A 65201-nucleotide genomic window follows, 5' to 3' on the forward strand; every position below is an offset into this window, starting at 1 on the left:
AGTTAAAGCAGCCCCAAGCCTGGTCTCTAAAGATGTTCTGGAGTTGTTATCACTTTAGCTTTGGGACAGAGTTGGAACAAGTTGCCTGGCTGTTATGTCCTGAGTTTTTGGTTGCTTCCTTTAAGATGATAAGAAGATGTGCATGGACTGTTTAAGGGGAAATGTGCCTTTCACACAAGATACAATTGGTGAATCTTATCTTTCCTAGAGCCCAAGGTTGTTGTAAAGTGAGAATAGCTCAAGAATAGCTTTAAAGGCACAGATACAACATTGAGGGACTTTCAGTTAATTGACAGGGCATAGCACAAGCATCTCTTAGGTTACCCCTCATACTATGTCTTATTGGGCAGTATATCATATAGATCAAGAGTATGGAACATACTCTTAGAACCACCTTGGTTCTAATACTGGTTTTATCGTTGTTGTTTTGTTTTTGTGCTAGTCCTGGAGTTTTGAACTCAGGACCTGGGCACTGTTTCTAAGCTTTTGTTCTCAATGCTTTACTACTTAAGCCACAGTTCCACTTCTGGCTTTTTTTAGTAGTTAATTGGAGATAGGAGGCTCACAGACTTTCCTACATGGGTTGGCTTCGAACCATAATCCTTAGACATCAGCCTCCTGAGTAGCTAGGAGTAGCAAGCATGAGCCACCTTCCCCAGCCTCTAATACTGTTCTTAGTATCTAAATGTGGTATGCCCTGGAATTATTATCAAACCTCTCTGTGCCTCAGTTCCATCATCTGTAAATGGGGCATAATAGCCTTCCCCCTTCTAAAACTGTGACACAAAATTCTTTCCATATGCTTACTACCTGGACACATAGGCAACATCTAGATAAACTTTTGTCTTTATTGAGATGCCTCATCCTTAGGAGAGATTAAGGAAAACCTTAATACCAACAAGGTTCAATGGAGCCTGATCAACTAGAAATGACCCTTTGCCCCAGCTCAGCAGTAGTCCCCAGGAATCAGCAGCTTCTGCATTCCTATCAGTTGCATGCTAGGATGGAGTTTGTTTTGAGGTTGGCCAGAGGTTACGGGTGTAGATGACCAATGTCCTTAAGTACAATTCATTGAGACATTTGATTCACAAACGTTGTTCTGGAACTTTGCACTCTGATTCATGATTTTGCTGCTAGTCTAAGCAGCAAAGCTGCTTCAGTGTGACACACTCACTAATTCATAAACAAGAATAAGCTGAGCCTCTTAGCTCAGCTGTTCTGCAAATGCAACTTGAGGGAAAATAGTGGGCCTTTATTAAACCTTCTCTATAATCAAGTGCAAATTGTCCTTTAGAATAGTACTTTTCTTTATAAATCCCAGGTCTGATATGTGGTAATTTTTAAAAGCCCGATAAAGTGTGACTGTATTCTAAGCATCCTTTCTTTTCTCTTCTTTCTTTCCTTCCTCTCTCTTTTCTGCTTTGTTCTTTTTTTCTGTTGGTTGTGGAACTTGAACTTGGGGCCTGGAACCACAGCTCCACTTCCTGCTTTTTTTGGTGGTTAATTGGAGATAAAAGTCTCACAGGGGCTGGGAAGGTGGCTCAGTGGTAGAGCGCTTGCCTTGCATGCCTGAGGCCCTGGGTTCGATTCCTCAGCACCACATAAGCAAAAAGAAAAAAGCTGGAAGTGGTGCTGTGGCTCAAGTGGTAGAGCGCTAGCCTTGAGCTGAAGAGCTGAAGGACAGTGCCCAGGCCAAGTTCAAGACCCAGGACTGGACCAAAAAAAAAAAAAAAAATCTCACAGACTGTCCTGTCCAGGCTAGTTTTGAGCTGCAATCCTCAGATCTCAGCCTCCTGAGAAGCTAGGAACCACCAGTGAACCTTGTTCTGTCTCCCCTCCCCCACCCCCACCTTACCCAGAACTGGGGCTTGAACTCTTCTTATGCTTTCACTGGACTTTGGCTCCTCTCTCTAAAAGGAGATATCTAAATCTGCACAATGGAGCTGGACACAGTGGCTCATGTTTGTAATCCTAGCTACTCAGGAGAATGAGATCTGAGGATTGCAGTGTGAAGCCAGCATCTCAGTCTCCACCTTCCCCCTTCTCCTTCCATCCCAGCAGTGAGACTCCTATCTCCAGTTATCCAACAAAAAACCAGAAGTATAAATGTGCAGCTCAAGTGGTAGAGTGCTATAGCCTCGAACTCTAAGGCTCAAAGACAGTGCTTATGCCCTGAGTTCAAGCTCTGGCACAATAAACAAATAAATCTATCTTCTCCTTTGAAATGATTAAACTTTTAAATAGATAATCATATTTAGATGAGATGCTTAGCAGAAAAGAGAACAGCCTAAAGCTCAGAGCTTGTCCTTCTGTTTTGGGTAGGCCCAGAAACATGTCCATATTTTAGAATAATAAGTAACACCAATCTTGGCCACTTAGAGCCATTGTCTAAAGATGGCAATTGGCGTGATCTTGTATATTTCCCCAGCTCGGAAAGAATAAAGGCAGCAATTAATAGCCACTGTAGTAGGAAGACCCCCTACTCGGGCAGGCAAGCCCCCCTAGTCGACCAGAGTGACAGAGCCCACCGCAACAAAGTTGTTAACAAAGAAGCAACTGAGAAGGTTCCTACACTGACCAGCCAGGGTCACAGCCACAGGCTCGGGAGCTGATACTGCAGCCCCAAATGGCACACCTACTTTGGTTTTTAAAGGCAAAATTCACAAGGTCAAGCCTGGTCATGCAGGTGACCAATGAGATTGTCACACACAAAAGATTGCACAGTCATACCAGAGCACACACAGGTGGCCAATGAGGTTCCAATTTGTCACATAATGGCTGTTTAAACCAGCCTATCACTTTTGGTTTAAATGACTCACAAATTCAGCGTGGGTAAGGTGGAGCTTATGGTAAGCACTCACAAAAGGCAGAGTTATGGTAAGCTCAAGCTCGTGATGTTGCCAGTTTGAGCCAGATTATAACCTATCTGTTTTATCGTTCAGTGCTTACTGAACAATGAAGGTGGGTTCGGTTGTTAAGGGGAGAGAGACCTAGAGGCATTCTTTCCATTCCAGGAACTGGTCTGGTTGGAGCCAAGGTCTACTAGTTAACCTTGTTTAAAGTTTTGTTTTTTTTTTTAATCTAAAATCCCTAAAACAAAGGCAAAGCCTGGAAGTGAAAGAAGTAAGGATCTGAAACTAGCCTTCAGTGGAAGCAGGTGATTACCCCCAAGTGGTGTTGCCCCCCAGCGACCTAGAGCTAAGAGTTTCAGTTCCAATAATTTTCTGACCAACTGGGTCTTCAGAGCCCAGGGCGAGACATGCCATGCATTCTGTTGCTCCAGGTGTGACTCATAACTGTTTTTGGTCAAGCTATGGACCAAGGACATTTTTTTGTAAAGGTAAACCAATCGTATTTGCCCAGCTTAGCTTGCTTTAAATGTTAACCAATCATGTAATTTCTTATGTAAAAGTTCCTTAAAGTTGTTTGTTCAATAGTATAAAAACTGTGCTGATTTTATGCTTGGTGCCTCTTAGCGTCACCAGTTACCGAGTGCGTGGAGGACCAAGCTCAAGCCTGCACTAAACGACTCTCTGCTGTTTGCATTGGTTGTGGTCTCTGGTGGTCTATGAGGGGGCATCTGAAAATGGGGTACTTCATCTGGGGGCTCATCCGGGATACCCCCCCCCCAGAAGCCCTGTGCATCCACTATATTGGTCCTGAAAGGCCCACAGGCGCCTAGCCCATCAGTGCCCCCTCCTGTTCTAGCGGATGATGATCCAAATCTCCTCGATACTCTGCCCCCACCTTACCCTGTCCCACGACCCACGGCAGCACCCTTGGCAGGGGAAGCAGAAGCAATAGGGGGGGGGGGGGCGGTCAGAAGAGAAGAATTGGAGGGCCCTCGGGGCCGCACCCCTCGGGCCACCAGTCCTCACCCTCCGGATTCGACTGTGGCCTTGTTGCTCGGGCCACTCGATGACGTGGGAAACCCGATATTGGCCCTTCTCAACCAGTGATTTATACAATTGGAAGTCCCAAAATGGGAAGTATTCAGATAACCCTAAAGATCTGATTACTCTTTTAGACAGTGTAATGTTTACTCATCAGCCCACCTGGGATGACTGTCAGCAGCTGCTTCAGATCCTGTCCACCACTGAAGAAAGAGAGAGGATCTAGGAGAGACCCAGACACCTGATCAGTGAGTCGTCTAGCCAGCCGGTGAGTAGGGGTGCAGCTACTTCATGTTCAATGTTTCGTGTCTGACTTGCAAGTAGGGTTTTGTGACTGGCAAGAAATCTTGGCAGTTGCGCTATAAGGTAGCCAGCGGGCCGGTGAAAGATGTTTCCCAGACCCTTGGGGAAAGCCCTCCCAGTGGGGACCCTGGGCCTCCGCAGTCTTTGGCGGATTTCGCCTTTAGACAAGGAGTCCACCCTCCGCCACTGCGGGTTAAAGGTGGATTCAAGTGCAAATCTCGACGCGCATGCCGTCTCTGTCTCATCTGTGTTTGTCGTTCTAATTTGATGCCTCTTTTCCTTGTTCATTTTACTTTCATTTTCAGATCAGAGAGCATCCTGGAACCCCCCAAAATGGATGGCCAGTGGCTTATTTCACCCCACCTGCTCTCCCCTTTTAATCCTTTTGGAATTCCAGGACGACACCAGGAGCTGACTTATTCCCCGGAAGGCCTCTTTTTGTGCGCTGGAATCACCAACCTGCTCCGGCACCGAATTTATCAATTCCTTTTTGGGTGCCTCCTCCTTACAGTAATTTCCTTCTTAGATTGGGTTCTCGCCCACCCCACAATGGGACAGGGCCAGAGCAGTCAGAATACTCCTTTGACTCTCCTGACTAACCATTTCAAAGATGCTAAAGACAGGGCCCATAACTTAAGTCTTGAAATAAAAAAAAACAAGAGAGAGGATCTCCCGGAAACTAGTCCCAGGAGATGACAGGCAGCCCACCGTTAATCTCGATCTAATTAATGCCTCCTTTCCCTTGACTAGGCCCCCTCCTGATGATTGGGATTACAATAAGGCTTCAGGTAGGGAGAGGCTACGGGTCTACCGTCAGACTCTAATGGCGGGTCTCTGGGCAGCTGCTTGCAAGCCCACCAATTTGGCCAAAGTATATTCAATAATGCAGGAAAAGAATGAGGCCCCCTCTAGTTTTCTAGAAAGATTGATGGAAGCCTTTAGGCAGTACACCCCTATGGATCCAGGTGCCCCCAAAAATCAGGCCACAGTAGTTATGTCCTTTGTTAACCAGGTAGTCCTAGATATTAAAAGAAAATTACAAAAGTTTGAGGACTTGGAGGGCAAAAATATTCAGGACTTAGTGAGAATACCCCAAAAAGTATACAATAATAGAGACGCTCCAGAAGAAAAGCAAGTATGAGCTACCAGGGAAAATACTAGGATGTTAGTGGCAGCAGTTGAAAAGGGGTCAGGGGAACAAAGGGGGAAAAGGATGTACGGGGTGGGAGTGAAAAGACCCCAGAGACAGCCGGGTGGCCAGGGCCAAGGGCTAGGGCCAGACCAGTGCGCCTTTTGCCATGAGACAGGACATTGGGCTAAAGAATGTCCCAAAAGGGAAGAACAGAGATCTAGACGATGCCCCCCCTCCCCACCAGAGACCAATGTTAATGGCTGCTCCTCCAAAGGATGACTAGGGGCGGCGGGGTTTGGCTCCCCTCTCCGAACCCAGGGTAACTCTTAAGGTGGAGGGGACCCCGGTAGACTTTCTAGTTGACACAGGGGCTCAATATTCGGCCTTGATTGAGCCTAACGGAAAAGTTTCCAACAATGCTGCGTGGGTACAAGGAGTCACCAGAGTAAAGAAATACCCTTGGACCACTAAGAACTGTTGACCTTGGGACTGGGAGAGTGACTCATTCATTTTTAGTCATCCCCCGATAGCCCCTACCCACTTCTGGGTCGAGATTTGTTGACTAAGATGGGGCACAAATCCATTTTCACCCCGACGGCCCTCGGGTAACAGACTCATGAGGTCAGCCATTTCCTATGCTGACATTGGGATACAGACATCAATTACTGGCTGAGCAGGTACCCCGGGGCTTGGGCCGAAATTGGAGGGATGGGCCTGGCAAAACACCGACCAACCCTCTTTATTGAGTTAAAACCAGGGGCTGATCCTGTCAGGGTCCACCAATACCCCATGACCAAGAAAGCCCAACTGGGAATAACACCCCACATTCAGAGGCTATTAGAGCAGGGGTGCAACGCCCCTGCCGGTCTGCCTGGAACACCCCCCTGTTACCAGTCCAGAAACCCAACTCCAGCGAGTACCCGCCAGTACAAGACTTGAGGGAAGTAAAAAAGAGGGTCATGGACATTCACCCTACGGTACCTAACCCCTATACGCTCTTGAGTGCCTTAGCGCCATATAGGACCTGGTCCACTGTCTTGGATCTCAAGGACGCATTCTTCAGCCTGCCCTTGGCACCCAGGAGTCAAAATCTCTTCGCATTCGAATGGACTGACGCTGAAAAAGGCATTAATGGCCATCTGACTTGGACCCAGCTTCCCCAAGGATTCAAAAACTCACCAACCTTGTTCGATGAGGCTTTACATGAAGACTTGGGTGAGTTTCGGGAAAGCCACCCTAGCTTGACTTTACTACAATATGTGGATGCTGCAGAGACTCCGAAAGGCTGCACTCAGGGAACAGAGGACTTAGTCCAGACTTTGGGTAACCTGGGGTACTGGGCATCTGCAAAGAAAGCCCAAATTTGTAGACCAGAAGTGACATACCTGGGGTACCTTCTAAAAGAGGGGCAGTGTTGGCTGACTGAGGCAAGAAAAGAGACTGTCCTTAAAATACCGTGACCCGACTCCCCACGAGGGGTGAGGGAATTCCTGGGGTCCACCAGCTTCTGCTGCTTATGGATCCCGGGATTCGAGGAGTTGGCCAAACCCCTATACGAGCTGACCACAGAAAAACAACCTCTTCAATGGATAGAACAGGCAGAGCAGGCATTTCAAAGACTAAAAACGGCCCTGCTGTCTGCACCGGCCCTGGGGTTGCCGGACGTCTCGTCTCTAAGCCTTTCTACCTCTACGTGGACGAACATAAGTGGGTAGCAAAAGGGGTCCTGACACAGCAGCTGGGATCCTGGAAGCGACCAGTTGCATATATATATATATATATATATATATATATATATATATATATATATATCAAAAAAACTGGACCCAGTTGTGGCTGGATGGCCCCCATGTCTAAGGATAATAGCGGCCACTGCTCTCATGGTCAAAGATGCTGACAAACTGACCATGGGACAGGAGTTGCACGTGGCCGGCCCTCACGCGATAGTGTGCTGAAACAACCTCCTGACTGTTGGCTCAGCAATGTCCGCCTGACTCACTACCAAGGACTCTTACTCAACCCCCTCAGAATCATCTTTCAGGCACCCACCGCACTCAACCCTGCAACACTGTTGCCAGCCCCAGACCTGGAGGCTCCCCTCCATGACTGCGCACAGATCCTTGCGCAAGTTCATGGGACCAGAGATGATCTCAGCAACCAGCCACTGCTGAACACGGATGTCACCTGGTTCACTGATGGGAGCAGTTTCATCCGAGATGGCAAGAGGTACGCAGGTGCCGCGGTAGTCTCAGACCGAGGTGATCTGGGCCGAGCCCCTCCCCTCGGGAACTTTGGCTCAAAAGGCAGAACTCATAGCCCTCACTCAAGCTCTAACTTTGGGAAAAGACAAACGGCTGACAGTCTATACCGACAGCCGATACGCCTTCGCCACGGCCCATGTACATGGGGCCATTTATAAAGAGAGAGCACTATTAGCCACAGAGGGAAAAAACCATAAAAAATAAGGAAGAGATTCTTGCTCTCCTAGCATCACTGTGGCTACCCAAGAGACTGGCCATTGTCCACTGTCCTGGACATCAAAAGGCGAGAGACACAGTATCCAGGGGCAAAAACTACGCAGACAAAACAGCTCGGAAGGTGGCCTTTCAGGCGGTGCATGAATTGGCCCTTAACCTCCCAGATCCAGGGCCCCGAGAATTGCCCGAGGTACCCCAGTACACAGAGAGGATTTAAACTGGATAGAGGGATTGCGCCCATGGACACAGTGCATACAGGGATGGTGGTGGGACTATCAGGGAAAGATCATAGTTCCGGAGAAACTAGGCCACCAGATTTTACAAAAAATGCATCGAGCCACCCACCTGGGAGAAAGGAGAATGCAAGACCTGCTAAGTCACACGCAGCTTAAAATCAAGGGTGCCACTTCCATAATTCGGCGGATTGTAGCAGCTTGCAAGACATGCCAGCTCACTAATCCGGGACACAGCACAGTGGGCTCAGGTACTAGAGAAAGGGGGAACAGGCCAGGAGCGTACTGGGAGATAGATTGTACTGAAATAAAACCAGGAAAGTATGGGTACAAATACCTATTAGTGTTTGTAGATACCTTCTCAGGATGGGTGGAAGCTTTCCCCACAGAAAAGGAAACGGCTCAGATAGTAACCAAGAAGTTGGAGGGTATTCTGCCCGGGTATGGTTTCCCCATGATGATAGGATCAGACAATGGACCTGCCTTCATGTCCAAGGTAAGTTAGGGATTGGCTTCCATCTTCCGGGCGGATTGGAAATTACATTGTTCTTATCGCCCCCAAAGTTCAGGACAGGTAGAGAGGATGAATCGAACCTTAAAGGAGACTTTAACCAAATTGACCATGGAGACTGGCTTCACCACCTGGATTCATCATTGTCACGTCAAGTCGGCAGAGTCGGCCCACGTGAGAGACTACTTTGTAAAGGGACAGGAGCCTGAGTGGGAACTGATTCCAAGCCATAATTCTAACCCCCTAAAGTTAAAATTGCGTTTAAAGATGTGGCAGAGCCTAATGAGCTTAATAGGAATTTTTGCCGGCCCCTGGGTTTTGGCCACCCCCCAACCAATCGAAAGAATACATATGGTAACTCCGAAAAATTGATTCGGGGGAAATAATGCACAAAACCCAGGCCTTAGGTCATGACACCATTCAGTTTAATACAACTACCTGTGCCTTGGTCCCCGTAGACCCCCTGCTACACTTACAGCCCCCTTTACGTGTACCCTAGTGCGATTTCTTCTTGCAATCAACCCGGGCATCACTATTGTGCCCACTGGGGCTGTGAAACTATAGCGTCTGACTGGGGGGTCGATAATGATCCAGACATTACAGTGGGACGATTGCCCCAACAGGATGACGGACCGCCTACCACTACTGGAGGAGGAAAGAAAGCTGTTGGTACTTGGGGTGGTACAAAGACAGGGATGCCTCCCTGTCGGCTTACGTCTAGTGACATCTTCATGGGGAGCTATTTTATAGATAAGGGTCATAAACCCCGTACCCACATTTTTATTAGAATCAAGAAACCCTTAGACCCAAAGTGGGCCTATGGAAAGATTTGGGGCCTAAGATATTATGAACAGGGGACCGACCGAGGGGGTCAGATCACTATACAGAGGCTGGAAAGTACAGACTCCGCCCCAGCCCATTGGCCCCAACCCTGTACTAAACCCTGATCCCGGCCCACTCAACCCAGTAACCCAGCAATGGCATCCCCCTCTACCCATACATCCTTCCCTATTAGTCCCCCGCAAAAAAATGAAATTATTACACAGGATACAAAAAACTTTGTAGACCATTTCTTTCCCTTAATTAATGCCACTTTTGGCCTGCTAAACAAATCTAACCCTAATGCCACCTGCAGTTGCTGGTTTTGCTTAAGCCCACAGCCACCCTATTATATGGGAATAGCACAGACATTCTGATAGGAACAACAGGTCAGGACATAAAAAATAACAGCTCCCCTTCATCCTGTAAGTGGGGACAGACACCCAAAATAACTTTGGGAGACATACAAGGGCAAGCGCTATGTGTTACTACCCAAAAGGGAAAAACTGCTTCATGCTATTGTAGCCTTTGCAATAGAACCATTGTTCCAAAAACCTTTTCCACTTTCCTTGTTGCACCAAAGGGAGTATGGTTCACTTGTGCCTTAATCTAGCCTTGTTTAAAAATAGCTCCTGGGAAGAACTGTGTATACCAGCCTATATTATACCTAAGGTGGAATACCTTGAAGACACTGACGAGCCACTCAGCACGGTTCAGGGCCTCAGACAGAACTGGCGAGCAGTCCCCATGTTGATTTTGGTACTAGTAGCAGGGCGCATAGCAGCCTCCACGGCGGTTGGGATAACTGCTCTAGTACAGACCTCTGAATTTTCCTCTCTAGCAGGTCAAATAGATTCTGATCTTCAGGAAGTGCATAAAAACATTGAACAGCTGACGGAGTCTCTAAAGTCACTGGCTGAGGTGGCACTTCAAAATAGGCGAGGGCTGGATTTATTGTTCCTAGAGAAAGGGGGGCTATGCATAGTCCTAGGGGAAGAGTGTTGTTTCTGGGCTAACCAGAAAGGGCCAATTAAAAACAGCCTTGCGGGTAGCGCTCAAGATGGCGACGGGGCAGTAGGGAAACGCCACAGCTCTCTCCAACCAAAAAGAGAGTTCGAGTTCCAACCTTTAATCTCCCCAAGAGACCGACAACAACAAAAAGACGAACACTCAGAGAAAAACCAGAGGTGGAAAATAACAAAAAAAGAAAGAGAGGAAAAGAAGAATTTCAGAACAGAGAAGAGCGAAGACCCCTCCCCCAACCTTTACTGGCCGCGCGGCAGTGCGCCAAGCCGCCGCCAGCCGGCCCGGCGGGGGCTGCCGGAGCCACAGAGACACAGGGGGCTGCTTGCAGATCACCAGGTACCGGATTGCAGAACAGCGGATCGCCAGGAACAGAGAAACCTACCAGCCGGGAGTCTCCAGGAGGATCCCACCCCACCCATCACTCTCCACCGGAGCGGAGAGGCTCCATCCCGCCAAAGCCGCCCGGCACCAGCAGCGCCACAAAGGGACCTGTCGCAATCGCAACGACCCGGCGGGGGGCCGCCCAACCCAGCCCGCAACCACCCCAACTGAACTCGGACTGCAACAACAACTGACGGACTGCAACAACAACTGACGACCTACAGGGTGAGTACCCATCAGGGGACAGGGAATCCATCAAGGGAGACCAGAGCTGGAGGGAATCCCCAGACCCTGACCTAGACTCCCTACCCCAACACCCGGACCACAGGACCCACTAAAACTGGGAACTGTTCGAGAGCCCCACCAGCCGGTGGAGCACACTCTGCTGGCCAGGCCAGAGCAAGAGCGCCCCGGGAAGGGAGCTTAAATGCTCAAGCCAGGAACAGTGCCCCTGGGTCAAGACTACCAACAGTAGAAGAAATTTGAACTGTGTCCTCCAGGCTGCATAACCAAGGTGGTATACACATTAGCACAGGCCTAACGAGCGCGCTCCAGGCTGGGGCCGGAACCAGGCCAGGGGACCGGCGCCTGAACAAAGCAAAAAGGGTCAGAAGTGGGGCTGTGGCTCAAATGGTAGGGTGCCAGCCCTGAGCTGAAGAGCTGAGGGACAGCACCCAAACCTAGAGTTCAAGCCCACAACCAGCCCAAAACAAACAAAAACACATCAGGAGCCCATAGCAGACTCCAGTATTTGGGAGAGTGCATCCAGAGCATCTGATCTTCCCAAGAGCACCCGCAGGAGCAAACACAAGCAGTCTAGGCTGCTCAACCCTTCCAAAGGCGGGAATTGCTACAGCAGAGAGCTGAGAATCCTAAGTGAATAGCAGCTGGAAATAGGCTCCCAACAGAATCCAGATCAGACACAGACTCTCTCTACCAATAGAGAATCAGCAACCAAGCAAAGACAGACACACCAAAACAAGATTGAAGAGCAGTCTCCTGAACCCCCATGCGAAAATCACAGAGAAAAATCACAAGGTTTACCACTACCCAGGACAGCAAGCTCACCTCAAAAGCCAGCAGCCACGCAGGGGAGAGCCCCAGTGGGAGCAAAGCAGGAATGGAAGACAAAAACTACATCCAAGGGTTGCTGGAGGCAATGACTCAAGAAATAAAGCGAGAAATGGATCAGAAATTGAAAGAGCACAAGGATGAACTATCAAAAGATATACAGGATATCAAACAAAAATTGGATGCAAAAATAGAAGCTGCACAAACCTCAGTAAGAAGTGAGATAAACGCCAAATTAGAGGTAATGCATACTGATATCACCTCATTGAGAGGTGAGATCAGTACTCTGAGAACCAACATTGAATCCATAAAGGGATCCATTTCCATCATGCAAACCACAATAGAAGCCACGGTCAACAGAGTGAATGAAATGGAAGGTAGAGTGTCAGATACAGAAGACAGAATACACCAACTGGACCAAAAAGTGACAGATATGGAAAAATCACTCAAATTAAACCAAAGGGAAATTCAAGAGCAAGCAGATAATGCTAAAAAATTTAACCTTCGCATAATCGGAGTGGACGAAGGTGAGGAATTCCAGAGCAAGGGAATGCAACACCTATTTAACAAGATAGTCAATGAAAATTTTCCCCACCTCAAAAACGACCATCTTAACTACATCACAAAAGCTTATCGAACACCCAACAAGCAAGATCCCAGGAGAAACACTTCTAGGCACATAATAGTAACAATGATGGATCTGAATAATAAGGAAACAATCCTGCATGCAGCAAAAATGAAGAAGGAGCTATACTACAACGGGAAAAAAATTAGAATCACTGCAGATCTCTCCACACAAACAATGAATGCAAGAAAAGCCTGGGAAAGCACCATACGAGCCCTGAGAGCCAATAACTGCCAACCCAGACTGATATACCCGGCAAAGCTAGCATTCACATTCGATGGAGAACTGAAAACTTTTAATAGCAAAGAAAAACTAAATGAATACATAAACATTAAGCCAGCATTACAAAGAATTCTAAGAGGGGGGACACAACCTGAAGAAAGCAACCAGGAACTGGGACCTGCCCCAAACAGGCATTACTCAAAGTCTAACTGAGCAAGCACAGGAGGAAAGGAAAGAAGAAAAACTTAGGAAAACGGAATGGCAGGGACAACAATGCATCTCTCTATACTTTCTCTTAATATAAATGGGCTGAATTCGCCAATTAAAAGAAAACGAACTGAGGACTGGATCAGAAAACAAGACCCATCCATCTGTTGCCTTCAGGAGACCCACCTCTCAGCCAAACATACAAACAAACTCAGAGTGAAGGGGTGGAAAAGGATCTACCAATCAAATTCCCCCAATAAGAAAGCAGGTGTAGCTATCCTGATATCTGACAAAATAAACTTTTCATTAAAATCAGTACAGAAAGACAAGGACGGACATTACATATTAATAAAGGGAACAATCCAAGAGGAGGATATAACCATCATCAACTTATATGCCCCAAATATCGGTGCACCCAGATATGTTAAACAAATGCTCTCAAACTTACAGAATAAAATAGATCCCAATACGATAATACTAGGAGACTTTAACACGCCACTCTCACCAAAGGACAGGTCTACCAACCAGAGGATTGGCAAAGAAGCTACCGAATTAAGTGAGGCCATACTTCAAGCGGAATTAACTGACATCTACCGAGTATTTCACCCTAAAACAACACAGTACACATTCTTCTCAGCAGCTCATGGAACTTTCTCCAAAATAGACCATATCATAGTTCATTCAAGGAACTTAAGCAAGTACAAAGGGATCGACATAATCCCCTGTATCCTATCTGACCACAGTGGAATCAAGCTAGCTCTCAATAACAAAGCATACCGCAGAAATTTCTCTAATACATGGAAATTGAACAGCACACTCCTTAACAAGGCCTGGGTAACAGAAGAGATCAGAGAAGAAATAAAGCATTTCCTAGAACTCAATGAAAATGAAAACACCTCACAAAGAAACTTGTGGGACACAGCAAAAGCAGTCCTGAGGGGCAAATTTATTGCCCTCAGTGCCCACATCAAGAGAATGGAGACAGACCAAGTAAATAATCTCATGTTGCAACTAAAACAGCTAGAAAAACAAGAAAAAATGGGACCTAAAGCTACTAGACGAAGCCAGATAACCAAATTGAGAGCAGAGATTAACCAATTAGAAAATCAGAAAACCATAACCAAAATAAACCAAACAAAAAGCTGGTTCTTTGAAAAAATAAACAAAATTGATGGCCCGTTGGCAAGATTAATTAAAAAAAGAAGAGAGGAAACCCATATTAATAGGATTAGGGATGCCACGGGAAACATCACAACACGTACCCAAGATATCCAAACAATTCTAACAGACTACTTTCAAAAGCTATACTCTCTAAAGGAAGAAAATCTGGCGGAAATGGATGCATTTTTAGAGAAATACAAGTTACCCAAACTGAGCAAAGAAGAAGTTAACCAATTAAATAAGCCAATATCCTATAATGAGATACAGGAAGCTATCAAAAGTCTTCCAACAAAAAAAAGCCCAGGACCAGATGGATTCACAGCAGAATTCTATAAGACCTTTAAAGAAGAACTAATACCCATACTCCTCAAGCTCTTCAGAGAAACAGAGAAGGAGGGAGCTATCCCAAACTCATTCTACGAAGCCAATATCACACTCATCCCCAAACCAGGCAAAGACCCAACCAAAAAGGAGAATTACAGGCCAATCTCCTTGATGAACACAGATGCAAAGATCCTTAACAAGATTCTAGCTAACAGAATCCAGAAACACATAAAAAAAATAATACACTATGATCAGGTAGGCTTCATCCCAGAGACACAGGGATGGTTTAACATACGTAAGTCAATAAATGTAATCCAGCATATCAACAGAGCCAAGGTCAAGAATCACATGATTATCGCCACAGATGCAGAAAAGGCCTTTGATAAAATTCAACATTCATTCATGCTAAAAGCTCTGGAGAAAATAGGAATAGAAGGAACATTTCTAAAAACAATAAAAGCCATTTATGACAGACCAATAGCCAATATTATACTTAATGGGGAAAAGCTACAACCAATCCTCCTAAAAACAGGAACAAGGCAAGGATGTCCACTGTCTCCACTCCTCTTCAACATAGTCCTAGAACCCTTAGCCAGGGCAATAAGGCAAGAAAAAGACATTAAAGGGATCCGCATAGGGAAAGAAGAAGTGAAACTATCCCTTTTTGCAGACGACATGATACTATACCTCCACGATCCCAAAAACTCCATCCCCAAACTTTTAGAAATCATAAGTCACTTCGGCAAAATAGCAGGATACAAAATAAACCCACAAAAATCAGTTGCCTTCCTATACACTGATAACGCACAGGAAGAGAGGGAAATAAAGGGAGCAACCCCATTCACAATAACCTCCCAAAAAATAAAATATTTAGGAATTAACCTAACCAAAGATGTAAAAGAACTATTTAATGAGAACTATAAAAAGTTAAAGAAAGAAATTGCAGAAGACACTAGGAAATGGAAAGACCTCCCATGCTCCTGGATAGGCCGACTTAATATAGTAAAGATGGTGATACTTCCAAAATTAATATACAAATTCAATGCAATTCCTATTAAAATCCCAATGACGTACATCACTGAAATACAGAAAACAGTCCAAAAATTTATATGGAACAACAAAAGACCTAGAATAGCCAAAACAATTCTAGGGGATAAAGACAATATGGGAGGGCTATCCATGCCGAACTTCAAACTCTACTACAGAGCTATAATCACAAAGACAGCATGGTACTGGCACAAAAACAGACCCGAAGACCAATGGAACAGAATAGAAGATCCAGATATAAATCCACAGGCCTACAGCCAGCTGATATTCGACAAAGGAGCCAAAGACATACAATGGAAGAAACACAGCCTCTTCAACCGCTGGTGCTGGGAAAACTGGGCAGCCACATGCAGAAAACTAAAAGTGGACCCCAGCCTATCACCATGCACCAACATCAACTCAAAATGGATTAAAGACCTTAACATTAAACCTGAATCTCTGAAACTACTGCAGGACAGAGTAGGAGAGACACTTGAACTAATAGGCACAGGAAGGAACTTCCTGAACAGAGTCCCAGGGTCACAACAAGTTGGAGAGAGACTCGACAAATGGGACTACCTTAAAATAAAAAGCTTCTGCACAGCTAAATCTATCGCAACTAAGCTAGAAAGACAACCAACTAATTGGGAAAAAATATTTACCAGCAATATATCAGACAAGGGGTTAACATCCTGTATATACAGGGAACTCAAGAAACTAATCCCTCCCAAACCTAACAAACCAATTACTAAATGGGCAAGGGAACTAAAGAGGGACTTCTCAAATGAAGAAATAAAAATGGCAAAGAAACACATGAGGAAATGTTCATCATCCCTGGTGGTGAAGGAAATGCAAATAAAGACAACCCTGAGATACCACCTTACCCCAGTCAGAATGTCCCACATCCACAAATCAGCCAACGACAAATGCTGGAGGGGATGTGGAGAAAGAGGAACCCTATTACACTGCTGGTGGGAATGTACACTTATACAACCACTTTGGAAAGCAGTCTGGAGGGTCCTTAGAAAGCTAAAGATTGACCTCCCTTACGACCCAGTCATACCACTTCTAGGCATCTACCCTGAACAACAGGAACCAATATACAAGGACACGTGCACCTCCATGTTTATTGCAGCACTGTTCGCAATAGCTAGGATATGGAAACAACCTAGGTGCCCCACCACAGATGAATGGATCCAAAAATTGTGGTATCTATACACAATGGAATATTATGCAGCCATTAGAAATGACAAAATAATGGCATTTGCAGGGAAATGGATGGAGCTAGAAGGAATCATGTTGAGCGAGGTAAGCCAAGAACGAAGAGACAAACGGTACATGGTCTCCCTCATAAGTGGATGCTAAATCCAAAAGGTTAGTGATACGACAAAACTAACAGGACTTAAGAAACAAAGAACTCCCGCTCATCTGGTTGAACCACTACTAAATATCCTCATGCTGCTGATCACAAATATGGTATATAACATGTGAACACTGTTATATATTACAGACTGTGGTAGACAATTTGCTCCAGGGAAGTTAGAATGAACTTGTGACTTTGAAATTATGTAATCATTTAATCACAATCAAAAAAAAAAAAAAAAAAAAAAAAAAGAACCTCGGGGAAGGGAGGGAGGGAGGGGATGGTAGGGGGAAAACAATGGAGGGGGTAACAATGTTCAAGAGGAAGTGTACTCATAACCTCACTCATGTAACTGTGACCCTCTGTATAGTAGCTTTACAATAAAAAAAAAAAAAAAAAAAAAAAAAAAAAAAAAAAAAAAAAACAGCCTTGCGGCCCTAAATAAGAGACTAGATGAATGTGAAAAAAGGCAAAAAGAGTCTCAAGGGTGGTTTGAGTCTGGTTCAACATCTCACCGTGGTTGACTACTCTGCTTTCTGCCCTCCCGGGACCCCTAATACTCCTTTTACTTGCCCACACTATTGGACCCTGTGTAATTAACAAGGTTTTATCTTTTATTAAAGAAAGAATTAACATGGTACAGCTGGTGGTGCTGCGGACCCAATACCAGCCACTCACCAAAACTGGCCCTCACATGGAGTTGCAACCGAGGGATCCATGATTGGCTCCCTGGGCCTTTATAGAAAGTGGGAAATGAAAGAAGTAAGGATCCAAAACTAGCCTTCAGTGGAAGCAGGTGATTACCCCCAAGTGGTGTTGCCCCCCAGCAACCTAGGGCTAAGAGTTTCAGTTCGGATAATTTTCTGACCAACCGGGTCTTCAGAGCCCAGGGCGAGACATGCCATGCATTCTGTTGCTCCAGCTGTGACTCATAACTGTTTTTGGTCAAGCTATGGACCAAGGACATTTTTCTGTAAAGGTCAACCAATCATATTTGCCCAACTTAGCTTGCTTTAAATGTTAACCAATCATGTAATTTCTTATGTAAAAGTTCCTTAAAGTTGTTTGTTCAATAGTATAAAAACTGTGCTGATTTTATGCTTGGGGCCTCTTAGCGTCACCGGTTACCGAGTGCGTGGAGGACCAAGCTCAAGCCTGCACTAAACGACTCTCTGCTGTTTGCATTGATCGTGGTCTCTGGTGGTCTGTGAGGGGGCATCCGAAAATGGGGTACTTCAGAAAGAAGCTGTACCAGCTCGTGTCTCCTCTCAGGGCCTACTTCATTACCATTTTGAGACATTTCTTCATGGGGAGCAGAAAATGTTTTTCTTTCTTTTTTTTTTTTTGCCCTACTTTTAATCCCATTATATTAAAATGAATATTTTTTTGTTTTGTGTTGGTAATAGGGCTTGAACTCAGGGCATAGGCTGCTGCCCCTTAGCTTTTTTACTCAAAGTTAACACTCTACCACTTGAGCCACATCTCCACTTCTGGCTTTTTGGTGGTTAATTGGAGCTAAGAGTCACATAGACTTTCTTGCCCAGTCTGGCTTTATTGTCAGTTGTGGGGCTTGAGCCCAGGGTCTGGGCACTGTCCTTGAGCTTTTTCACTCAAGGATAATACTTTACCTCTTTGAACCACAGCTCCACTTCTGGCTTTCTGGTGGTTAATTGGAGATAAGAGACTAACAGACATTCCTGCCCAGGCTGGCTTCAAACCAAGAGTCTCAGTTCTCAGCCTCCTCAGTACTCAGCCTCCTTAGTAGTTAGGATTGAGCCGCTGGTGCCCAGCTTAGCTTTGAACTTTGAACCTCAGATCTCAACCTTCTAACTAGCTAGGTGTGAGCCACTACAACCTGGCACAAAATAACTCTTTGATAAATCTTTTACCTTGTGAGACTCTCCTTTTTTGTGAGACAACATAAAATTCTTTTTATGTGTGGATGTCAAGAATCTGTGGGTTTATGTGAAAGCTGGGAAGCTTAGGGAAGCCTTCAGCTATTTTCTAGTGACAATTTCAAACCCCAAATCTTGAATTCTCTGTATCTGTGTCCTAGCATGGCATCTTATTTCCCTCAATCTTCCTCCCCTCCCTTTCTTAGTAACACTCTCAGATCCTGGAAGCAAATGGTATTTGAAGCTGAGCTCATTTTTATTCTATATAGACATCGTTATTTAAAGCTTCTTGCTTGAAAGTAATTTATTTCACTCTTTTGTAAAGTCTGCACAGGGACACCTCCCTCCCTTTTGGCTAAGTTTTGCCCAGTATCTGTTACCTAGGTAACTGGCAGACCTGAAAGCAGTCACCTTCCCCTCCTGCTAGGTCATATCCTGGGCACCTCTGGTCACATGCCTCCCCTCTGACCCTAGGAGGTCACATCCAGATCCAGTGTGGCCACACCTCTTCCCCCACCTGGCCACACCTCTTCCTGTCCCAGGCCTAGATAAGTCCTGGCCCAGAGGTGGGTTGCCCTCTCCCCCCCCCCCCCCCTTTCTCTTTTCAGCCATGCTTCTCCATCATGCATGGTGGGGGGCAGCAGTTTGGTAAATAAGCTTCTTTTCCTGCCTGAATAGCGTATGGTGTTCTCTTCATTGGCTACCTAATGAAACCTACCTATTTAATATACCTTACACCTTTATTTCTTTTTCTTTCTTGGTTTTTTTTTCGGTCTTGGGGCTTGAACTCTGGGCTTGGGTACTGTCCCTGCACTTTTCAGCTCAAGCAAGCGCTCTACCGCTTGAGCCACAGTGCCACTTTCAGTTTTGTAGTGGTTTACTGGAGATAAGAGTCTCACGGACTTTCCAATGTGCTTTAGAAGACCTACTTATTGTCCTTCATCTTGCTGATACCTTTTTGTTGTTGTTTTGTTATGTATATGTGCATGGATCCTAGGGCTTGAACTCAGGGCCTATGCACTGTCCTATGCTTGTTTTGACAAGGTTAGTGCTCTATATCACTTGGGCCACAGCTCCACTTCTGGCTTACTGGTAGTTCATTGGAGAGGAGTCTCATAGGCTTTCCTGCCTGAGCTAACTTTGAACTTCAATCCTCAGATCTCAGCTTTCTGAGGAGCTAGGATTATAGGCATGAGCCACCAGCAGCTGGTATAATAATGCCTTCTTATTTTTCTTTTTTTTAATTTTATTTTATTGTAAAGATGCTGTACAGAGGGGTTACAGTTACATGAGTAAGGTAATGAGTACATTTCTTGTTGAGCATTTTTACCCCCTCTTTTAGTGTTCCCCCACTATCCCTTCCCTCCCCCACTTCCCTTACTCTGCCTTCTTTTATTTTTCTAAGGTTGGACCTGCATCCTGTCTCCGCTGAGAAACTTTCCTAGATCCCTTTAATTTAGCTATTCTACCCCCCTGTTCCCTAGATTTCACTATTGTTGGAGAAAGAGTTACAGTGCATTGTAATAGTTGATTTACATGTTAGTGTGCCTCATTGGGGTAGAAACTAGGAAGGAACAATGCCCAATTAGACTTACTGTCCTTGGAGTCTAATAGATAATTATCAAGTCATTGAATTAAATGTATTTATTGTGTCCCTACTAAGTGCTACTAACTTTACTAAGCTCTGAGGACACCAAGACCTTGATCCTTTGAAGATTATAATCTAGTGGAAAGTTACACACTAGGTTAATAATCACACATATCACTATGCAATCTTGAACTATGTAATCAGAGCTTTGAAGGAAAAGAACAGGATGTTAAGAGTATGTGATTGAAGGACCCAGATATTGAATAAACAGAACTTTTGTTTTATAGAGAAACAAAGCTGGAGGGCTGGAAGTACTTTTAGGCAAGAGAACTAGCTGTCTAGTTACCCTAGGCATTGGCTGATTTGGCTGGTCCTTCCGGTGACAGTATCTTTAATTTAAAAAAAAATCAATATCCATCATTTTCATGGGACCATCACATTGTCATATTGGGTGTGTTGTGTCCCAGGCCTCCCCTATGGGACTCATTTGGTGATGAGTTTGGGGGTAAGATAAATTGAGGACTATTTCTTTCCATACTTGGAAGATTGTGCCAGAGAGAAGGGGCAGTGAGGGGTGGAGATAAATAGATACCTGATGACTTTTTTTGAGCCACAGCCTGCCTGAACCTTTTTGTAGATACAATTGTGTCTAAATGCACTATCTAAATAATGCCTAAATGCATTATTCAATATCTTTATATTTGGCTTAAGTTAGCGTGTACAGAGCTGCAGCTACTTGTAATTAAATGATCTTATAAATACAAGGATTTTTATTAATATCTTGTTTGTTAAGTTCAAAAGGGATGGGGAGGACAGACCCTTGTGGTTGCATGGATGTTCAGCTCAGTGTACACTGAGAGAAGACCAGTGGAAAGAGATCTAAACAGAAACTTTCCCAAGTTGGGGAAGATCAAATACTCAAGGCACTAAAATTTCCCACGCTGCTTCTGTACTGAGGAGTATGAAAAAAAAAATCTAATTTGAGAGTAGAGAGCTGGCAGGATAGCTGGTTTGTGCTGGGCTGTGAATAGTGAATATATAGAGGATCTAGCCGACTGGATTACTAATGGGTTTCTGTGAGCACCACATGGGTGAGTGTGCTGCCACCTAGTGTCAGCTATTAGCTTTTGCAAGTTGTTTACTGGCAGTTTCCAGTTAGGCGTCGCCAAATCAGGGGTGAGAACTGTGGGTCATTATATACAGGGAGTGGGTCTGTAGTGGGGAGGGGCAGTGAGACCACTCAGTCCTCAGTGAAAATGTAAAAGATTTTATTGAGCGACAAGTGCTGACATGCCAGGATCACACCTGGAGTTGGGCTCCCAGGAAATGGCCCCAAGTGCCAGCCCATATGGTCTTTTAAGCATTTGGGGCTAGGGCGGGGAAAGGGGGAGGCTGGGTGTTGGTTTTAGCCAATGATTGTTACAAGAAATGCACACCTTAAGTTTCCCCGCCAAGGTTTTGCTTGTGGGAAGCAGGGAAATAGAACAAAGGGTGGTGATGATTCCGCTGGGTTAGGGCTCCTATTGCTCAAAACCCAGCAGAAGCAGAGTTACAGGGTTAGGGAGTTACAGAGTTACAATTACAGTTACTAGCTAAAGTAATGAGTTACCAGGGAAGTCTTATCCACAGCACACTTACATTTATATCTTAAAAATCATTCATTATCCATTTTACACAATCCAAGTCAAATATCATATTCCATCTTTACCTCCTCCACCATATCAGGTCATTATATATCTTCCTCTTCACATCAAAGAACAACTTTAGAATCAGACTTTTATTTTATTTTATTTTTTTGCCACTCATGGGCCTTGAACTCTAGGTCTGGGTGCTGTCCCTCAGCTCTTCAGCTCAAGGCTAGCACTCTACCACTTGAGCCACAGCACCACTTCTGGCTTTTTTCTGCTTATGTGGTGCTGAAGAATTGAACTCAGGGCCTCATGCATGCAAGGCAAGCACTCTACCACTGAGCCACCTTCCCAGCCCCAGAATCAGACTTTTAATGTGCCTCTAAATTAATGTTACATATTGTTAGGAAAATGGAGGAGAATGGAAATGGAATAGGCCAGACTCAATCATCAACAAGCTAGAACTGTTTATTGCCAGTGAGGGGCACAGACCTTCCCTCGGGTTTGGAGGTTGTGTGAGGACTTGGGGGTGGGCTTATATAGGTTTTAACAAGGAAGCAGAAAATAAAAATGGGCTATGGCATCTTGCAGGCCAAGGGTAGTATCCTTGGCCAGGCCCAGAGTGGAATGCTCCACCTGGGGTAAGGGGGCTATTGTCTCGGGGGGGGGGAAGCAAGGTCAGAATGACCTTCTTGCAGACAAGCACCTGAGCATGTGCCTGGTGCTTTGCTTGACCCTGGGGAATAAGGCAGGAGTCAATCCTTCACATAAACTCTCAGAGTTAAGGGGCTGGGAAGGTGGCTCAGTGGTAGAGCACTTGCCTTGCATGCATGAAGCCTTGGGTTCAATTCCTCAGCACCACATGAGCAGAAAAAAGTTGGAAGTGGCACTGTGGCTCAAGTAAAAAGTGCTAGCCTTGAGCTGAAGAGCTGAGGCACAACCCCTAGGCCCACAGTTCAGGCCTATGACTAGCAAAAAAAAAAAAAAAAGTTAAATTGACTAGATAGGGAAAGTGAGGAGGAATCCCTCAGTCTCAGGATAGGGGAGGGGACAGGGAAATTATATTATTTTTAATGAATAGAAAAAATGCTAGACTCTGAAGTAGGAACCAGAAAGCAAATAACAAAGCAGTTAAGCCTTCCTCTCTCTCTCTCTCTCTCTCTCTCTCTCTCGATAGATAGATAGATAGATATAGATATATATGTTATACTACAATGTCTTGGAGACTAAGGGGGATGAACTATCTAAAACTGGACTTTCCTTGGAAATGGTAAAAACTCTGTGAAAAGAATAGAGACACTAAGTTGAAAAGCTTAGGAAAGGAAAGGAAACCCTAAAGCTTATATTGTCTCTGTGTTTGGGTAGACCCACAGAAATCTTCACATTTTAGAATAATAAGTAACAGCTACTTTGGATACACAAAACCATTGCCTAAGGGTTGGAGCTGCTACACAGGTCTACAGTATTTTCCCCCTACCTCACCAGCTCAGAAAGAGTAAACGCAGCAGGGAACAGCTGCCATTTTGAATCTTTAACTCCAATTTCCTGCATGGAGAACAAGGAACTTTTCTTCCTACTTTAACCTTGTCATACTAAAATAAACCTTTGCTAAAACACTCACTACTTTGTGAGAGTCTCCTTTTGTGAGACACCATGAAATTCTTTGCCTGTGTTAATCTCAAGGACCTTTGGTTTTGTGTGGAAACTGGGAAGCTGAGGGAAGTCCTCGACTATTTCCCAGTGATAACTCAACATTAAATTTGTACTTCATTCCAATCTTCTGGAATGCTTTATATTTTTATAGGCAGATTAGGATAAATAGATACTTTAAAATATAAATCCTATAATGGTCATATTTATGATTCAAGTTTCTGGTAGGAAATACAATTCAAGTGGATTTTGAATGAAAGATAAAGGCAAAAGTAGGGATCTAAACAAACAAGCCAAACCCAAGATTAGTGACAAGGAAACAGCCTGCACTCAAGAGTCTAATGGAGCAAAATGAGAAGGAGATACCCAGCAGGAGCTAGGCTGTAGGAAAACCACTTGACAGGTACTCTGGCCCCCGAGCAAGCTGCTCTGCCTGGACAGCCTGGCTGTGGGTAGAGTAACCGTGAATTGCCTTGTGGCAGGCAAGTTAAAAGGGGAGGAAGGGGTGGCAGTTTTATTTGGGTGCGAACATTTGTTCAGAAATTTTTTTAGCGGGGGTGGGGGGGGGGTGGGTGGGAGGCTGGGAAGTGATGTGAAGGGTAAACAAAGGAGGAGGTTGCAATGCTTGATAAGAAATGTACACATTAACCTGCCCATGTAATTGTAACCCCTCTGTACAGTGTGTTCACAAAAAATAAAAAATTTAAAAAAATTTTAAAAAAGAAATTTTTTTAGAGAGTTAATCCAAAACACAAATTAAGGGGGAAAAAAACAAACAGTAAGATTAGGAAATGTAAGGAAAGAGGAAAGTTAGTAAATAAAACTGTGGAAAGGGAAATTGAGGAAACAAAAATGGTTTCCTTTGGATAAGAAAGGATTTGGAAAGTAAGAATTGTCTTAAATGTTTGTTCCAAAATGGGAAAAGAGAAAAATTAAGACAAATCCCAGAAGGTTCCAGTAAGTAGCAGATGGTATGAGTATGTCTTAAATTTATAAAGTAGAGCTTATTAGTAAAGTTAATGAAGTCAATATGCAATTAATTTGGCTATCATTTAAAAAAGTTGTCTAAAGATTCTTCCTACAGTCAAGATTAATACACTGGTGTAAAAGCAGCATCCCATTCCTTATGATCATCTATGAAAGTAAAGTAATTGCTTAAAGGTTTATGTCAAGGTCTGCCAAATGATCATCATTTAAATAAGTATGTAAAACTAAAATGCTATTCTTTGCCATTTAATGTTTCCCAAAGTCTGTGCTTTCCTCCTCTTCCTTGCCTAGGAAGCAGGTGGATATGACCTCATTTGGTATAAGGTGGCCTACTCAGTTGGGCAATCTAGTTGGGGGCTTATATCAACCTACCAATAGCTAAGAGGCATTTCCTCAATTGCCTCTGGTACTTTACTCTTACTTACAAATAAACTTTGCCTTCCTCCCATTTTTCCTGCCTCATAATTTTCTGTCTGGTGGAACTACTCTTCTGAGGAGTCCACTAATTTTTGCTTTCAACTTATGTCTTTTTCTTTAATTCTTCATTGAATTGAGACAATGGCCCCAATCCTAGACAGAATAACATGCATAAGCAATTTTGAATTGGGTTTTTCATTTCAGCAACATTTCTGGTTCTTGGTTTATATGCTGCCTAAAACTTATTTTCCTTAACTGTAAAATAGGGCTCTTGATACCACCTTTCATGATTTGAGAAAAAGACTGCAAATACAAAGGATAAGTAGTCAATGCCCAATAAGCAGGTATTTAATACTATGAAATGAAAAAGGCAATGAGAGCAAAGCAATGCATGGGATCCATAGAGGTCCTCTGGTATTCAGGGAAGGCTAGTGAACTGAGTTCAGTGCTCAGCAATGGCAGATGTCTGTGTGAACAGACCAGTTACCCAGCTAAGAAGGGAGGGCTGGCCTCTTGAGTTGCTTAAGCTTGTGGCTTTTCTCCAATGAGTATTGCCATCTGTGTTATTAGCTATGTAGGAGAAAATAAAAGCTCTCCTAGGCAAAAATGAGGCTTTCTATGCTCTTTCTCTTTAATTGGACAGTTCTTTGTTTTGTTGTTGTTATTTATAGGTTTTTGCTGTAAGGAAAAATGGAGGAGAATGGAAAAGGAATAGGCCAGACTTGATTGTCAAGAGGCAAGGACTGTTTGTTTAGGAAGAGCAAGTGGCATAGACCTTCCCATAGGTTTGGGGGTTGTGAGAGGGACTGGATTTGGGGGTTGGCTTATATAGGGCTTGTTAGGTTTTTAAAGAGATTGCTGAGTAAGAACAGCAGCCCGCACGTGGTATTCAGGTAAGGGGTAGGTTTATTCATCGTTCCGGCTGGCACCAGGCCATCTTGGTCCTCCACATGGTGGGGAAAGGGAGAGAGCTGGGAAAGAGAGAGAAAAGAGCTAGAAAAGAGAAGAGAGAGCTAGAAAAGAGCAGAGAGAGAGCACGTCTGGAAAAGGTGGGAAAGAGAGAGCTAGGAAAGAGAAGAGAGCTGGGAAAGAGAAGAGAGAGTTGAGAAAGAGCTAGAAAAGAGCAGAGAGAGCAGAGAGAGGGCGTCTGGGCCTGGGCTAGGCCTTATCTAGGGTATGGGCGGAGAAAGGTATGGCCACATCCAATTCAGATGTGACCTCAGCAGATGCAGGTGTGACCTCTTCCAGGTGTGCCAGTTGCCTAGGTAATGCAGGTACTGGGTGGAGACTTTGCTGCGAGGCAGGTGGAGTCTGCTCGGAGTCTGCTTGCCATTCAGGAGCGGAGTCTGCTTGCCATTCAGGAGCGGGCCTTACAGGGCTTACCAAGGAAGCAAAGGATTAAATCAGGCTGTAATTACTGGGGAGCTAGGCTAGGTGGATACTTTTGGTTAGGTCCAGAATGGATGGGGTGATAGGAACTTTCCATCAGGCTTAGGATGGAATAACCTGCCTGAAGACAAATTATGTGATTAAGACTGTTCCTGTGCACCTGGTCTTGCTTGACCTGAGGGAGTAAGGCAGGAATCAACCTCTCCATGGCTTCTTAGAAATATGCAAAATTTGTAAACAAAAAAGGAATAAATAAGAAATGACCACATTCACAGCATTGTGATTATTATTAAAGTTGGTGTGTGTGTGTGTGTGTGTGTGTGTGTGTGTGTTTGTGTGTGTGTGTGTGTTTGTGTGTGTGTGTTTGTGTGTGTGTGTGTGTGTGTGTGGGTACGGATGGGCTCAAACAAGAAAGAACAAAGAGCTCTACAACACAGGCATTGTTTTTAGACAGAAATGGGTGATTTCATATATTAAAAGATCTGCTGAGATTCCTTCTGCTTTTCTCCCATTAAAAGTGCCAAAGCTTTAAAAGGCTCCTTGGCAGAGACCTTGTGTTCTGAATGTTAAAAAACAGTGACAGGAGTAGAGGCAGGAAGTACCACAGCATCTCATTTCTCCTAGTCTCCTCAGGCCCTAATTACAGGAAAGGACCAAAAGTGCCTTTGATTAACCATTTTGGTTCATCAAGTACTTAATACCTGTTATTAAAGAAGCTCTTGTCTAGTATAATTGTACATTGTCAAACCAAAAGCACCTACAGCCACTTTAGAAAATGCACACATGAAAGATCTTGAGCAAAGTTAAAAATAACATCCAAAGCCAGTAAAAAAAAAAAAAAAAGACTTCTCAGCTGGGCACTGAAGTTAGATAAACTAAGGAAAAATGAGGAATGAATGGTCAGCTTACACAAATACAGGAGATTTTTTTTTCTTTTTCTTTTTTTGTAGGTCATGGGGCTTGAACTCTAGGCCTGGGCACTGTCCCTGAGCACTTCAGCTCAAGGCTAGGTCTCCTGCACTTGAGCCACAGCACCACTTCTAGCTTTTTCTATTTATGTGGTGCTGAGGCATAGAACCCAAGGCCTCATACATGCAAGGCAAGCACTCCACTGCTGAGCCACCTTCCCAGCCCTACAGGAGTTATTTCTTCAGGTACTTTCTTAAGATTAAGGGAACAAAAATCATTTTAGGTTAAATGAAGCTGGATAACTTAAGGAAACTGAGGCCTGGTGAAGGCAACTCAGAAATATGGTATTTAGACACATAGAAGTGCTGTCTTTGCTTCAAAGAGAGACAACAGGATGCATTCCTCACACCAAGAATTAACACTTGTCTGACAAGATGTATGCCTTCCTGAGAAAAATGCCTCCCCAAACTTAAGCCACCTTCTACCCCAAAATGCAGGTAGCAGGGTGCCTCCTTATCTTTAAAGACAAGGATCTGTTTTATGCAGGATGCATTCTTACAAAGACAAAGCATCTATCTTTGCCATATAAATATTCCCAAAGGAGCTGTGTATCTCTTTGTGTGGGCATATCTCTCTCTGAGTCTGTCTGTGTGTGCATCTGCACATTTGTCTTTCTGTGTCTCTATCTCCCTATGAGAGCACCCACACTCTGTTAGAGTACTCCTTCCTTTCTGTATGTTTGTCTGCTTTTTGCTGCTTATGTGGTACTGAGGAATCGAACCCAGGGCCTCATGCATGCAAGGCAAGCACTCTACCACTAAGCCACCCTCCCAGCCCCTGTCTGCTTTTTGTCTGTTTGTCTGCTTGTTTACTTAATAAAGCTCTGGCAAGTTTTCTTACTGCTGTGACTTGTCCAGAAATTCTTATTCTGCGATCAAAGTCAATGACCTGAAGTAGGGAGACTGGGTCTGGCCAGCACCCATATTGACCACATGGTGTGTGGTAGAGTTTGGCATCTTGTCTTCATGGTGGGGGAAGGAGAAGTCCTGTCTCCCAGGTGATAGGCATGCCTGAATCCCTGGAGGCCAACTCAGGTACTTGGCTGATAGGGTTACTAAACCTGTCAGTCCAGTGCATGGGACTGGGAGTTTCCTGTGACCCTGCCCCCTGACCTGAACTTATTTAGGCACAAACCAGCTCAGGTGCCATTACACCATGTCATGTATCTCCAAGTTACTGTCCTGTCTCCTGGCTGTTCTCCATTGACCATGGCCTTCCAATTCAGCTCTCCATTGGAGCTGAACTGGTTTGTTGGTATTGTTTATCTTCTTTCTTTCTTCTCTGGCCTGTTTCCTAACTGTGTGTAGTGTATTTGCTGGCTGCAGATCTTTGTAATTGGCCACCTGCAGACTACAAGCACTCCAATAAAGACTCCTTCATCACCTTTGACCATGCCTCTATGGAATCCAAGTTTATTTCAGATCCTAAGTGAAGAGTTCCTACATTTGAAGAGAAGCTTCACTAAACCTCATCTCCATCCAGTGACAGGCTCATGCCTGTAATCCTAGTAACTCAGGAGGTTGAAGTCTAAGGATCTTTTGTTTGAAGCCAGCCCGGGGAGGATCTATAAGACTTTTATCTCCAATTAACCAAAAAGCCAGAAGTGGAACTATGGTTCAAGTGGTAAAGAGCTAGCCTTGAGCAAAAAAGTTCAGAGACAGTGCCCAGGCCCTGACTTCAAGCCCCAGGACTTCAAGCGTGCACGTGCATGCACACACACACACACACACACACACACACACACACACACACACACACGACTTTCCTGCCGCTCGCCCCCCCCCCCCGCCCCCCGGCACTGGTCTGCTTTATTCTTTCTATATCTAAGTCAAGAACAAACTAGGTTACAAGTATTTATCCTTATCAATTTTCTTGTATCCCTGTCACTGGATGCAGGAGGATTGTTAAGTTTCTCTCTAAAAGAAGGGACTCTTCACTTAGGGTCCTTTGATCAGTTGCAGAATAAGAATTTCTGGATAAGTTGAAGCTGGATAAACTAGAGAAAATGACACCAATACAGGACACCAAATACAGGACATATTCTTTCATATACTTCCCTTAAGATTAAGGGAACAGGGGCTGGGAAGGTGGCTCAGTGGTAGAGCCCTTGCCTTGCATGCATGAGGCCCACATAAGCACCACATAAGCAGAAAAAAAAAGCTGGAAGTGGTGCTGTGGCTCAAGTGGTAGAGCACTTGCCTTGATCTGAAGAGCTGAGGGACAGTGCCCAGGCCCAGAGTTCAGACCCCATGACCAGACCCCTCCCCCCCAAAAAAAAGATTAAGGAAACAGGGGCTGGGAAGGTGGCTTAGTGGTAGAGCACTTGCCTTGCATGCATGAGGCCCTGGGTTCGATTCAGCAACACATAAGCAAAAAGAAAAAAGCCAGAAGTGGCGCTGTGGCTCAGGTGGTAGAGTGCTAGCCTTGAGCTGAAGAGCTGAGGAACAGCGCCCAGGCCCAGAGTTCAGGCCCCACAATCGGACCCCCCCCAAAAAAAAAAAAAAAAAAAGATTGAGGGAACAAAGTCATTTTAGGGTAAATGAAGCAAAATAGACAGGGAGAAAATGAGATGTGATAAACTTACACCAATACAGGAGATATTCCTTCATATACTTCCCTTAAGATTAAAGGACCAAAGATGTTTAGGGGGAAATGAAACAGGATAACCTGAGGAAAATGAAGCCTAGTGAAGGCAACTCAGAAATATGGTACTTAGAAACATAGAAGTGCCATCTTTGCTTCAAAGAGAGACAACAGAACGCATTCCTCACACCAAGAATTAACACTTGTCTGACAGGATGTATGCCTTCTGGAGAAAAATGTCTCCCCAAAATGCAAATAGCAGGGTGCCTCCTTATTTTAAGGATAAGGATCTGTTTTATGGCAGGCTGCAGTCTTACCTGTGTGTTTAGAGAAAAGACAAAGCACCTATCTTTACATAACTTTGATGACAGACCTCCTACCTTTGTAAATATCCCAACAACTCAAGGAGCTGTGTGTCTCTTTCTGGGTCTCTTTTTCTCTCTCTATCTCTGTGTGTCTCTATCTCCTTAAGAAAGTATCCACACTCTAGAGTATGCCCCTGCCTTTCTGTCACTGGACAAAGGTAAGTTTAGTGAAGCTTCCCTTTAAATAAAGAAACTCTTCACTTAAGGCCCTTGACTTCAATTGCCCTTGACTTCACAATGGTAAGAAAATGTGGCAGAGCTTTATTGAGTAAGTAAACAAGCAGGCAAGCAGACAAACAGACAAAGCAGACAAACAGAAGGGCAGGGGCACACTCTAGCAGAGTGTGGGTGTTCTCATAGGGACCCGCACGCGCACACACACAGACTCAGACCCAGAGAGAGACAGATCCACACATATGGAGACATCTAGACAGAGACACCCAGCTCCTTAGGCTGTTGGAGTATTTATAGGGTAAAGGCAGGGATTCTGGCTTTAAGTTATGCAAAGCGAGGTGCCTTTGCTCTAACCATACCTGGTATTATTCTCTGAGTTTCCAGGTAAGAATGCATCTTGTTGTGAGGCGAATTATCCCAGAAGCCACATTTAGGTAGATGGAATATTGGAGTCTTTATTATAACACTAACAGTCTGCAGGCCGCCTGTTGTTACAAAGTCCTGCAGCCCTCAAATACACACGACACAGCTAGGAAACAGGATAGAGAGAAAAAAAGAACAAAAGCAATAACAACAAACTAGTTCTAATGGAGAGCTGAATTTTGACTCCATGATGACTGGAGATTGAAGGATCCCACACATCCATCCCAGGGGACCACACAGAGGCAGGCAGGCACAGGAGAAAGATTATTATAAGGTTTATTAGAGGAGCCATATTTCCCCAAGAGGGAGCACATGGCCTCCGTCCTCATCCAGGTAGCAGGACGGTCTGGGGGAAGGAAGTGAGGGAGCTCAGGTGGGTCAGGGCAGACAGAGGGAGGGGCTAGCTGTAGGGCAGGAACTCCAGGAATGGGAGAAGCTCAGGTGTGGGTGGAGCTTAGGAACAAAGGTGGTATAATACTGACAGAGATGAGCCAGGATACAGGACACAGGACAGGATCACAGAGATACACATGGCATGATGTAATGGCACCTGTGCTGGTCTGAGCCTAAATAGGGTCAGTGCAGCGGGCAGGCCCACAGGAAATTCCCAATCCCAGGCACTGGAGTGACAGATTCAATAACCTATCAGCCGAGAACCCACCTGCCTCCGAGGATCTGGGCATACCCATCACCTGGGAGGTGGGTGATGGGTGGGGGTTTCCTTCTCCCAGCATGAAGACAAGATGCCAGACCCTACCAAACACCATGTGGCCAATATGGCCCCTGACAGACCTGACCGCCTTACTTCACTTTTCTCTGTATCTACCAGCTTCATTTCCCCTAAAATGACTTTGTTCCCTTAATCTTAAGGAAAATACATGAAGGAATATCTCCTGTATTTGCTGTTAGCTGATCATACCTCATTTTTCGCTAGTATATCTGGCTTCACTTCTGTTTGTCTGTCTGCCTTTTGTCTGTTTTTCTGCTTGCCTGCTTGTTTACTTGCTCAATAAAGCTCCACCACATTTTCTTTCTTTTTTTTTTTTCGGTCCGGTCGTGAGGCCTGAACTCTGGGCCTGGGCGCTGTCCCTCAGCTCTTCAGCCCAAGGCTAGTGCTCTACCACTTGAGCCACAGCACCACTTCCGGCTTTTTTCTTTTTGCTTATGTGGTGCTGAGAAATCGAACCCAGGGCCTCAGGCATGCAAGGCAAGCACTCTACCACTAAGCCACCTTCCCAGTCCCTCCACCACATTTTCTTATCATCATTACTTGTCCATTTTCTTATTATCATTACTTTGTCTGTTTGTCTGCTTGCCTGCACTCAAAGTCAAGAACCCTAAGTGAATAGTTCCTACTTTTAAAGGAAAACTTCACTAATCCTCACCTCTGGGTGACAAAGTCAAAATTGTAAGAAAACTTGGTGGAGCTTTCTTGAGTAAGAAAGCATGCAATCAGACAAGAAAAAAAAAAAAAACAGAAAAGCAAAAAGGAGAAGGCCCACTCTAACAGAGTAGGTATTCTCAAAGGGAGAGAGACACATAGCTCTTTGGCTGTCAGGGGTATTTATATGGTAAAGGCAGGTGGTCTAACTTAAAGATAGGAAAAGCTAGGAGTTCATCTTTGCTCTCAATCATTCTTGGTGTTGGTACACTATGTTTCTGGCTCTTGTTTACCATTCTGGTTGTTTACATTTTGGGCAAGAGGTTGTTTGTGTTTTGGGGGAGCACTTCTCAAGAAGGCATATGTCCTGCCAAACAAATGTTAAATGTTGGGGGGATAAATGCATCTCTCAGGAAGGAGTGCATCTGGTTGCTCTCTTTGAAACAAGAATAGTGCTCCTGTTGAAATGGATACCAGATCTAAGTAATGCCTTCTTGTCCTCACTGCCATGTTGTGGTCTCAATAGATGGGAAATTTTCACCCAGTTCCATGAGCTTTAGAAGTGATATAGCACTTTCTTTGAATTACAGCTGTGTTATGGGTTGTTAAGCTCTGTAGAGGCAATATCCTCTGAATTGCACATGTGTCATAGGTTGTTTAGCTCCAGAAAAGTTTTGCTCCAGAGAATACTGGCCCTTGGTGGTCCTTGATTGTTCCCTTTTACTGTAAGGTCTGTCCAGGAAGACCCCAAGCAGTCATCCCCTTCTCTGAGGTCACATCCTAGATTGCCCCTGGTCATGCCTCCCAGTAGACTATGGGAGGGTCCCACACTCTGAGGTCACATCTTCATTAGGCATGGCCACACCTTCCCTCTACCTGGCCACACCTTCCCTCACCTGGCTGCACCTCTTCACTACTCAGCCCCTTTTGGCCACGTGCAGTATCCAACTTGTGCTAGGGCCAGCAGTTCTGGAAGTAAACTTTTCTCTCCTGCCTGGATACCATGTGCTGTTCTCTTCTTGGTTACCTAATTAAAGTCTAACACTTAGATAACTTGCTTTGCTTCAGTAAAATATGCTTTACTATTCCCCATACAGTGTGACATCTGCCTTGATGTGGTTTTTGCCTTAATAAGCTTTGTAATAACTACATTTGGGGCATGAGTCCACGTGCAGTTGCTGGCTTTCTAATGTTTTGAGGTGAATCCATCCATGAGAAATAGAGAAGCCACATTTTGAGGGGTAGAATTGGGAGACTTTATTAAAAGGCTGGTGTCTGCAGTCAGACTCCTGTCTCAAAGACCTGCAGCCCTGAACAGCTTACACAAAGCTTTTTTTTTTGTCCATTATAGGGCTTGAACTCTGGGCCTGGGCGCTGTCTCTGAGCTCTTCAGCTAAGGTGAATGCTTCTACCACTTGAGCCACAGTGCTACTTTCAGTTTTCTGGTGGTTAATTGGAGATAAGAGTCTCACAGACTCCTTGTCCAGGCTGGCTTTGAACCATGATCCTCAGATCTCAGCCTCCTGAGTAGCCAGGATTACAGGCATGAGCCACCAGTGCCTAACACAAAGCTTTTTTTTTCTTTTTTTTCGGTCGGGTCATGGGGCCTGGGCACTGTCCCTCAGCTCTTCAGCTCAAGGCTAACGCTCTACCACTTGAGCCACAGCGCCACTTCTAGCTTTTTTTCTTTTTGCTTATGTGGTGCTGAGGAATTAAACCCAGGGCCTCATACATGCTCTACCACTGAGCCACCTTCCCAGCCCCACAAAGCTTTTAAAAGACAAAAACCACATGCTTGGTGCAGAGGCACTCAAACCCAGCAAAAGCAGACCTTATATGGAAATACTCAGGTACAAGGTCAGGTACCAGCATAACTTTTCCATCAATGGAAGATATGATTCAACTTTCCATTTGGAGATACATTTAGAGGCTACTCAGAATCAAGCCATTTAGGGAGGTAATCAAGGCAGAATCAGAGCATTCTCTATGCAAAGCTTTCCTAAGGTGCAGACACCATCATGTCAGGCCTTATGTGCTGGGTCCTGCTTCCTGGCTCTGCCCCAGTCTTCATGGTGTCCCACTTTATTAGGGTTGATCTGGGTTGTTGGTATTGCTTTTCTGCTCTTTCTCTCCTCTCTTGCTCCCATGGCTCAGATTTCTAACACTGTTGAATGTATGTGCAGGGCTGCAGGTTCTTATGACAATAATCCACTTGCAGATGCCAACCTTCCAATAAAGAGTTCCAATTCAATCTTTCAAAATGTGTCTTCTCTGTATCTCACTGACTGGATTCACCTTACAACATAACCAGTTTTTGAGGATTTTTTTGTTCCAGTCCTGGGCTTGCAATCAGGGCCTGGGCACTGTCCCTGTGCTTTTCTGCTCAAGTCTAGCACTCTACCAATTGAGCTCTACTTCTGTTTTTTTTTTTTTTCTACTTCTGTTTTATGTTTTTGTTTTGGTAGTTAATTGGAGTCTCATGGACTTTCCTGCCAGGGCTGGCTTTGAACTTCAGTCCTCAGATCTTAGCTTCCTGAGTAGCTAAGATTACAGGTGAGAGCCACTGGCTCTTTTTGGCAGGTAAAAAGAGCAGAAGATACAAAGATATGTATGTGTTCTCCTATTATATGATGTATTGTACCACTTTAGAACTTTGCCAGCTGTTATCAGTCATCAGTCATGGGTGTGTGTGTGTGTGTGTGTGTGTGTGTGTGTGTGTGTGTGTGTTTATGTATGTTGGTTCTGGGGCTTGAACTCAGGTCCTAGGTGCTATTCTTTAGCTGTTTTGCTCAAGGCTAGTCCCATTTGAACCACAGCTCTACTTCTAGCTGGAGATAAGAGTTTCAGAGTCTTTCCTAACACTTAAGCAACAGAGCGGGCTTACCTAGAATTCATTGTTAGAAAAGTTTAACAACTTAGTACTTACAAGGTACATCCCTTGTGAGGCTCACCGTCAATGCTCCAGAGGGTGATCAACTCTGCAATGACAAAAGACTAAGAATAGATGTGATAAAAATTGTAAACAGCAATTGATTAAAAAATCTAGCCAAGTGTTGGTAGCTTACACCTGTAATCCTAGCTACTCAGGAGGCTGAGATCTGAGGATCATGGTTCAAAGCCAGCCAGGGCAGGAAAGTCTATGAGACTCTTATCTCCAATTAGCTACCAGAAATCTGGAAACGGTGCTGTGGCTCAAGTGGTAGAGTGCTTACCTTGAACTGAAGAGCTCAGGGACAGCCCCCAGGCCCAGGGTTCAAGCCTCATGACCAGGGGAAAAAAAAAAAAAGGTAGCCCAAGGAAGAAAAGTCAGTGAGACTTTGGTCATTAATTAACTACCAAAAAAGGCAGAAGTAAAGTTTTGGCTTAAGTGGTAGAGTGCTAGCCTTGAGCAAAAACATTCAGGGACAGTGTCCAGGTCCTGAGTTCAAGCTCCAGGGCCAGCATCAAATAGAACAACAAACACTAGCTATTTTTTTGCATACAGAAATTTAAGATACTAATTAAGATTGAGAGCAATGTTAGGCTATTAATCTTTCCTGTTAAAATTAAAAACTATGTTCCCTGTCTTGTAATAGGGTTCTATCATTAATTTAGAGGGTATCTGCTTGGTGTAGTGCCTTCCTCAGCTTTGTATCCTCAGCTTACAAACTTGGGATCAGAAATACACCAAATATACAAGGAAACCAGCAACTATCAGTATCACAGCTCTACATACTTAGTCACAGTGGTCATTAACAGACCTTGACACAAACAAATGGTCAAATGAACTCTGACTTGGTTAAGACTTAAGTTTCCCAAGTAGTCAAAAGCTTAACACAATGAATAGCATACTAACAGTTACTTTTATAAATAAATTTCCTTAAGCTAGTTTACTGCAAATGTTGCAAAGAATAGAACAATATCCACATAACAGCCTCATTGTTACAGATATAGAGAATTGGGGGCTAGTTCATCATCAGTATGTTATTAAATTCTGACCTTAGAAAAGCCTTTAGATAAAATTGTAAATTATATTCAACTTAATCACATCTTTTATATACTTCTCAATACATACTCATAGCCATATATACATACAGACATGAACACACATATGCCAAATTTTATTTATCTACTTGTATGTCAATGGACATTGGGTTGTTTGTACCTTTTGATTATTGTGACTAGCACAGCTATGAGCAATGATGTTCAACTTTCTATTTAAGTGTTAGCTTTCAATTAATTCCTATATACTATAGTTTGAACATAGTTTTGTCCCTCCAAAACTTATGTTGAAGCTTAAAGCCAGTTGTACGGTATCAAGAAATGGGAAACAATCTATTGTAGAGGTAAGATCTTTGGGAGCTAAGAATGGTATAAGATCATCAAAGTGGAGTATTCATTACTGAATATTGGTAGTTTAAAAGTAGAGGGAAAACTGGAAGTGGCACTGTGGCTCAAGTGGTAGAGCACTAGACTTGAGCTGAAGAGCTGAGGGACAGCGCCCAGGCAAAGAGTTCAGGCCCCATGACCCACAAAAAAAAAGAGGGAAAAAGCAGAAGATACAAAGATATGTATGTGCTCTATCTCTTATTATATGATACACTGTATACTTTAGAACTCTGCCAGCAAGAAGGCTGTTATCAGTCATCAGTCACGGTTCTGTGTGTGTGTTGGCTCTGGGGCTTGAACTCAGGTCCTAGGTGCTGTTCTTTAGCTGTTTTGTTCAAGCCTAGCCCCATTTGAGCCACAGTTCCACTTCCAACTGGAGATAAGAGTTTCAAGGTCTTTCCTATCTAGGCTGGTTTCAAACTGTCCTTCAGATCTCAGCCTCCTGAATAGTTAGGATTACAGACAAGAGCCACCAGTGCCAGCTTTCAGTCCAGGTATATTAAAGACAGAATGTATAGGAAATATATATACACACATATGACAGAGATATTACTAAGTGAATTGGCTCATATGGTTATGGAGGCTGAACTGAGCTCTGATAGCTCTACTGCAGAATGGACACCCTAGGATGAGGGTAGTATGGCTTATTATAAGTCTGAAAGCCTTAGAATTAGCAAATTAGATGGCATAACTTTCTACAAACATTTTTGGATATTAATATTTCAGTGAAAAGCAGGAATGCAGCAAGCAAATTTTTTGCTAGCAGTTAATATTGATGACATAGGTTTAATTAAAAACTTGTGACAACAGAGATAGGTGTAGTAGCTCAAGCTTGTAACCTTAAGCTACTTAAGAAGAGGAGCTTCTAGGATAGCTGGGCATAAAAATTCATGGGACAGCAGTGGCTTACACTTGTAATCATAGCTACTCAGTAGGCTGAATCTGAGGGTGGCAGTTAAGGAATAGCCTGGGTAGGAAAGTCTGTGAGACTCATCTCCATTAAACTACAAAGAAAGCTGAAAGTGGAGCTGTGGTTCAAGTGGTAGAGCACTAGCCTTGAGCAAAAGCAGCTCAGGGACAGTGCCTAGTGAAAGACTTGCCTCTCCCCTCTTGGGCCATTCTTTCTAGGTATGCAAAGATGAAATATGAAGTATTGACCCCATCCTGTTTTCCCAGGTGCATACAGATACCAGGCAAAGATATGCTCAGACTGCCTGACACAGGCAGGGCAATCTGACTTGAGCCTAGCTGTAAACATTCCATTGCGTGCCTAGCCTATAATGCTCTGAGGCCAGGAAAGGGGTAAGAGGTTCAAAGACTAAAACCTGTATCTTGTGAAGGTCAAACTGTCTAAGCTAGACAAATGTAGAACTGTTTGAACATTAAAAAAGCTTGAGACCTTGAATAAGGGAATACTTACCCTATTCTCTGCCCACACCTGCAGTCACACACACCCCCATACTAAACTCATATAACACTGTCTCCTTGTTCAGATGCCATAAAACCAACTCCTGTCCCAGTTCTTCACACAGTCCACAAGCCTGTGAAAAGGCTGTGCCCCTCACTACTATATCTCAATAAACAGTCCTTGCCTATGGAAAGTTAAATCTGACCTGTTTCCTTCCTTTCTCCATTTTCCTAGCACCTAGGCCATGCATTCAAGTCCTAGGATTAGCGTGTGCGCGCACTCGCACCCACTCAAATTCACGAGACCCTGCTTTCACCTGTGACTGTGAGTGATTTCAGTGTTTAAAAATAACCTTATATTCTGTATATCTTTTTCAATGTCATTTTTCCCCCAGTAATTTTTATCTAATTTACTACCAAATATGGGCAGACTGAAAAAAAGAAACTAGTTCTTCACTATGGACAGTAAGGAAGAAGCACTTGTCTTTGTAGCTGGAGTATTTTTGGGGGAAAGAGGAAAGGCATTTCATTTTATTCAAAGTACCCTGACAGTGTACCTTAGGCATTTACTGTATGTGAATGAATATTCAAAAGGCTTTCATCATATATTATAACTCCTCACTGATTAGCCTTGCTAGCATTTACAGAAGTGTAAATACAGAACTGTAACATTTACAGTGAAGACCTGTGCTAAGTCCTTTTATAGCTGGGACTGCTTGTTCACTTGAGTGATCTTCCACCCTACATGCATATAACAGACTAATTAAATATAATAGGTTATTAATAACATTTACTAAAATGTATATAAATATATATAATACTAAGATTGGTATTTGTTTGGTCCACCTGAGAGGGCCGCTTTTCTCCTGGTGAGTCTGTGTACAAATCTGCACATAAATTTCTCCCTCCCACCCCCCTATTTTCCATGCAAGACTCACATACCCTACTCTAGAAGTCTCTGCCTAGCACCTCTGTTGCCCAGGTGACTGGCACACCTGGGGGGGGGGCAGTTACCTCCCCTTTCTCTGAGGTCACATCCTGGACTGCCCGGGTCATGCCTCCTTCCAACCACAGGAGATTCTCAGACTCTGAGGTGACTCTGTATCTGCCATGGCCACTCCTCTTACCCAGCCACTCCCCCTCTCCCTACATAATCCCAATCCCACCAGGTGTTGGCCCTTTCTATGTGCACCTCCACCACATATGGAACCAGCATTTGGGAATAAACTTTGCTTTTTTTTCTGCCCGAAGACACATGTAGCTTCCTACCAGCTAAACCTAACATAATGGCACTGAAACCTAGGAGGGACCTTGAGTAAGGAATGGCAGAATTCCCTCTGCTTTTCTTTTTCTAAGGGCTAATTCACATCCTGATAACCCCTCTTCACAGATTGAACTACTGTAGGAACTCCACATTGCATCTCCTGCCTTTATCTTTTTCAGCTCCTGCCCACACCACACCTTCTTTCACCACTTTTCTGCTTCTGGTAAGTGGTCTACAAGTTCTCTGACTCTGTCTGTCTGTCTGTAAAGTTTTAGGTGAGAAAAGGACCATGCAGAGAGGAATAAAAAGACGGACAGGAAAGTTTATGGGGTATGCTTCCAGGTGAACTCCCTGGTTGGGACCAGAGAGGTTGCACTGAGTGTAGTTACAGCAGAGCTTTTATAGGCAGGGTAAAAGCAAAACTTGTAGTGAGTAGGGACTTGTAGCATGGAGCTTGTTTTGCCCGTTTGAATGGTTTTAGGCCAGTGCACTTGAAGAATGGTTGACTCAGATGGTGTTTTTGATGGGGATGTGATCTTTCCCCCAGTGACCGGATACTTCCTCCAGGGACCTGACACATACACTCCCTCTCCCCCTCCCCCTCCTTCTCTTCCTCCCTCTTTCCCTCTCCTTTTCCTCCCCCCCCCCCCCACCTTAGATATGGTACCGTCCTAGAAAGCTCTTACAGCCTCCGCTAATACCTTTCCATGCCAAGGACGCTGGACTTAGAGGTTTGACCCTCACTCTAGAGAGAGTTGAGTAGACAGAGATCACTTTCATCTGGTAACCTATTTAACACATACCAGGCTCACTCTCACATTCCCAGTAGGGTGCTGCCAGTCATGCCTGGGCCAGGACACTCCTTTGGGATGCCTACTATGCTTCTATCTGTACTTTCCCTTAAGGACTGGATAAAGCCAAAGTGCTTGTTTTCTATTGTAATAATGCCTGACCAGAGTATAAAGTAGATAATCAGTCTCAATGGCCCCATGATAGGACTTCTGATTATAGTACTCTCAGAGATTTGGACTGCTTTTGCTGTTGTAATAGTAAATGGTCAGAAATCCTATATGCCCAGGCATTCTTTGCTCTCCATAACAGTCATTCTCTCTGCCAATCTTGTCCAACCACCTCTGTCTTACTGGAATGTGGGCAGCCCATCTCTGCCAGGGCACTGCAGAGCCCTAATTCTTTTCTGGAAGTGTCTGACTCCCCATTTGACTCTGTCCCTCCTCTTCCTGCCAAGTCTTCAGTGCCTTCTCCCCTACCTTCTTCCTCTTTGTCTCCTCCCCCATTGTCCCCTCTTCACTCACCTGCCAAAGTGTGAACCTGGTCTTGCACTGACAACTTGCAACCTCCACCAAATTTCTTATGCCCTTTGTGGGAGGTGGCAGGGACGGAGAGAGTGGTTCACATCCACACACTTTTTTTCCCCAGTCCTGGGGTTTGAACTCAGGACCTGGGCACTATACTTGAGCTTCTTTTGCCCAAGGCTAGCACTCTACCACTTGAACCACAGCACTACTTCTGACTTTTTCTGTATATGTAGTACTGAGGAATCAAACCCAGGGCTTCATGCATGCTAGGCAAGCACTGTACCACTAAGCCACATTCTCAGCCCACATGCCATTTTCAGTATTTGATATCTCCCAGATTGAGAAGTGGCTGAGATCATATTCCAAAGATTCTAATAGTTATAGCAAAGAGTTTAAATACCTTTTGCAGGCCTATGACCTTACTTGGCATGACTTATATGTTGCCCTCCACCCTTACACCTTGAGGAAAAGGAAAAGGTTTGGACTGCCTCCCAGGCACATGCAGATGAGGTTCATGGCCTAGATAATGACTTCCTGGTAGGGGAGACAGCTGTGCTCAGGGAAAAGACCAATTGGAATTATCAAAAGAAGGCTCCTGAAGGGAAAGTAGAAATAGGATGATAACTTGCCTGGTGGCTGGCCTTCAGAAAGCAACCTACCACCTGGTCAACTATGGTAAACTAAGGCAAGATTACCCGGAGACCCAATGAAAACCCTGCTGAATTTCTTGACCACCTCATGATGGCACTCCAGCACTATAATAATCTGGACCCAGAGTTAACATAAGTCTTTAATACTCATTTTATCTCCCAATCAGCCCCTAATATTAGAACAAGTTTAAAAAAGGCTGAGAATGGCCCTCAATCCTTTCTCCCCCATGAGATCTGGTGAGCACAGCATTTAAGATTTTCAATAATTGGGAGGATCAGGAGATAGCTGATAGGACTACCTATAAAAGGGAGCATAACTAGTTCTGGCTGCTGCCATCCAGACTCCTCAAAGGAAAGGCACCAAACTTATGCCAACTGGACCATGCTTCAAGTGTGGCTAGGAAGGCTATTGGGCAAGTGTCTGTCCTGTTCCACAATTGCCACCCAGACTCTGCCCAAAGTGTGGACAACAGGAACACTGGAGAGTTGACTGTCCCTCCTCTCCTCTACAAGGTAGGCCAGTCTCTCCCATGCCCCACCCACACAGGGAGGAGACCAACTTGTTGGAGATATTCTGCTTGGCTACAGAAGACATAGTGCCCAGGACTGCTGGCTCCTGAGAACATCATAATGGAGGAACCCAGGGTGTGTTTTCAAGTAGCCTGTAAGCTCATATCCTTTCTTTTTGGATATGGGACCAGTGTTTTGGTGCTATCGCAGTATATAGGCCCAACTTTTCCCTCACAGATCTCAGTGGTGAGTGCTGATGGCCTCCCTCCCCCCCCCCCAAATACTGAACTAGTACCATGTAAAATAGAAAACTTTCCCTTTTCACTCTCCTCCTTCTCAATCTTACCCCACTGTTCCACACCTCTCCTAGGAAGGGACTTGCTCTCTAAATTCAGTCTTGCTCTCATTTTATATTCCAAAACAGCCAACACCTATTCTTCTTTTATCCTTAGATGAATCTCCACCCATAACCTCCCAACTAGACCCTTTCCCCCACCTTCCTTGTCAACCCTCACAGTCTGGGATACTTCTATACCTACTACTGCTCAACACCATACTCCTGTTCTCATTAAATTTAACCAACACACTCTAATATTCCATTTCTCTTCTATATAGGCAAGATTTAAAACCTCTCAGACCTTCTAACTCCCCCTTTAACACCCCAGTTTTACCAGTGATTAAGCCTGATGATACCTATCACCTAGTTCAGGATCTGCACATTTTTATTTTTATTTTTTGTCAATTGTGGGGCTTGAACTCTGTGCCTGGACTGTCCCTGACCTCTTTACCTCAAGGCTAGAACTCTACCACTTGAGCCACAGCACCTCTTCCAGTTTTCTGGTGGTTAATTGGAGATAAGAGTCTCACGGACTTTCTTGCCCAGGCTGGCTTTGAACTATTATCCTTAGATCTCAGCCTCCTGAGTAGCTAGGATTACAGATGTGAGCCACCAGCGCCAGGCTTCCACATTTTTAATGCTGCATTCCTTCCTATTCATTCTGTGGTGCCTAACCCATATACTTTCACAGATACCTCTTGGTACCATCCACTTCTTGGTGATGGATCTAAAGGATGCATTCTTTACAATTCTCTTGCACCTCAACTGTCAGGATCTCTTTGCTTTTACATGAATGGACCCAGACATCTCTAGGGAAGTTGACCTTGACAGTCCTCCCTCAAGACAGTCCCCAACATTTTTTTTGAAAAGCATTAGCAAAGGATCTTCCCTTCAATGTCTCCTAGTGTCATTCTTCAGTATGTGGATGATCTCTTGTTATGCAGCCCTTCCTTTGAAAAGCTGGCTTGCCAACATATGGCTGACCTCCTTAATTTCCTACTGGCCAGAGGATGTAGAGTCTCCTGTTCCAAGGCCTAGATAATAAAACCAAAGGTAACATATCTGGGTCTGTCCATAACTCCCACAGACAGAAGAATTGCTCTTGATTTTAAAAAGCCTATATTGAGTCTCTTTCTGACCCACAGACCAAGGAGGAGGACATCTTGTCTTTTTTAGGACTTGTGGGCTTTCTTCATATTTGAATACCTGTCTATGCTACCTTGGCCAAACTTCTTTATGAGGTGGCCAAGGGCCTCTTACAAGTGCCACTAAACCTCTCAAAGCCTATTGACACCCCATTTAAAGTACTGAAGCAGGCAATTCTTTGGGCTGCAGTACTGGCTCTACCCAACCTTAAAGAACCCTTTCTAGGGCTGGGAAGATGGCTCAGTGATAGAGTGCTTGCCTTGCATGCATGAGGCCCTGGGTTCGATTCCTCAGCACCACATAAGCAAACAGAAAAAAGCCAGAAGTGGCACTGTGGCTCAAGTGGTAGAGCACTAGCCTTGAGCTGAAGAGCTGAGGGACAGCGCCCAGGCCCAGAGGTCAGGCCCCACGACTGGACACCCCCCCCCAAAAAAAGAACCCTTTCTACTTTATGTCACTGAGAAATGGGGAATTGGCCTTGGAGTTCTTGGACAAATGTCAGGCCACTCTTTCAAACCCATGGCTGACCCCTCAAAACAACTAGACGCAACAGTAAAAGGCTGGCCAGTCTGCCTCTGAGCTTTGGTAGCAGCAGCGACCCTAGCACAGGAGAACACAAAACTCACTTTTGGCCAGCCCAGTATTATTTGTTCCCCCCCCTACAGACTAAAGAACCTTTTATCTCATAAAGCCCTGTCTTCCCTTTCCCTTTCTCCACCTACAACTATTTCATGTTACTTTTATTGAAAACCCCAATTTCTCACTGGAAAGCTGCTCTCCTCTCAATCCAGCCACTTTGCTTCAATCCAACTCTAACCCTCTTTTCCACTCCTGTATAGAGAACTTGGAGGAATGCACACTCCACTTTACAGGTATCTCAGACACCCCTCTTCCTTAATCAGAAGACACTTGGTAGGTACATTGATGGCAGTTCCACACTTACCTCCTCAGGCAGTCAAGTCACAGGCTATACCTTCATTAATAACATTACTGAAAGCAGCCCTTTGCCCCCTGGCACTACCTTACAAATGGTGGGACTTATGGCCTTAACTATGGCCTTAACTCTAGCCAGGGGTAGGAGGATTAACATTTATACAGATTCAAAATATGCTTATCATAGTCTCCATTCACATGCAGCCATCTGGAAGGAGTGTGGCTTCCTGTCTACAAAAGGCACTTCCATTACCAATGCTTCACTTATTCTTTTTTAATTTTTTTAAATTTTTTAAATTTTTTTTTTTTTTGGGTCAGATCATGGGGCCTGAACTCTGTGCCTGGGTGCTGTCCCTCAGCTCTTCAGCTCAAGGCTAGCGCTCTACCACTTGAGCCACAGCGCCACTTCCGGCTTTTTTCTTTTTTCTTATGTGGTGCTGAGAAATCGAACCCAGGGCCTCATGCATGCAAGGCAAGTGCTCTACCACTGAACCACCTTCCCAGCCCCCCAGTGCTTCACTTATTCTTAAGTTCCTAGAAGCAGATTTCCCTCCTTAACAGGTAGTCGTCATTCACTGCTGGGGACATCAGACAGGACCAGATGTTATCAGAGTAGTAACTCAAGGGCAGACCAGGAGGCAACGCTACTGGCCCAGAGACAACTTCTAACTTCTGGTATTGCCTCCAATCCAACCCTCTTATACTCCACAGGAGCTTGAATAATTTATCCACTGGGGAACCTCCCAGAAAGCACAGGGATGACAGTCCCCAGGGAGGTGACTTGTTCTTCCTAAAACACAAGCAGACATCTTTCTTTCCCAGATTCACCAGGCCTGCACACAGGATACAAGCCTCTCTCCCACCTTTTTTTTTTTTTGGTAAGTAGTGGGGCTTGAACTCTGGGCACTGTCCCTCAGCTCTGCAGCTCAAGGAGAGTGCTCTACCACTTGAGCCACAGCACCACTATGTTTTCTGAGTGGTTTATTGGAGATAAGAGTCTCATGGACTTTCTTGCCTGGGCTGGCTTTGAGCCATGATCCTTAGATCTCAGCCTTCCAAGAAGCTAATATTACAGGCATGAGCCACCGGTGCTTGGCTTCTCCCACCTTCTTAAACCTTTATTCCATAGCCTGATTGAAAACTATTACCCAAGCCTACCCCACTTGTTTTCTTACCTCCCCACAGGGTGGTCTCCAACTGGCTGCCTTTCCCATACACCAAGTCAAGGGACCTACCATAGGGGAAGGCTGGCAGACAGTCTTCTTCATATGCCTCTGTGTAAGCTACAGAAATACCTTCTAACTATGGTAGATACCTTTTCAGGATGGATCGAGGACTATCCCACAATGTCAGAGACTGCTGAAACTGTTGCTTCTGTCTTACTAAAAGAAATTATTCCTAGGTTTGGCCAGGTAACTTCAATCTGACAATGAACCTGTCTTCATCTCCAAAATGATCCAACAGGTGGCAGCCTCTTTAAATGTCCAGTGGAATTTTTTATAAGCTTCAGTCCTCTGGAAAGGTTGAAAGAGCTAATGCACTTCTTAAAATACAATTTACTAAAATTTCTTTGGAACTCCAGCAACCCTGGCCAGTACTGTTACTGCTCGCACCTACCTGCTTAGGTACCTCTCCCACAGTGCTACTTCTCTCACCCCCTTTGAATTAATGTATGGAAGACCTTTCCTCCTAGGAAATTTCCCCACTAACAATACAGAGACTCCACAATAGACTACTTGCCTGTTCTAACTTTTCTTAGACGCATGTCATGATGACATGCTAACGAATGTTTCCTTCAGCCTCATCAAGCCCCCTTTCCTTTTCCCCCAATTTTGCCTGGGCATCAAGTTTTTCTCAAGACCCTTAATCCATCCAGTTTACATCCTAAGTGGACAGCGCCCCCCCACCCCCAGGTCCTGCAGACCACTTCCATGGCAGTCAAGCTCAAGGGACAGCCACAATGGATTCATCTGTCAAGAGTAAAAAAATGCTCACGTCCCTGTCCCTTCCATACTGACACTGACTCTGAGGTACACCTGTTCTCCTCTTGGGCCTACCAAGGTAAATCTGTCTCACATCTCTGAAGATTAGAGTGAGCAACACTGAGTCAAATGCTCTCTGCCACTTACCACTCTATCTCATTCCTCTTGTCATCTCTAAGCCGTTGTCATCCAACTCTTTCCTTTTCAATAATATTTTTCCTTTTTTTATTCTTCAGCCTCTGCCTCATAAGACTTCTTCCAGACTTCATCCAAGGACTCAGGCCCACCACCAAAGAACAGTTGCCATCTTTTACTCCTAAGGTCTATGCCTCTTGCCAGCAGGAAGTACCCAGAATCAACATCCCTTTATAGCAATCAAAAGGCTGGAAATCCTAGGTCTCCCAGGAAGGCTGCTTTCTTCCCCTTGAGTCTGTGTTTAGCACATAACCCCCCCCCCCATTTTCCGTGCAAGACCTCCACATACCCTACTCTAGAAGTCTCTGCCCAGCACCTGTATTGCCCAGGTGACTGGCACACCTGGGGACAGTTACCTCCCCTTTCTCTGAGGTCACATCCTGGACTGCCCGGGTCATGCCTCCTTCCAACCACGGGAGATTCTCAGACTCTGAGGTGACTCTCTGTATCTGCCATGGCCACTCCTCTTACCCAGCCACTCTCCCTCTCCCTACATAATCCCAATCCCACCAGGTGTTGGCCCTTTCTATGTGCACCTCCACCCCATGTGGGATCAGCCGTTGGGAACAAACTTTGCTTTTTCTGCCTGAAGACCACATGGTAGCTTCCTACCAGCTAAACCCAACAGTGTGAACCTCTTAAGGCCTCTCTGGCTTCTCTTCCATTCTCTCCCAACACTAGGTGTGCAGTCATTGGGCAAGCAAGATGTCTATTATAACGAATTCCGCCCTGCGGCCCCCACCAGGACCACCTGGCCGGGAGAAAATAGGGGTGCTAAGGGGTCCGCGGGCTGTGCAGTGCGAGCTGAAGCTGTCGGGTTGCCACAGAGGCCCGAAGCCCCCGGCTTGCCTACTCCTGCACACCCCTCGGCATGCAGGCCCCCCAAGGGCTTGCACACCTGCGCGTCCCAGGCGGAGCTGGGGTTGGCGGGCGTGAGCGCCTGGGGAGGGTGGAGGCCGTGTGGCTGAGGCCCTTGGCAACTGGAGCCAAGAAAGTGAAGAGGCTGCAATGCTTGGTAAGAAATGTACGCATTATCCTGCCCATGTAATTGTAACCCCTCTGTACAGTATGTTCACAAAAAACCAACAACAACAAAATAAATAAAATAAAATGGAAAAAAAAGTGAAGATGGCCACCAAACAGGTGGGCGTCGCAGCCGGGCACAGGAGGGGTTGGGGAGGGCCGGGGCGGCCGATGCGCGCAGACTGGGCCGCCTTTGCTGGGCAGCGGCTGGTCCCGTGCTGAGGCCGCGTCGCTGGATCCCAGCGGAGGGCCGCGGCCCCCGGGAACAAGCTCGGCCCCTTCCAGTCCCTCCAGGCCGGCGAGGCTGGGCCACTGCGACCCTCCCGCCTCAAGGTTGCTTTGTTCCTTCTTCAGATGTGCCACAGAAAGGGCCGCCTTGCAGCGACGCAGATTTCAACAAATAGATGGACTTAATATGTGCTTTTAATTCCCTAACCTCACAGTTACCGGTCTGTTGCAAAATTTTAGTAGAACTTTATTGAGGAAGCTTAGTTTCTGTCGAAGCTTGCTTGGAATCCAATGGAAAGGAAACCATAATCAACCCTACCCTTTGGAACTGTTCTAAGACTACAGCCACATTAACAAAACACAGATCTCAAGTTAATACCTAATGATACACCTCAGGCTTCTAAAAAAAAATGAAGAACAAGTCAAACCAAAACCATAGATGGAAAGAGATAAGAGACCTGTTGAAATTGTTTTGGGGAATCTGGGAGAGTGAGAGACGAGGTGAAATTGATTGGATATATTGTAATGTATGGAACTGTAACAAGGAAATTCTTCTTTGTATAATACCAGGAAATTAAAAAATGTTAAAAATATTTTAAAGCTTTTGAAAGGTATGATCATAACTTTTTTGGGAACAAGTTGTCTCTATATTACCCCAGAATGGCATGGCCTTCACTCACTGGTCTCAAGAGAGCCTCCTGCCTCAGCCTCCAAGTAGCTGGGCATACAACCCCTGCTACTATGCCTCATCTGCACTGCTGTTGCTTTTTCGGGGGAGGAGGAGAGAGGGAGTACTGGGATTTGAATTTAGGCTCCAACTTGGCTGAGCTCTAGTTCTAAACAGAGAAAGAAAACAAGAGAGATATAAAAGGGATCCAAATAAGAAGTCAAATTCCCTGTTTGCAGGTGATATGATCAGGTATCTACAGGACCTACAGACTCTACCCTAAAACTCCTAGGGCTGATAAACACCTTTGGCAAAGTAGCAGAATATAAAATCAAAATCAGTTTTTCTATATGCTGACAACAAACAGACTGAAAGAAAATTAAGAAAATAATTGTATTCATGATAGACTCAAAAACCCCTCCAACAGGGCTGGGAAGGTGGCTCAGTGGTAGAGCGCTTGCTTTGCATGCCAGAGGCCCTGGGTTCGATTCCTCAGCACCACATAAGCAAAAAGAAAAAAGCCAGAAGTGGCACTGTGGCTCAAGTGGTAGAGCGCTAGCCTTGAGCTGAAGAGCTGAGGGACAGTGCCCAGGCCCAGAGTTCAGGCCCCACGACCGGACCAAAAAAAAAAAAAACACAAAAACAAAAACCCTCCAACACCAGGAATCTAATCAAGGAGATGAGAGTAGTAATAACTGCTGGGTAAGAAATTAAAATAGGGTACCATCCTAAAGATTTGACTAGAGACTGTGTTTTGATTGACGGAATGTTTCTCTGAGGAGGTTGCATTTTAGCTCACACATTAATCTAAGACCTGTATATCTAAATGAAGGGGCCAGATATCTTTTTTAACTGTATTTTTTGTCTTTTTTGGTATTGGGATCGAACCCAGGACGTTGCACTTGCTAGGCAAGTGCTTTGCCACTGAGCTACATCCCAGCCCTAGGGGCCAGATATGAAAGCCATGGAAAGCAAATTCCTAATAGAGACAAAACAAAGGATGAAGTTCTAAGGCTAGAATTATTCTAGGAATTGTAGGTTATATGTTAGAAACTCCATTAATTCCTTATGTTAAATCGTTCTTATTGTATTTTGTTTTTTGTGTGTGTACATGGGTCTTAGGGTTTGAATGCAGGGTCTGGGCACTGTTCCAACATTCTACCACTTGAGCCACAGCTCCCCTTCAGCTTTTTTTTTCTTTTCTTTTCTTTTTTTTTTTTGGGGGGGGGTCCAGTCATGTGGCTTGAACTCTGGGCCTGGGCGCTGTCCCTCAGCTCTTCAGCTCAAGGCTAGTGCTCTACCACCTGAGCCACAGTGCCACTTCTGGCTTTTTTCTTTTTGGTTATGTGGTGCTGAGGAATTGAACCCAGGGCCTCACGCAGGCAAGGCAAGTGCTCTACCACTGAGCCACCTTCCCAGCCCCTCCCCTTCAGCTTTTCAGTGGCTATTTGGAGATAAAAGTTTCATGGACTTTTCTGCCTGGGCTGACTTCAACTGTGATGCTCAGATTCTAGCTTTCTGAGTAGCTAGGATTACAGACATGAACCTGATGTATTTTGTCTTTTGAGACAAGGTCTCACTTACATAGTCCAAGCTAAGCTGGTCTGGAACTCTTCCTTCTGCCCCAGTCTCCTAAATGTTGGGATTTCAAGCAGGTGCCATCATACTAATAGGTCTAAAGGGAATATCATAGAATGATCTCCCAAGAGATGCTGAGAAAGCCTTTGATGACACACAAACACATTCATGCTAGAAACACTAGAAAATATAAATTGAAGAGCACTTTTTTTTTTAACATAATAAAGTACATCTCTAATTGTTAATGATAGTTTTTTATTTAAATAGAGGAACACCAAAGGCATTTTCATTAAGATGAAAAACAAACTGGGTGGTTTACACTTGTAATCCCAGCAACTTAAGGGGACTAAGGTTTAAGGCCTGCCAGGGTAAAAAAAAAAAAAAAAAATCCCAACTCAACCAATAAGCCAAGGGTTTCAGTTGTGTGGGATATGGGATACATTGGGAGGAGGATCATAACACAAGTTTGATCATGGACAAAAACGCATGGCCCTATCCAAAAAATAACAAAAGGATTTAGGAGCATGTCTGAAGTTGTAGAGCACCTTCCTAGTAAGCATGAAGCCCTGAGTTAAAAAAAAAACAACAAAACAGTATTGGACACATGTACTCACCATTACCACCACTACCAAACCATTACCTCAAAAGATGGAAATCAATGCAAGCATCTTCACTGTCTCTATTTCAACATTGTATTAGAGGTAAACTATATTTATTTGTAGATGGTTAGTATATCTGGATCCAAGAAAATCAGCAATAAATCGAACTCAAACCGTAATAATTTATGGTATTAAAAATATAGAATAGAAAATAAAAATATAGAATATAGTGGTAAAGTTAGTAGAGTGAATGTCTGGTATGCACAAGGCCCTGAAATCAGTTCTCAATCCCCAGTATCCCTCTTCTAAAAGAGACAGAAAATCAGTAAAGTGTCAAGATTTAAATTAACAAAGTCATATTTATAAACCATAATAGAGAAAATAATGTTAAGAGAGAATCCCATTTATAATAGCAACTTATAAGATGAAATACTTAAGAATAATTTATTAAGAATTATAGCTGGGTGCTGGTGTCTCACGCCTATAATCCTAGCTACTCAGGAGGCTGAGACCTGAGGATCGTAGTTTGAAGCCAGCCAGGAGGGAAAGGGCCCCATGAGACTCATCTCCAATTAACCATTCAAAAACTGGAAGTGGAGCTGTGGCTCAAAGTAGTAGAGCGCTAGCCTTGAGCAAAAGAACTCAAAGACAGTGCCCAGACCCTGAGTTCAAGCACTACAACCACACACACACACACAAACACACACACACACAAAAGAAATATATAAAATACGTAGGAAGAAAATTGAACATGCTCCTGAAATACACTAAAGCAGATTAACCAAATGGAATATATCCCTTGTCCTTGAATAGGATGATTCAACATCACAAAGATCAATCTTCTTAAATTATCATATAAAAAACAATGCAATCCTAATAAAATTAGGTTATTTTATAGAGTTAGACAAGTTTACTCCAAAGACCATATAGAAAAGTAAAAATAGCTACTAAGATGGTTAGTTGACCTTCAGCGAGGGTGGTAAGGAAGTTAAATAGAAAATAATGGTATTTACAAGAGATGGTATTAGGACATCAAACTGAATATCTATATATGAACAACTGAAATCCAGCCTCTGTGTCATACAATGTACAAAAATTAAGTAGGTAATAAGATCATGGAACTAAAGGTAAGTGCTAAAACTAACTGTGTGTTGGTATGGCACTTGATCTTGAACTCAGGGATTTGAATTTTCAATTCTTTTGCTTAAGGCTAGTGCTCTCCTACTTAAGCTCTACCACTTCTGGCTTTTTCTTGGTTAATTGAAGAGATAAGAATTTCATGGATCTTCCTGCCTGGTCTGGCTTTGAACTTTGATCCTAAGATCTCAGCCTACTGAGTAGCTGGGATTATAGGTAGGAGCCACTAGCACCTCATAACTATAACCTTTTGGCTATAGTGAATGATAAAGCTCTGAACACAGGTATACAAGTATCTCCCACTTTCAGTTCTTTCAGATGTACATCTAGGAGTGGAATTTCTGTTCATCTGATAGTTGTCTGTTCAACTTTTTGTTTTTGTTTTTGTGCCAGTACCAATATTTGAACTCAGGACCTTTTGCTCTTGCTTGACTTTCTGCTCACAGCTGGCATTTATCTTCAGAGACACACCTCCAGTTCTCAAAGACTTTTCTCCTTAGGATGGCTTTAAACTGCAATTTCCAGGGGTCAGCCTAATGAGTAGCTGGGATTGCAGATATGAGCACAACAAGCACCTGACATCTTGTTTTTTGTTTTTTTAAGATTAAGAGTTTCGGGGCTGGGAAGGTGGCTCAGTGGTAGAGCGCTTGCCTTGCATGCCTGAGGCCCTGGGTTCGATTCCTCAGCACCACATAAGCAAAAAAGAAAAAAGCCAGAAGTGGCGCTGTGGCTCAAGTGGTAGAGCGCTAGCCTTGAGCTGAAGAGCTGAGGGACAGCGCCCAGGCAGGCCCCACGACCGGACCAAAAAAAAAAAAGATTAAGAGTCTCACTGTATAGACCGGCCTTTTACTCCTAGCCCTCCTCCTGGCCTTTGTCTCTTGACTACTGTGGTTAAAGTTATGTGTCTACGTCCAAATGCTTTTTTTTTTTCATTTTTTGCTTGTGGTGCTAAGAATTGAACCAAGGGCCTTACTATTCTAGTGAAGTACATCCCCAACCCTTTTTTTATTTGTTTGTGCCGGTCCTGGGGCTTGAACTCAGGGCGGAAGCACTGTCCCTGAGCTTTTGTGCTCAAGGCTAGTGCTCTATCACTTGAACCACAGTTCCACTTCCAGCTTCTTTGATAATTGGAGATAAGGGTCTTACATGCTTTCCTGCCTGATCTAGCTTTGGACCACAATCCTCAGATCTGAGGATCTTGTAGTCCTCAGTAGCTAGGACTACAAGCATGAGCCACCAGTGCCTGGCTAGCCCTTGATTTTTTTTTTTCCAGGCAGGAAGAGAAGTATATATTTTTTATTACCAAACTGCTGCCTCTGCCATGCATGGTGGAGAGGCAGGGCCAAAAGCTTTTTTTGATATAGGATTTTATTTTATAGTTCAGGCTATTCTTTAACTCTTTATGTAGCCCAGGCTGGGATTACAGGCATGAGCTACTCTCTATATTGATATTGTAATGTTGAAGACAAAGAATTATATAAATGCTATAATATAATCAGTGAATTCATTTCTTTATGAATTAGGGATTCAGAATCTGTGTGTGTACTAAAACTATACAAGCAAGTAAATATGTTTTAGATGATAAGAACTGGGTTTCTCACAAGTAAGGAAAAGGAGACTAACATTTTTAATTGTTGGATTGGATTGAAGTGAAATGAGATGATCAATATATGTGTAGGTTAATTGTGTGTATGTGTGTGTGTGGGGGGGGGGGGTCCATGTCCTCCTCAGCTCTGTTCACTGAAAGTAACTAGAATAATAAAACACAGTAGTAATGAAGAAACCTAGCATCCAGAGTTCTACTTCTAAATGCAATTCTCTAATGAAGCTCTTTGGAGAAGTGGTTGATTTACAGGACTGGGTTGATTTCCAAGACTTTCCAGGGAAAGTAATAGAGGAGCCTGGAATATCTTGAGGTGCCAAACAATAATGATGTGTTTTTAAAAAAAAGAAAAAGGTGTGTATGGGATATTGTTGAAAGATTATAGGAGCTAACCTGAAGGAACTCCTAATGGCCAAAGTTTGAAGGATAAATAAATGAGACTGTAACGTATTCATAAAGTAAATATGCGTAAGTCCAAACTATATAAAAATAAATGATGTTGAGAAAGGACAATTTTTCCATGTAGAAGAATTACAATTAGTGTGGAAGGAGTGCAGGAAATAGAAAATCAGCATAAACTGAGATTCACTGCTGGGCACCAATGGCTTTGCCTTGTAATTCTAGCTACTCAGCAGTATTATGGTTTGAAGCCAGCCCAAGCAGACAAATCTGAGAGACTAATCTCCAGCTGGCCAGCAAAAACCCAGAAGTGGAGCTGCAACTTAAGTGTTAGAGCACCAGCTTTGAGTGAAAAAAGCCAACCTAGAGCACAAGGCCCTGAGTTCAAAACCTAGTAACAGCACACAACAACAACACCTGAAAGACACCAATGAAAGAGGCAAGTGACAATAAAAATGAACTGGCATGGACTGGAGGAAACTAGGGACATGACAACCAAATACAATGTGGGATTTAAATTTTTTTCCTTCCTTCCTTCCTTCCTTCCTTCTTTCTTTCCTTCCTTCCTTCTTTCCTTTTTTTCTATAAGTTATAGAGCTTGAACTCAGGGCTTGGACACTGTTCCTGAGCCAATTTGTGCTCAGGACTAGTGCTCTACCACTTAAGCCACAGCACCACTTCTGTTTCTTGAGGGGTTAATTGGAGATGAGTCTCACAGGGACTTTTCTATTCCAGCTGGCTTCAAACTTTGATCATCAGATCTCAGCCTCCTGAGTAGCTAGGATTAGGCATGAACCACTAGCACCCAGCTAATTTTTTTTGGGGGGGGGGGGCAGTCGTGGGGCCTGAACTCTGAGACTGGGTGCTATCCCTCAGCTCTTCAGCTCCAGGCTAGCACTCTACCACTTGAGCCACAGCGCCACTTCTAGCTTTTTTTTTTCTGCTTATGTGGTGCTGAGGAATCGAACCCAGGGCCTCAAGCATGCAAGATGAGGGCTCTACCACTGAGCCACCTTCCCAGCCCCAATTTTTTTTCTTAAGTTGTTTTTTCTTGCCTAATGAAGCTGAATTCTAAGTTTTTCTTTGAATATTTAACCATACTAATTATAAAACATGTGTTTCAGCTAATTCCATTATGGTTTGGGATACGAATTCTGCTCTGAGCACTGTAGATTTGAGTTTTATTTTACTTGAGCACGTAGATTTGAGTTTTATTTTACTTAATTTGGGAAATTCCATTTCTCACTCAGTATTCAACTCTGAAATCAATATCAAAGCTTTTGTCTTTCTTTGATTTTTTTTTTTGTCAGTTGTGGGGCTTGAACCCAAGGTCTAGATGCTGTCCAGAGCTTTTTTTGCTCAAAGCTAGTACTCTGCCACTTTGAGTAAGAGCTCCATTTCTAGTTTGTAGATGGTTAATTGGAGATAAGAGTCTTACAGCTTTTCCTGCCCAGGCTGGCTACAAACAGTGACCCTCAGATCTCAGCTTCCTGAGTAGCTAGGATTACATGCATGAGCCACCACTACCTGGATATTTCTTTGCACTATATCTATCTATCTATCATTGTATATATATATGTATATATATATATCATTATATATATATCATTTTATATATATATACACACACACATTTTTTTATTGTAAAGATACTGAACAGAGGGGGTTACAGTTATATGAGTAATGAATACATTTCCTGTTGAGCACTGTTACCCCCTCTTTTGTTTTTCCCCTACCATTCCTTCCCTCCCCACCTCCCCAACTCCTCCCTCCCCTCCCTACCCCTCACCCTCCTGCAAAGTTGTAAAGTTCATTCTCAACATAGTGTCTTGTACATCTCATCGTTACAGTGGGTCAACCTGTATCCTTATTTCAGTATTTTGTTATTTCCCTTCCCGTCCCCAAGTTAGAAAAATGTAGATACTAGATGCAGGGCACCAGAATCAAATACAGGGCATCGGAATCAAATACAGTGAAAACAGGGGTTACACCATGGGGGAAGAACATACAAAAGAACCAAAAAAAAAATCACATAGTACCTTAAAAACAAGTGACAAAGGAAAAAACTCTTGTGTCACTATCTTGGGGTTCACTTCACTTAGCATTGTCATTTTTTTTGCAATTTTTTATTGTGATTAAGTGATTACATAAATTTCACAGTATTGTGAGATAGTGATATTTAGTTAAGTCACAAACACATTCTAACCTTCATGGGTAAATTGTCTTTAGCGTGATCTATAAAGTTTATGAATTCTATGAACTTTGACAATACAGTTATTTCTTCCACATAGGGTGATACGTACATTTCCTTCTTTTTTGCTTAGTGTCAACTGTTCCCTCTTTCCTGCTCATTCCCTCCCTCCCATCACTGCCATTGAGTTGCTTAGTTCATTGATCAATGACAAATGCAGCTAATGGGCCCATCTGTTGTATGTTTCCCCATTTCCCTCTATTTCTGTATCCTCCTCCTAGTTTCCCTCAGATGTGCACAGATATACCATATATGTGGTTAGCAGCATGGGGTCATTTAGTAATGATACCACCAGATGAGAGGAGGTCCTTTGTTTCTGGAATCTTGTTTACTTTGTTGTATCTCATTTTTGTTGTTGTTGTTGTTGTTGTTGTTTTGGTTGTGGGGCTTGAACTCTGGGCCTGGCACTATCCTTGAGCTCTTCAGCTCAAGGATAGTGCTCTACGACTTGAGCCACAGTGGCACTTCTGGCTTTTTCCGTTTATGTGGTGCTGAGGAATCGAACCCAGGGCCTCATGCATGCAAGGTAAGCACTCTACCACTGAGCCACCTTCCCAGCCCCTCTCCTTATGTTTTGGAGTTAACATCCACTTATCAGGGAGACCATGTGCCGTTTGTCTCTTTGCTCTTGGCTTACCTCACTCAACATTTTTTCTAGTTCCATCTTCCCTGCGAATGCAATTATTTTGTCCTTTCTAATGGCTGCATAATATTCCATTGTATGTAGGTACTACAGTTTTTGGATCCATTCATCTGTAATGGGGCATCTGGGTTCCATATCCTGGCTATTGTAAACAGAGCTGCAGTGAACATGGAGGTGCATGTGTCTTTGTATCCTGGTTTCTGTTGTTCAGGATAAATGCCTAGGAATGTTATGGCTGGGTCATGGGGAGGTCTATATTTAGCTTTCTGAGGACCTTCCAGACTGCTTTCCAAAGTGCTGTATTAGTGTATTAGTGTACATTCCCACTAGCAGAGCAGTAGGGTTCCTCTCTGCATCCCCTCCAGCATTTGTCGTTGGCTGAATTTATGATGTGGGCCATTCTGACTGGGGTAAGGTGTTATCTCAGGGTGTTTTTAATTTGCATTTCCTTTACAACCAGGGATAGTGAACATTTCCTCATGTGTTTCTTTGCCATTTTTATCTCTTTTGAGAAGTCTCTCTTTAGTTCCCTTGCCCATTTAGTAATTGGTTTCTTGGGTTTGGGAGGGATTAGTTTCTTGAGTTCCCTATATATACTGGATATTAGCCCCTTGTCTATATATTGCTGGTAAATATTTTCCCCAATTTTATGGTTATTATATAGAGATACATTGTGTTTCCTGTCATTTTTCTACTTTTCTGAGTTTTTCTTCTTTCCTTTCCTCCTTGTGCTTACTAAGCTGGACTTCTTGTGATATCTGTCTGATGTGGATCCCTGATCTTGATTGTTTTCTTCAGGTTGTGTTCCCCTTCTTAATATTCTTTTAGGTTCTGGCTTATTGTTAATGAATTCATTTCATTTTTCTTTACTATTAAAAATTTTAGTTTCTTCATTGAATGTGAATGTTAGCTTTGCTGGGTTCTCAGGGCTCAGATCATACTTTCCCAAGCTTTTCTTGCATTCAGTGTCTGTGTGGAGAGAGCTGCAGTGATTCTGATTTTTTTTTTCCCATTATACTGTAGCTCCTTTGTTTTTGCTGCATGTAAGACTGTTTCTTTATTATTCAGATCTATCATTTTTACTATAATGTACCTAGAAGTGTTTCTCCTTGGATCCTGCTTGTTAGGTGTTCTGTATGCTTCTGTTATGTAAGTAAGATGTTCTCTTTTAAGATGGGGGGAATTTCATTGATAATCTTACTGAATAGGTGTTGCATTCCCTTGTTCTGGTATTCCTCACCTTTGTCCACTCCAATTATATGAAGGTTAAATTTCTTGGCATGTATGCTTGTTCTTGGATTTCCCTTTGGCATAATTTAAGTGATTTTTCCATATGTGTGACTTTTTTTTTCCAGTTGCTGTATTTTGTCTTCTGTATCTGATATTCTAATTTCCATTTCATTCATTCTGTTAACTATGGCTTTCATTGTGGTTTGCATGGAGGAAATTGAGCCATTTATGGCTTCTATGCTGGTTCTCAGACTATTAATCTCATCTCCTAGCGAGGTGTGTACTGCATCTATTTTTGCATGCATCCCCTGTTTGAAATCCTGCATCTCTTTTGATATCTTGTTTCTGTGTTCTTTAGATTTATAATCTATTATTCTTGAATGTAATGTTTGTCTTCCATTCCTGCTTTGCTTCCTGGGGCTCTCCCCTGGGTGGCTGCTGGCTTTTGGGGGTAGCTTGCAATCCTGGCTATTGATAAATCTTGTAATTTTTCTCTGTGATTTTCACATGGGGATTCAGGGATTATTGGAGACTAATCTGAAGCTCTGACTGTTTTAGCCAATAGGTGGCTGTCTTTGCTTGGTTCTGGGTTGGTTCCTGGATCAATTGAAGGTTGGCCCTGGGTTGGGTGAGAGAGTCTATACCTGGGCTTGGTTCTGTTGGGAGAGAGGCTGGCTTCCAGCTGCTAGTCTGATCCATGTAGGGCTCTCAGCTGTCTACTGGAGATCACAGGCAGTTCTTGCCTTTAGCCAAGGACTAAGCAGCCTAGACTGCACATGCCTCCTCCTACTGGTGCTCTTGGTGAGACCGGGTGTGCTGGATATACTCTCCCAGTTGCTGGAGTCCACTATGAGTTCCTGACTATAATCAGGTGCTGGTGGCCTGAGCTACTCAATTCCCAGCCTGGGGTATACAGGTCAGGCTCTGGTGGGATTTGGGCTTCTGGTTCTTCCACCCTTACACACAGGTCTTTTGCTGCCATGGGTGCAATTCCCAGGGGGTGCAGTTCCCTGCTTTTCCCCCTCTGCTGAGGTGTGTGCTCAGATTCTGACTTCAATTGGGATGGGTGGGTTGGGCAGTTCAGGCACCCAATCCCCTGGCTTGGTCCTGGTTCCTGGTCCCCCACCTAGGGCATGCTGGTTGAACCTGTGCTGCTGGGTATCCCACCAAGCATGTGCATCCTGGGGTATGAAGTTCGGATTTCTTCCACTGCTGGCTGCTGTGGCCTGCAGGTGCTGTTCTCAGCTTGGGCATTTATGCTCCCTTCCAGGGATGATCTTGAGCAAGCCTGGTGGGCTGGATGTGCTCCATGGGCTGGTGGGGCGCTTTTGCCGTTCCCAGTTTTAGTGGGACCTGTAGTCCATGTGGTGGGGAAGGGGTCCAGGTCAAGCTCTGGGGGTTACGCCAGCACTGGTCTCCCTTGGGGGTGGGGGAAGGCTGTCTCTTGTGGGGTACTCACCCTGGAGCTAGTTGGGAACTCTTCAGCAGTGCTGTGGCAGATTGCTGTTTCTGTGCAATGCAGGTTGCTGGGTGCCACTGCGCTCTGCATTCCGTTGAGATGCTTGTGGGCTGGGCAGTGTGGTGGTGGCGGTGGCTCTGGGTCAGTGTTTCCATCCATCTCTGCCTTTGTTGATGCTGTCTGGGTCGTTGCCGAAGGCATTTTTGCTCTGGCCGCGAGCCAAGGGGGAGAAGAAGGGGTCTTCCTGTAAGTTCTGTCTCTGTTTGTGCTCTCCAGGTCAGCACCGCCACTTTGGGAGTTTTCTGCACTGGCATTCTGCAGACAGACCCCTGTAGTTTTGGGGTTCCCCCCTTGGCCATGAGGCTAAGTGGTTTTGGTGGGATGGGGCAGTGCTGCTTTGGTGAGGGGTGGGGGAAGGGTCTTTGTGCAGGTCCCGAGCTCCAGGGTTTCTCTGTTTGCAATCAGCAGGTCTGGCACTGGCACCTTGGGCGTCTTCAGAGCTGGCGTTCTGCAGATGACCCACTGTGGCTCTAGGGTGTCTAGCAGCCCTTGGGCCGGGCCAGGCTGGACGCGGTTTGGCTAGGAGCTGCGCAGTCAGCAAGGGTTGGGGGAAGGGTCTTCACGCTTTTCCGTTCTGAAATTCTTCCTTTTCTTTCTTTCTTTTTTTTTTTTTTTCACCTCCTGTTTTTCTCTAGGTGTTCGGCTTTTTGCAGTTGTCGGTCTCTTGGGAAAATTGAGAGAGCTGTGGTGTTTCCCTACTATTCCATCACCATCTTCGCCCCTCTTCTCTCTCTTCTTTCTTTCTTTCTTTCTTTCTTTCTTTCTTTCTTTCTTTCTTTCTTTCTTTCTTTCCTTCTTTCTTTCTTTCTTTCTTTCTTTCTTTCTTTCTTTCTTTCTTTCTTTCTTTCTTTCTTTCTTTCTTTCTTGCCAGTTGTGGGGCCTGAACTCTGGGCCTGGGCACTATCCCTCAGCTCTTCAGCTCAAGGCTAGCGCTCTACCACTTGAGCCACAGCGCCCCTTCTGGCTTTTTCTGCTTATGTGATGCTGAGGAATCGAACCCAGGGCCTCATGCATGCAAGGCAAGCGCTCTTCCACTGAGCCACCTTCCTGCCCTGCCCCTCTTTCTTTGCATTTTTTAAAGACAAGATTTCCCTGTGTAGTCCAGACTGGCTTCAAACTCATGACTTTCCTGCTTCAACCTCCCAAGGACTGAGATTACAGGCATGTACCACCATGCACCTCAAGAGGTAGCTTTTTGTCAGTTAAACCAATATTGCTGGGAAATCTTGTTCTTTTATTTCTGTTTCCATTTAGGAATAATAAATTTACCCACTTCCTCAATTACCTTATAGTTGTAAATATATTTCTTGTTTATTTTTGGTAACAATATATTATGTTTGAGGTCACATTTTTCTCTTTTTTTCTGCTTTGGTAACAGAAGATTGTCCATCTATTTGAAGTTAATTTTGGAATTTTAAATGAGAACAAAGACCATTTCTCTTTCCATTTCACTATCTTGGAGGCAGAAAAGTTGGAGGAATATGTACTTATAAGGGGGTGGAATGGAAGTGTATGAATAAGTAAACCTTCCTTTCTCCTGCTCCAATATTACTCACTTAAAACATTGACCAAATTTGCAGTCTGCTGAATCACTTTACTTTTTGAAATACCTTTGGTGAGTTTGGTGAGCAAGGTTTTGTTGTTGTTGTTGTTTTGTTTTTTGTTTTTTGCGCAGGACCCAGGGCTTGAACACAGAGCTTGGCACACTGTCCCTGAGCTTTTGTGCTCAAGGTTAGTGCTCTATCACTTGAGCTATAGCTCCACTTTTTCATGGTTAATCGTAGATAAGAGTCTCATGTACTTTCTTGCCTGGGTTGGCTTTGAACTTTGATCTTCAGATCTCAGCCTCTTGAGTAGCTAGGATTACATGCATGAACTACAGGTGCCCAGCTATTTTGTATTTTTTAAAATGTACTGTGCAGTGGGCTCTAGTGTCATTTAGAATATGTGACTGCTGGGATAAATGTGAACTTGGGCAATAGTCTTTGTTTTTGTTTTTGATGCTGGTCCTGAGGCCCAGAACCTGGGTGCTGTTCCTGAGATTCTCTCTCAAGGCTAAAGCTCAGCTACCTGAGCCACAGCACACTTGCTTTTTCTGGGTAGTTTATTGGAGATGAGTTTCATGATTTTACCTGCGTGGGCTAGCTTTGATCACTGATCCTCAGATATGGGCCTACTGAATAACTAGGATTACAGGTGTGAGCCACTAGTGCCCAGCTAGTAGTTCTTTTTTTTTTTTTTTTGTCGGTCGTGGGGCTTGAACTCTGGGCTTGGGCGCTGTCCCTCAGTTCTTCAGCTCAAGGCGAGCGCTCTACCACTTGAGCTACAGCGCCACTTCCGGTTTTCTGGTGGTTTATTGGAGATAGGAGTCTCACGGTCTCTCCTGCCTGGGCTGGCTTTGAACCGTGATCCTCAGATCTCAGCCTCCTAAGTAGCTAGGATTACAGGCGTGAGCCACCAGCGCCCGGCTCTAGTAGTTCTTTTGTGCTCATAAAAATACTACTTTTGGTTGGGTGCTGGTGGCTCACACCTGTATTCCTAGCTACTCAGGAGGCTGAGATCTAAGGATTGAAGTTCAAAGCCAGCCCAGGCAGGAAAGTCTATGAGACTGTTATCTCCATTAACCACCCCAAAATGAGAAGTGGAACTCTGGCTCAAACTGGTAAAGCACTAGTCCTGAGCACAAAAATACAACTCAAGGACAGAGCCCAGGCCCTGAGTTCAAGCCCCATGACCAACAACAACAACAACAAAATACCATTAAAAATGATGCCCAAAGAAGTCAAACAGAAGTAGGAGAAGGAAGATAAATTCTATGGTAAATATTTAGGAAACAAAGGATCATGAACAAATGAAATGAAATGAGGAAGAGGAAAAACTTAAAAATGCATGTTAAAAATATAAGAAACAAGCTGGGTACTGATGGGTTATGTCTGTAATCCTAGCTACAGGCAGAAAACTCCAGCAAACCAGCAAAATGGTAGGTTGGGAGTGTAGTTTAAATGGTAGAGTGCCAGAGAAGCAAATATAAGGCCCTGAGTTCAAACCCCTGAGCTGGCAAAAGCAGATTCCAAAATACAACATAATTATGAACACTCTACTAGAGAATTTGTTTCCCAACTCATAAATCTGAGGGGTTTTTTTTTTGTTTGTTTTGTCCATCCTGGGGCTTGAACTCTGGACCTGATGCTGTCCCTGAACTCTTCAGCCCAAAGCTAGTGCTCTACCACTTAGAGCCACAGCACCACTTCCAGTTTTCTAGAGGTTAACTGGAGATAAGTGTCTCAAGCACCTTCTGCCCCTATTGGTTTTGAACCATGATCCTCAGATCTCAGTCTCCTGAGTAGCTAGGATTACAGGCATGAGACACTGGCACTGGCTTTAATTTTTTTTCCTGTTTTTGTTGCTTGTCCTGGGGCTTGACCTCTAGGCCTGGGTGCTGTCCTTAAGTTTTTTTGCTCTACCACTGAGCCACAGCTCCACTTTCAGGTTTTTGGTAGTTAATTGGACATTAGTCTCATTAGTCTCACAGAGCTTCCTGTCCAGGCTGGTTTTGAATATTAATTCCCAGATTTCAGCCTCCTAAGTAGCTAGGATTATAGGCATGCGCCACCAACACCGAGCCTGTGATCTTAATTTTATAGTACTGAAAAAATTGTTAGATATTGATTTCTTAGACCCCAAAGCAGAATATAGTTTCAAAGCATTTTTTTTTTTTTTTGAGTCCAGTTGTGGGGCCTGAACTCTGGGCCTGGGCGCTGTCCCTCAGCTCTTCAGCTCAAGGCTAGCGCTCTACCACTTGAGCCACAGCGCCACTTCTGGCTTTTTTGTTTCTGCTTATGTGGTGCTGAGGAATCGAACCCAGGGCCTCATGCATGCAACGCAAGCACTCTACCACTGAGCCACCTTCTCAGCCTGGTAAATTATTCTAAAATTACTGGAAATTTTATTCTTTTTGAAAAGCTAAAATGCTGAAAAGCAATGTTTACCTGGTAGCAACTGAGTGCAATGACAAGCTGTTTTTCTAAATAAAATTGCTGACATTTCACCAGTTGAAACCTTATCATAATTGGTAATGTTAATAACAGGTATATTTTCATGTTTATTATTTAATATTCATAATGGTATTATATTCTTCAGTTTTCTTTGATGATTTTAAAATTATTTTCTCCACAGAAATGAGCAATACAGTATTTTAGAAAGCTTTGCAAATTTTTAATATTTTTTAAAATTTGACATAGTGCAGCTAAAGCAAGTGGGAACATGAATTCTGTCTTTGGAGAAGGCTTTGTTAGCAAAAGGACTATCCTACAGTAATTTGAAAATTTTTTGTTCTAGGGATCATAGTCTGAAAAATGAGCTGGAAGGAGGCCCAAGTCTGTTTTAAATAAAGATTAGCTAAGAGCCATGGTGGAAGCAAACCCCAAGGCAGCAATTTGAGGCTTTGCTGCAGACAACAATTGATCAACATCTTGATGCAAAAGGGAAGGTGAAGAAATTGGACACATGGGTAGGAACCATACCAGCTGAAGGATGATTGTAGCTGAGATGGTTATAATTTTGGAGAGGACCATCAGCTTTGACAAAAAAATGGATACTTTATGTGGTAATTTAAGGTGATCTGACTAGATGTTGATGACATTCCCAAACTTTTGTTAAAATCTTCATTGCAGCCAAAAAGAGGAAACCTGTATGGTGATCAGTATAAAGAATATTTTATTATTGCTTCTTTAATCTAGATAACACTAACATCTTTTTTTTTTTTTGGTCGGTCATGGGGCTTGAACTCTGGGCCTGGGCCTGTGCACTGTCCCTCAGTTCTTCAGCTCAAGGCAAGCGCTCTACCACTTGAGCTACAGCGCCACTTCCGGTTTTCTGGTGGTTTATTGGAGATAGGAGTCTCACGGTCTCTCCTGCCCGGGCTGGCTTTGAACCGCGATCCTCAGATCTCAGCCTCCTGAGTAGCTAGGATTATAGGCGTGAGCCACCAGCACCTGGCAAAAAATTGATTTTTTTTCTTTGTCAGTAGTGAGGCTTGAATTCTAGGCCTGGTTCACGTCACTGAGCTCTTCAGCTCAAGGCTAGCACACTACCACTAGAGCCACAGAAAAACTAACATCTTATTGCTAAGCAATTGAAATTATGCATAAAATTGATTGACAAACAATCTGCATTGACAGACCTGTGCTTTGCTGTGACAACATTTTAAGTGCAAACATCACAAACCATCAAAGCAAAGTTAAATGAGTTAGACCAAGACATTTTGGTGCATTGTTTTTTATTCACTAGACTTTTTCACAACAAATTACCACTTTTTTACTCATTTGGAACTTATTTTTTTGCATGGTTAGGCCTGGGTCTTATCCCAAGCTTCTGTGCTCAAGGCTAGTGCTTTACCACGTGAGCCACAGCTCCAGTTCTGGCTTTTTGGTAATTAGTTGGAGGTAATTAGTTGGGCTGGCTTCCAACCTTGGTCCTCTGATCTCAGCCTCCTGAGTAGCCAGGATTACAAGCATGAGGCACCAGTACTCAGCCATTTGGAACTCTTAAGAAACAGAATATTCCCCAGTCAAAAGGCAATTGGATTTAAGTATACACACACATACACACACAAAATTAGTTGCATTAGAATTTGAACTCAGGGCTTTAGGCTTGCTAGGTAGGTGCTCTACTGCTGAGTCACATCATCAGCTCTTTTTTTACACCGGTTATTTTAAAATTGTGGCCCATTTTCGGCCAGAGTGGTCCTCGACCACCTATTTGAGGGTTCCTAGCATAGCAGGCGTAACAGGTGGTGCCACTGTATTGAATTTCTGTTGAGATGGAGTCTCATGGACTTTTCTGCCTAGATGACCTTGAGCCATAATGCTCCTGATCTCAGTCCCATGAGTAGTTAGGATTATAAGTATACTTGATGATGATTTGGTTTTTTTTTCTAGTCCTGGGACATGAACTCAGGGCCTGTGTTCTGTCTCTGAGCCTCTCTGTGCTCA

At 44.0% G+C, this 65201-nt stretch overlaps 1 long non-coding RNA gene across 2 annotated transcripts; it reads right to left on the bottom strand.

Annotated features, from left to right (window-relative positions):
• Window positions 1–5609: 5609 nt before the first annotated feature.
• On the bottom strand, window positions 5610–21505 carry LOC122096842. Of its 2 annotated transcripts, none has more exons than XR_006145414.1 (3): window positions 21495–21505; window positions 10938–10942; window positions 5610–5699 (listed from the first exon to the last, which is right to left on the bottom strand). It is a non-coding gene; the product is annotated as an uncharacterized LOC122096842 (long non-coding RNA). The 2 variants fall into 2 exon arrangements; XR_006145415.1 differs by lacking the exon at window positions 10938–10942 and adding an exon at window positions 18413–18417.
• Between the last annotated feature and the right edge of the window lie 43696 nt (window positions 21506–65201).

The sequence above is a fragment of the Dipodomys spectabilis genome, unplaced genomic scaffold (genome assembly GCF_019054845.1).
Source record: "Dipodomys spectabilis isolate Male_0828 unplaced genomic scaffold, ASM1905484v1 ptg000394l, whole genome shotgun sequence".
Lineage (NCBI taxonomy): Eukaryota > Metazoa > Chordata > Mammalia > Rodentia > Heteromyidae > Dipodomys > Dipodomys spectabilis.